This window comes from Diadema antillarum, unplaced genomic scaffold, assembly GCF_040938485.1.
Source record: "Diadema antillarum isolate AM-2024a unplaced genomic scaffold, OU_Dant_1.0 seq00000476_RagTag, whole genome shotgun sequence".
NCBI classification, from domain to species: domain Eukaryota; kingdom Metazoa; phylum Echinodermata; class Echinoidea; order Diadematoida; family Diadematidae; genus Diadema; species Diadema antillarum.
In genome coordinates, this window is record NW_027271443.1 from 120,735 (window position 1) to 192,823 (window position 72,089).

General features: G+C 38.5%; 2 protein-coding genes across 2 annotated transcripts; one reads left to right on the forward strand and one right to left on the reverse strand.

The window, feature by feature from the left end:
- The first annotated feature begins 4,258 nt into the window (after positions 1–4,258).
- On the forward strand, positions 4,259–51,011 carry LOC139733434 (coatomer subunit alpha-like). Its single transcript, XM_071644252.1, has 27 exons — positions 4,259–4,429; positions 24,043–24,156; positions 25,486–25,640; positions 26,235–26,311; positions 26,729–26,838; positions 27,206–27,321; positions 30,242–30,341; positions 31,715–31,850; positions 32,725–32,807; positions 33,445–33,662; positions 34,892–34,967; positions 36,142–36,224; positions 36,799–37,024; positions 37,637–37,775; positions 39,080–39,212; positions 40,043–40,219; positions 41,025–41,214; positions 42,010–42,105; positions 42,558–42,860; positions 43,728–43,834; positions 44,962–45,102; positions 46,236–46,372; positions 47,083–47,269; positions 47,879–47,989; positions 48,886–49,047; positions 49,976–50,088; positions 50,861–51,011. Exons 1-27 carry the CDS (start codon positions 4,390–4,392, stop codon positions 51,000–51,002), a joined length of 3,672 nt encoding a protein of 1,223 aa, XP_071500353.1. The 5' UTR covers positions 4,259–4,389; the 3' UTR covers positions 51,003–51,011.
- A 6,520-nt stretch (positions 51,012–57,531) lies between these two features.
- LOC139733446 (hemicentin-2-like) lies at positions 57,532–64,102 on the reverse strand. Its single transcript, XM_071644262.1, has 6 exons — positions 64,033–64,102; positions 62,341–62,502; positions 61,111–61,408; positions 59,211–59,311; positions 58,429–58,583; positions 57,532–57,768 (listed from the first exon to the last, which is right to left on the reverse strand). The coding sequence occupies exons 1-6, from the start codon at positions 64,100–64,102 to the stop codon at positions 57,532–57,534; spliced, it is 1,023 nt and encodes a 340-aa protein (XP_071500363.1).
- Positions 64,103–72,089: the final 7,987 nt, after the last annotated feature.

Genomic DNA, 72,089 nt, shown 5'->3' on the forward strand with positions numbered 1-72,089 from the left:
AGAAGGTGTTATAGATATGTACGCTGACGATACGATCCTCACTGTCAGTGCTAATGACGCAACAGTTTTAGAAGAAAAGATAACTGTTGCACTAAATAAAGTAATGGGGTGGATTAAGAAAAATCGGCTCGTCCTTAACACTGACAAAACTTCTGTCATGATTATCGGCTCCCGTGCTAATCTCGGGAAAATTGAAAATTTCAGTATTTCATTAGATGGTAGTCGGATTAAAAGAGTTCATTTCACTAAATGTTTAGGTGTTTTAATAGATGAAGAACTGAAATGGTCTAAACAAATCGAAAATGTATGTAAACGTACCCAAAAAAGTGTCTGCATGATAAAGAGAGCGAAGGCCTTTTTGCCCCAACAATCCCTAAAATTACTTTATAATAGTCTAGTGTTACCACAATTTGATTACTGTTCTGTTGTTTGGTCAAACAGATTTCCATACCAGTATACAACTAAGCTAGAAAAAAATTCAAAAGAGGGCAGCAAGAATAATTTTGGACAAAACATATGACACACCGTCGGCTGATTTATTCAAAAGTCTGAAATGGATGACACTAGACAAACGTTTTGATTTCAGCCGCGTTATGATGATATATAAATGCGTCCATAACTTAGCACCTTCGTACCTTCAGGTGCACTTAGTTAAGCCTAGTGATGTACATGAACATCATACAAGGCTAATAGACAGTGGAAATCTATGTGTGCCAAGATTTTGCTCTGATTGTCACAAGTGCAGCCCAATCGTATCCTCTGTACTTGAATGGAACAGGCTAGATCATTCAATTAGATCAGCTTCTTCCATATATTCATTTAAGAGATTGTTTAAGCAAAGTTGCTATCTGTAAGTAACACACGAAATTCATTCTGGGCTTTATCATTCCTGTATGATAGCGTTTTTAATTGTTATTTCGGCATTCTGGTGAACTCTTGCTGTGGCATGTACTTTTTATGTTACTTTGCAATGTACAGTATGCTGGTATGTATCTACACTGTATTATGTCATCTTCTGTATATACGTTTTGCTATTTAATGTACATATGTTCATCAATATTATTCAGGGCTCCATGGAAGACCACTATTTATTGGTGAATGGACTACCCTGACAAAAGATTAGAAATAAATAAATAAAATAAATAAATAAATAAATTATAACATTGGTTCTGTTATTGTTCAGGCGAATGAAAAGTATAGGTCAACAAAAATAAATCACCATGAATATCTCACATATTGGTAAGGATAAAATTCTTAGTTGCGGACAACTTTACACCCCGAAGTGTGATTTTGTTTCTCGGTTTTTTTCATAGAGTATATATTGAGTAATGAGTAGTGGCAGTGAAATTCGAAACAAACGGTCGATATCGTCCTATATTATTGTCTCGTAAGACACATTTTTGAAAACAATGTGAAGAACGTGTATCCCGCGTGATTCGGTGTTACTCGGGACATCGCATGAGGCATTCGTGCAACTAATTTTCAGAGGACAAAAAAGGGGGAAATAGGCCCTATCAAGTTCGTGATGACTATTCAAAGGGACTCGTCAGATAGATTACAATGATCATTTTAATCAAATAGGCCTATACATGACTGTATAGGCCTAGTATATATGGCCTATAATGTGCTTTTGAAATATCAATCGTAATATGAAACAGATTCTATAGAAAGGACCTACTATTGATTCAAATTCACATTCACATTCAAATTCAAATTATATTTTCACTTTTTTTTTTCAACAGAATGTTCAGGAAACAATGATAAACTTGACATGCAGGTCGTTGAAAATGTACATAGCAAGACAGGACTAACAACATGCCCATGTTTACATGATCAGTAAAAAAAGAAACTTTATACTACCTACTCCGGCGGCTGTACGCTCAATTCGAATGTAAAGTGTATCAATCGTAACGCTTCATGAAACATGAAAAAGACCCCTGACCCTACTCAGGGGCCGCGGAACGTTTTTCAGTTGGGGGGGGGGGGGGGGGGGGGGGGGGGGCTGCGCAGCCGGGGGAGGGGTGGTATCAAGGTCAACCCCCCCCCCCCCCCAACCCCCCGCTTAGACGCGCCGGCGTAGCCTGGATGATGATCTTGTGATCTTGGGAGGGCGGGTGGTTACTATGCGAGGGGGAGGGGGATGTTCCCCGTCCCAGGGGGAGAACTTTTTGCATTTTGATGTTGTAAATGGTGCAATTTGCTGCATCTTTTTGCATCTTTTATCGACTTGAAACCCCCGCTTAGATGCACCGGCGTAGCCTGGATAATGATCTTGTGATATTGGGAGGGGTGGTGGCTACTATGCGAGGGAGCGAAGCAACCGAGCCCGAGCGAGAGGAGGGAACGGGGGGGGGGGGGGGGGCGTTGGAGGGGGGTGTTCCCCCTCCCACGATGAAAACTTTTTGCATTTTTATGTGGTAAATGGTGCAATTTGCTGCATTTTTCCGTCTTTTATCGACTTGAAACGGCCCCACTTGTTATAAGGTAGCAGGATATTCTGATGGGGATTACTATTGAACAATTTGCCTAAAATGTGGTAGCATAAACCTCTTGTATTGATTTATTGTTACAATTAATTTCATGAACGTTGTCTGTTAAGCAATCAAACAGAAAAGGAATGCTCACGAGGGTGTATATAGGATACAAAAGGGATATTTCTCCTCCCACACGAAGGTGATTTTACATTTTCAGACCTGAAATTCAGCGATCTGGTGCAAACTTTTGGTGCATTACTTAGATATTTTTCTAGCTCCCCCACCCCCACCCCCCCCCTCCCTCAAAAAAAAAAAATTATGGAAATAATTTGGACTTTTTTTCAGGAAAGTGTTTATGACAAAATCACGACATTTACCTCTTATTCCGCGTGTTCATCATGTGTGTGCATGTACAAAGTCTAATGAGGTAGAAGGGGAGGGTGTGGGAGGGGGTTGCCCCCTACCACTCTACGGAGCTTTTGCGTTTTTGAAATCAAGATAAAGTGATCTGAAGCACACTTTTTGTGAGAAATTGGTAGTGTGATTTTCCCCCGAATTTTTTCCCTTTCTTTCTTTTTATTTGTTATTTTTTTTCGCGATCAAAAAGTGTGTGTGTGTGGGGGGGGGGGGGGGGGGCTGCAGCCCCCAGCCCCCCCCCCCCCCGCTTCCGCGGCCCCTGCTACTTACTCCATAATGTGTGAGATATATTACGTTTGTTTGTTTGTTTGTTTGTTTGTTTTTGCAATTCACTTTCAACGCCCTTGTAAATTATACATGCAGTAATAATTTGGAAGTTGCCGACATCATTTCAGAATTTGTTAATCCCGCCTCTCTTATTCTCTGGAAGGTTACTGATCAAGCTATTTACTTTACATAGCCGGAATGACCATCATTATTATCGTTGACTTTATAATTCATGTTTTGTTCGTTTCTTGTTTTGTTTTGTTCAATGTACAAGGCATAGTGTGCAATTTCTTTGTATTTTTAGTCCAATTTATATTAATCATTTTGTCAGCATGATCTAGACAATTTCTTTTCTTGTTATCCGTAGCATTTTTTCGGTAAATCCCTTTTGATCTCTCCTAACAGTTTATCAGTGCGGATAAGCCAAATTCTTTTAATTTCTCACAAGTGGTGTGGAGATCGAACATTGACCTTTGCCTGAGGAAAAAAAAAAAAAACCTAAGAAAGTACTTAGACTTTTAGCAAAGTGTTTCAGAGGTGTTGGAATCATGAAGAAATCAGATACTCGTAGTTTTTGGTTGAGACCTAGTATATAACTAAGGTTTCTTACATTAGGTGAGATAATGAGAAACCTACAATGACATGTGAAAGGGCATATTATTTCAAGAGGAATTCGACGCTTATTTGATTAAAAATAATAGCTTTCAGACTGAGAACAGAGCTATCTTAAGGTGGGGCGCCCACCATTTATAGTAGCCGATCGCTTTGTTTTCCTTTTTATTTGGATGTCTCAGCCATTCCAAAACCGATTTTGATCAACTAAACTTTGAATTCATGTAAGAGTGATATGCTCAACACTATTTCATAACTTGTTTCTGTGGGCCTATCTCTCAAAAAGTTAAAAGCCTAATCCTCATCTCCACCAAAACTATACCATCCTATAACTTCACTTGATGTCTTACTAAACAGCTGGCACAAAAGTCTAAGATTGCTCTCGTGTGCAATGTGACGTGGCTACGCAAAATGCACATAATGTATTTACGTAGACCCACGTACAGTGTGCATCGTGTGCATAGTCCACACTCGTACTCACGGTACGGACACCCGTTACGTTGCATGCCGTACATGCAGATGTGGGTAAATCAGCTACTTCAATTCAAGAACGTCGTGAATAACAAGTTTGTAACACATATCAAGGGATTCGATTTGCCTGCAATCCTGCCCCAGCAATATGCTGACAAAATTTGAGACGAAATCGGCTCGAGTGAAAGGTAAGTACGGCTGAAACTGGTCTTGCTACTCTTGGCTTCATTAAACAAGTTGAGATTGCGTGAGTGGCATGCATCGTCAATCAATTGTGCATATGTACATGTACCGTACTGCATTGCTGCAACATAAATTTTTAATACATGGAGGAACAAACTTGTAATTTAAACTAGTCTCTAGTTGTACCTCCATGGGTATTCACAGTATTGAAATGTTTATGCACAAGGACGCATGTATATGAAACAGTCACGTTAGATACCCATGCCATGTAACCTATTTTCATCATGTTTATTAGCTACACGCAGCCGCTGTAGGAACAGCGGCTGCACCTCTATTCCTTCGCAGACGTTGTCATTTTTCAGTGTGGTTGTGCGACTCCTTCATGAATATCTTTATTAATCGTGGAAAACTAAAATACAAGGAATTATCGTAATCTATGATAATCATTCAATAATTGATATACGATTTTTTGTTTAATTACGTCAAAAACTCACCGAAATCTGTGGCTGAAATCAGGTCTGTAAACGTCCTTATTGCTTCACTCCTCATCTGCGTGTTATTTGAATGGCATTCACTCTCGTATACTACAACGTACAACGTAGGTAGTCGGAGAGGCGAGCCGGCCGTAATAAGGCAAAACAACGTAACTCAGAATATCATGTTCTGAGAAAAACGACTTTGAAAATTCAATTGGTTCCCATTTTTCCGTCATAGGAGCAAAACACTTTTGAAGCAGTGAAGTTTCTTAGGCATTACTAAAGAATATCTCGGGAAAATTTCAGTAAAATAGGACTTCCCGTTTTAGAGTAATTGCCATGTTTAGAATAGATACAACATTTTACCGAATCACAGCACTGTGCTAATGAGTAATTCTAGTTTGCCAAAAGAGCGTATCCTTACTTACGTTGTGCGAGAATCCTCACGCGGCAACATATCAATTAGGCAAAAGAACGTATCCTGACTTACGGCGCGTAAGCTTTCTCCCGCGAAGCCACTTCAGTATGCCAAAAGAACGTATCTTGACCTACAAATATCTGCGCCTCAACCCTTTCATCAATGTAATTAGGCAGAATGACGTATCCCAACTCTATGGCAACAATCTCTATGATTTATTTACTTTGACAATTTTGTTAACTGGATGATAAAAGTCCTGTTATGTGTTTTTGAATATACATAAGGAATAATAAAACACGTTAGCTTGCAAAATTATCGATGCAATTGAACATTTTCATTTTTTTTTTCTGAAAACTTACCGAGTATGTACTAAAATGTAATTAGTTGTTATCTACCAATTACCGTATATTTTTGTTTTACTTCATTTGCATACACAGTTTATAGTTTATTGAGATGTCCATTCTTTTTTATTATCTTTAGGTGTATGTTTTTTATCTCTTGATGTAAGATTTTTTTCATTGGGAGCATTATTATATGTGGTTTATCATTCATGTTGTTTTAACAAAAGCATGGATTTGGATTAATATTGACAACTAAAGTACGAGTTTATGTAAAGTCTGAAAATGGATTTCATTACACTTCTTATGCCATGTGCTACAATTAAGATGAACTTGAAATATGTATAATTTTTAGTATGAAAATGCATGAGTGGCAACTATTATGACTGTATGGGAACTGGCAAAAAAAAAAACTAAAATAAAATGGGTATAAAAAAGAATTGTATAGACATCTGCACATACACTTCGTTTCAAAGACACATACACGCATGTGTTAATATTGAGACTCCTGTTTTAATTTCTATCTTTTCTTTGATTCATTTAAGGATTTCCATTGAGATGAAAGGATTTGAACAGACAGAATAATATTAAGTACTTTGTTTATCGTTATAAGTTGTTGATGTTTGGTTGATTGCATGAATTGTATCCGTAAGGTTAAAATGCCTCAATTCTTTGAACAACAATAATAACAATGATTTATCAGGTAAGTATGAATCCAGGTTTTAATGTTTTTAGGTGTAACTTGACCACACACACACACACACACACACACGCACACACACAACCAAGCAAGTACAAAAAAAAAACACACACACACACACATCTCAGACTTGTCAGAGGTGCAAACATTCTCTCAGTTGAATAACTTTGAGATAGACATGACAGAAACGTAGATGCAGAGACTGATTTACATTTTCTTAAAGGTTTATAGGGGAAAAATGTGTGTACATCTGTTTCTCAAAGACAACAGCATTACAGAAATCATTCAATTATTTGCAAGTCTTAGAAATATGAAATAGGTATCTACGCTTTCTTCTTACAATCTAAGATAGAGTTTGATATGCCATTATGCTTTTATCACATTGAAAGCAAATCAGCAGTAACTATAAACATTATCATGATGGTAAAAGAAATAGAAAAAAAAAATGTAATTTACTTCCCGAGTAAAGTAGCCTTTATTATTACGTACCACAGTTGAACAGAACCATGGGACCAAAATTTTCAATTTCAATAGAACAGAACATATCTTTTTTTTTCTGGAGATTAGTTATACTTAGTTATACTATTACCATATCAGACCTTCGCATCAATTTTTACCTTGGAAGATCAGAACATCTACAAATTACAAATTATAAATAGCACACAATGTATTTTTAATCCTTACTGTTGTTGAAGATCAAGTGTAGTAAGAAGTAAATACTTGGGTAAAGAACAATTATCAGGCAGCTGAAACGAAGGGAGAATTTGCAACAGTATTCACTTTAAACACATTTCAATATTAAAACGTCTTATCACAACAGCGATTTGCTGTGCTGCAATACATCTGCGTTGTCTGAGAGCTCCCGGAGAGATTAGGCTCAAAATAAATCAAAATTATGCAGGAAATAAAGATTACTATTTCCCTGGTTTTCTGAAATATGTTGACAAGTTTCAATCAACATGATATTGATTTTGAGGGCAAGCATTTACAACAATATTTGATATGAGGGTAATTCCATGGGGTTGGGACTGAAATTGTGACATACAAGTTGAAAATTCAAGTTGGGTAAATTGAAATTTCCTTTTTCCCCCTGATTTGTTACTCCCATTCTTCAACATATTCCACTAGAAATCTGTTTATTACTTCGCACACTTTCAGTCAGCATGGGTAAACAGGTATGGCAAAATACCTATGTTACACGGACTTCATTTGTTGACATCCTTCATCATTTTGTGTTCTGAAATGATAACAATGAACACATCCACATTTTTTTCGTCCATAGCACATCAACATCTTATTTAACAGGCGCATGAGATCATTATTAGTAAGATTGTATGTTCTGATGTCAACTGCAAGCCACTTTTATTAACATGTTTTTTTCTACAAGCCATTAACAATTTCAATCAAAGGTTTAACTTTTTCATCAAGAGTGACACAATGACAATATTCTTAAAAGCACCACAATTGAAGCAAGTGATTTGTATGGGTATTCAAGCGAAAACATGATTTTATTGTTATAATCAGGGGTTTTCAGACAACAACCTCGCCCACGGTGTACTACCTATGTTACATGGACAGTATGTCTTTGTAACATAGGTACACTACGACATATCAACTGATTTCCTTTATTTTGGTGTGAGATGTTAAAACCTACACATATAGACTTTATGTATGTTCCCACAAATAACACTATTGACAGTTCTTTGGAATTATATCTACTGCCCACCTGTGGAACAATACCTATGTTACACAGACTTCAATTCTTTGTAACTCTGATATGAAGGAAGGCAGACTTAATCAGAAGAAGAAGAAGAAAGTGAAGCTTTACATAATTTGACCTAATATACACTAAGAACATCATCAACTAGTTGTCAACTAAAGAAAACTAATAAAGAGAAATCAGACAAGTCTTCTTGTCTTCTCCATGTTCTTTCTTTGAAATTAATTTCTGCTCTTTTGTCCAATGTCCATTTAGCCCTCGATTTTTGTTTTTTCTTCTGTCCATTTTCCCTCTGTGCAGTTTTCTTCTTGTCTAGTTTGTTACATTCGCTCTTCTTTGGTGTTGCTTTGTCGGCTTCCTCTCTGTTTGTGGAGTGCTGTGGATGTGTCCTTTTCACTCTTTCATGTAGTTTAACACGTAGCTGTGGTAGAGGAGGAGCCATGGCAGATTCATCAACAAACTGAACAAAAGGTGTAAAGAGAAATAGAATAAAAAAATTAAAAGAAAATTTTTGTCGGGGTTGACTATATATTCCTGTTGATGTATCTGTGTGTTTATGAATGGAATTAAATAATTTAAACAATTTTGCTTACATTTCTACCTCTTGGCATACCCATTAGCTAGAGTTCCATGTGTACTTCCCTCCAAAATTGAAAAAAAAAATGGGTTATGCTTAAAATGATGTAAATATTAATAGTAATAATATAGCATGTAAAACATAGGAAAATATAATTTTCATACTCTATGCTAAAAACTTGTTTTCAGATGCAAGCTACACTGAAGGAAGGGCAGGTCGCTGCCCCCAGTGTCCTAGCTAAGGTTAGGGCTAGGGTCAGGGTTACGGTTACGGTTATGGTCCTTTCAATAGACTCCCAAAATAATACTAGGCCCTATTTTATATTCATCCCCCATCGAAATTGTCGCCCTCTTTTTGAATGATAGTGTAGAGCAATAATAGTCCAACTTTGATTGGGGTTCATAATTTTATTGAAGCCTTTCCTACCCACTACCCACCCAAACTGAATAGGACACTGGCATTTTAGCTTTGAGACTTCACACGTGGGTGAACATGGAATAGAAATGGTGAATCCGTGTGAAATGTTAACAACTTCATCAGAGCATCTAACAGGTCAGTGAAATCTTGGATGGAAAACATTGACATTTTCGAAGTAAATCTGTTAAAGAGAAAGAATTTCACAGCTCCTAGTTCCCTCAATATCACCAGCAAAATAAGGCAAACTCTATTTCTCTAGTTCTGATGCAGTCTGGACATTTACGTTTTCCAACTAGTATATAGTGATTAATACTAACTCTAGCACGTCTACCTTGGTAGATACCTAATGACAAAAGGGTCCAAAAATTCACAATAATCGGGAGGTAAAACAATTTTATATTGCAGTGAAGATACACTGATATACTTTTGTATGGTTTTCTAAGAGAGGAATATATATGCTCCTTTTGCAGAGACCGGCATGGACGGAAAATTTGGCAATCAAAATTATGAACATGAACCTGTAACAAATATCTCAGTATGTGGGACTACAGTATCATCGTCCACAGTATTTTTGGCCAGTTCAGAGGTTTAGATGAATTTTTTTTCCTCTAATAGAGTTACAGAATATGACAAATGTTATTATTTTCGTAAAATAGCATAAAAGCTTACCAATTGACATCAGAAACATTAAAACTCCTGTACCTACGTTACATGGACAACGGCAGAAAAACAGATCTTGCGCTGTCCAGGTAGGTGTATATTGGCTGTGAGTAGTTTTTCTGCCATTGGGGGAGGACTGCCAGTGACATGAATACGATTGCTGAAGTTAGTAGCTCTTCTTTTTGTCGCGAGACACGTCTTTCCTTACCTACGTTACACGAAGAGGCCGGACATCGCACTGAAGTACAGTGATATGTTCCGTATTTTCTCGTTTATTTGGAGGATTTTGATGCTAATTTTTGGATAAGAATACTCCTGAAATATAAATCTCATTATAGAAATAAAGTTTCTAATCATATTATGATTGGAAGTGTATGTAAAACCATGCTATACCTATGTTACAACAAAAATTGCCATGGACATCGTTTGTAACATAGGTATGAGGTTGCTTGAAGATGCTCTGGTGTTCTTATTTTGTTACAAATGTTTATGTGCCTTATAGTCTTTGTAGAAGTCACCTTGCCTCTCTTAATTATGATAGGCATAATGCTGAAAGGTTGTATATTCCTGTTTTACATTGCCATGAAAATGGCATATATTTATGTCACAACATAAACCACAAAAAACCATGGGACATCATTAGTGAAACAGTCATAGACAAAATACATTTGTACACAGGCTTGTTTTTTTTTCATCAAATAATTCTTCACACATTTCTCTCCAAGAATAACTGCAAACCACGGACAATTATTTGATAAATTTTTCAGAATATGACTTTTATTCCCTACATAACATGAAAATCTAGAGAAGACCCAACCCCATGGAATGACCCATGAACAAGTGACAGTTTTACCTAAAGTTGATAATCATCATTTCAAAGGGCAATAAGCCCTCGTCATATTTTTTTTGAAATAGAATCTTTAGTTTCATATCAATATAAAAAAAAGAAATCTTTCTTGTGCCTTAATAACGTAAGAATAGTCATTAACATTTCACAGTTGAGTTTTGCGAGTTCTTAATTTAACTGTGAAAGATTTACTTGATCCTATATGGGCAATTCCATGGGAATGTGGACAAGGCACTAAAATTTCAACTTTATCATATTGCAAAAGAATTACTCATTATGTATTACCCATATATTGAAGTTAAAGAAACTCAAAGAATTATATCAATCGGTCAAATATTTCCCGAGAAACAGCTACAAATGTTGAAGACAATTTTTCAGTAATCGAAATTGCTAAAATGCATGCTTAACTTGATATAATTTTTTTAAATAGAAAAATTCTGCTAGCACTTCAATTAATTTATTTTAAAGAAGCAAATTGGTTCTACTTCAGTCTCCCATGAGGAAATTTTTATGCCACCTTCAAAAAATTTTAATCACCACATGAAAGTTCAGCCCTTGAGCCATGTAACGCGAGTTACCGAAACAAGAAATATTTTTCATTCTGAAGGAAGCAGTGGAGGTAATTTGTTGGGAATCATAATTTTCTAAATTCATCACACCCTGATACTGTACACAGGATATTGACTTGAATAAACACTGTTATCACATTAAAAAATGTCAATGAAAAGTGTAACGCGAGTTACCATGTAACACGAGTTACCGGCATGTAACGCGAGTTACCAACTATAAACACAAGTTTCCCCCAACATAAGCAAATTTTAGCACTTAATTGAGCTAGATTGTGGTGAAAACAATCAAATGCAGTGCTATACACACTACAGTATGCTGGACTGAAACAAAGGAGTGCAGCCTAATAAACTGTGATTAGCATCAAGGCCACTGATCACATGCCACATTGTAAGAGTCTAGCTTGGCTTTCACTGCATACTGTACATGTATCCAGCAGTGAATGAGACCATTAGATTTATCTTTTGAATTTCCTGCGTCAGTATTACAGAATTTTTATTACAGAATGCTATAAAGCACAGCAAGTGTTGGTTCTAATCCTTGTTCGGTGGTCTACTGAAGATGACACCTGTCCGGAGATCAGGAGGTTGTGGGTTCGAATCCTGCTCAAGTACGTATGCCCATGATTTTTTATCATGGCTACTAGTAAAACACTGATCAATTCAGTGAGCTTATTAACGTTGATGTAGGGCAATTTGTCAATCAGTTGCAATGAAAACATCTCAACGGAAGAATTTCATGAATTTGAATAATTATGCAGTACCCACTGCATGTTATAAGGATTAGAACCAGCACTTGCTGTCGGGCGAAAGCACGGTGGTCTAGTGGAGATGACACCTGTCCGGTGATCAGGAGGTCGTAAGTTTGAATACTGCTTGAGTATGTACGCCCATGACTTTTTTATCATGGCTACTACTAAAACACTGATCAATTCAGTGCTTATTTTTGTACGTCGATGTAGGGTAATACATTATAAGCCAGTTCGTATACACTGTAGCTCATGTACACATTGGTACAAATGACCTTTCTTTTTCCTCAGTTGATTCGGCACTTCACTTGTTTTCAAAGCAGCATTATGCATAAGCTTGCATGACATAACAATTTATGGAACTTCTGTTCAAAAAAAGAATGAACTTGCATTTAGATCAGGGGATCAGAATACTCCCATCAGTTTATAATTTAGCAGGCATCCATTTCATTGTTTTGTATTGAATGCAGTAACAGCTTATTTCCGTTTATATTGCAAAATACCATTCTTGCTGTCAGGTGGATGTGCTGGCAAGCATCATTTAGATAAGGATCGCATGAATAATCATCGCATCACAGATGCTTTATGTCAGTGAATTTACAAACCAAAATGCCTGTTCGTACAAATGATCTTTTTTTGTTCATGCACAAAGTGGAATTACGAACTGGTCTTTTTGTCAATCAGTTGCAAAGAAATGTACTAGTTTTCACTCCTCACAAAGATAGGATTTGAATTTTTGAAAGATTGTAAGCTGTTTCGTAAACTTGTATATGTAGGGTTTGATACTTTTATGTTTTGTTTTAAAAAGACTTTCAACATTTTTCATCTTTACACTCTGAAACTTACAATGTAATAATACACCTATATCATCTAGTATATGATCAGTTTCGCGGTAAAGGGTGTAACTTTCAATTTGTAGCCTTTTGGCCCACCCTGAACACATAGATTTACAGATCTCAAAGATTTTTTCCCATGTGAGTCACCATATGAGTAGCCACCTTGGGTAGCATAATCAGGTCCAGGTATTGATGCGTTTTGTTTTGACAGTCACATATGTACCTTCAAAATGACTATTTTGTTGCATTGAAATTTATATAACATTTTTGAAATGTTAATAATTTTCTACAGCAACTGCAGAGATCTAATTTTTTATGTTAAAAGCATAGTTGTATGGTCAATTGAAATGACCAAATTAGTTTGGTTTGTATCTGGCCCTTTGTTTTAGAATACTATGACTTCAAATTTGAGGTTTCGGAGGCTTCATTTTCCGTTAATAATTGTTTACAAACTTTGATGGACAGTAATGATGAGTGGATGTGTTTTGGTTACTTTCTTTTATGCTGAAAATAGTAAGGTACAGCTAAACTTTAGACTTACATCAAAGTTTACTTGATTCTTGGGCTATTTGAAATTTTGTGATAATTTTATTCCATCAAGTGAAATTTCCGTTAGCAGTTTTGAAGCCTCCGAAACAAAGTGTTTAGTCAAATAATATGAATATAGATAAGAGAAGCGACCTAATCTATATGTCAAAATGTAGGATATGGGGCCCTAACCTAATAGACCAAAAATAGTTAAGATCCGCCAAACTCTCTGAAAATAGGAGACAATACAAATTTTCCGTTAACACGTGAAGCCTCCGAGACGCATTGAAGCCTCCGAAACAGCAAAAACATCTAATTTCACATTTCTGATAAATTCTTTGAGTGTCTGCCCCAAATTATGCCATGAAATCATCAACAGACATGGACAGACAACAAAAATAATAAAAACATTATGATACTGCAATAATTTTTTGAGCTAAAACACTTTCTAGAGGAAAAGTGGTTTCGGAGGCTTCAAAAGGATGTTAACACTGCATTTTTGTGATTTTCTCTGGACAAAATCAAATTAGATTTATTGTTCACCCACCCAGTGATCGCTTATGACATATCTAAAGATATTTAATCACATTCAGTTTTCTGGCGGCTTTGTTTACTCACCAATATGGATTTACTAATACGATTTACCTATTTTTCTTAAACAGTGCAGACGTGTCACACATAACTCACCTTTTCATTCAGCAATAAAATATTGGCAGATGAGGATGTTGCCCAACAAATATGTTTAAACAGTGTATATCAACCAAAAAAGACACAATTTACCCATCACTTTCTACATAACATACATGATTTTCATAAAAACATACAGCATACCAAATTAATTTTCCAGATGTTTCGGAGGCTTCATGTTATGTTAACAGCATGTAAATGGAATGTTTTGATTACAATTTTGTTATTCTAAGTCTATCAAATAACTGTTTGGACTGAATGAGACTTAATGATTCCCCAAGCAAGGTGTAGATAGTTGTTTAAATGTATGAAAAGCACTTATTTTGAAGGTTTCCTTTTGAAACAATGGAACAGGCTAGATATTGTGAGTAATGAAAGTGACTTCCAGCTTGCGTGCATGCCCACATCATGCAACAGTAGTGCAACAAAGCAAGTAGTTGTGGATACATCAATGTTCTTATTAAAGTTGGATAACTCATTTTTACTCTTGAGAGAAGTTGAAGTGTTGTGACCATATTTGTATCACTCATTTGACTGGTTAGACTTTGTTAATGAAGACCAAACAATTACTTGATTATTTAGTGTTAAATATACTTTTTTTTAAAGAACTGAACACTATTCCTGTCCTGAAGATTCCAGGACTTCAATAGATGGTTATTAAAGAGGGAAGCATACACTTAACTAAGAAATATATTACTTTTGAATTTAAGGTTGTATCTTTTATGCATGATCAAGAGCAAATGGTGGAATATACTTTTTGGATTTTTACACTTTCGACTCACTATCATCTGAGTGTAATACATTGTAGTTTCGAAACACAATCTTTTACATACATGTCCATTTATAACCCACTGACAAATCCATTCCATTGTTACTCACATGGCATTTGTTTTTGCCATACTAAAATCCTGACTTTTTCAGCTTTCCATTTCTTAACAAGTTCTTTGGCTTTCATTTCCAATACTTATTTGGAGGAAAGTAATTAATCAATAAATTTGTGATTGGATTTGAAAATAGCTAACATCTTGCAGATTATCATTTCTGTGGTGTGACTTGGATCACAGGGTACTGTTTTGGAATTTTGACATTTGATTACTTCATTCAGACAGGTTTTCATGTCAATCTGTATGTCAGATTTGATACATGCTAGGTGCAACACAATCTTGATACTATACCCTATTTTCCATACTTTATTATGCTGGCAGGGACCACTTGACTATTTTTGATTAAACAAAATGTAACTTGTGTTATGAAACATCTCTTCGCAAACATGTGTGAGACTCTATGACATGTTTGCGGATGTAGTTCTCAATGCAGTAAATGGACAGTAATGGTTGGGATAGGATTGTTTATAAATGACATATAGACCTCTACTTATGAATGGCCTGTTGCCATGGGGTACATGCAGTTTACATGGGTGGGTGACTGGAGAAGTTATGTTCATGAAGAACAATATTGAAATGATTGAAATCTTTATAATCTGTTTAGTCCTGGCTTTTCTGGAAAAAGTTACAAGCCCCTAACTATTTTGAAATTCAAAGGGTTATATCTGTAGTCTGTGGGTTTATGTACTATTTAAAACAAACTTGTGGGTTTCTAACAAACTTTTAAACACATTTGCTGCTTTTTAATTTTTTGCTAAAAAGGTTGTCATTTTTAGAAACAGTAAAAGTTCCGTTAGCAATTTCTCAATGCGTACCTTCAAAAACAGGCCTCCTAGCTGTCACAGGAGTCACACAAACTGGAATTTTATAAAATAACTATAAAAAAAGAAGCCTTTGAAGAATTAAAAAAAAAAATAAAATGATATGAAACAGGGGTGACTTGTATACCACAGAAAAAGAAAGTAAAATTCTAACTATCATATATTATAGGGAACTATACATTTGGTGAACATTTTTTTTAAATTCAAATTCATACACAGTCATGGGTAGGGTATGTACATTTATCTTTTCAACAGGCGATTCAAAAAGATGAATGGGATCTTGACCATTTCAATTTCTATTGAGCTCCATGATAATATCACCAATATATTGATTATTCCACCTCCATTTTGATGATGACAGTTTGATGATGACCCTTACATGGAATGGCTGATCAGTGTTTAAGATTGCTGTTCAATGACCATGATCACTGCATTTGATAGCTATAGTAGGGGATATCAGGCATGGTCCAGATGCAAAAGAATGTTTATAAGCCTTTTTTCCCCTTTGATGCTATGTTGTAATCTAACCGTCATGTCATCACATAGTCTATTTTCTATCCCTTTCTCATCAACAGTTGAAATTGATTTCACATGTATATAAAACAATTATGATGGGTGGTTTATGTCAATATACATCCCACAAACTGCACTTATAAAGCAAGCAAACATAATCTTTGCATTAAGTCTGTAGCTACAGTTCTAACTCATTGAAAGTAATTCTTACTGCATTATGATGAAAAGTTTGACAAATGCATACAGCTGTACATGTGTGTAGCCTAATCATGTTCTGCATTGCCAAAGTCATGCATATGCAAATACAGTGTATGTATACAACTGAGCATAAAGATTTAAATATTTTCTTTGTCTCTTAACATATATGTTGGAAAGTCTTTTTTCTGCATACAAATAAATACTATTTTACGTGTTACAACATTGTTATTTATTTGGAAACAATCAGCTGCATTAATGTACTTCATATCACCTTAAAATGGACCATTTTTGCATGTTAACAGTCATGATGAAGCCTCCGAAACATGTGTTGCTGCTAACTTTAAGCCACAAAAAAAAAGATGTTCCTCATCAGTGTACTTTTATTGCTACTGTTGCAGTTTCCTTTAGAATCATATTGCCTCATGTAATGTCATAAATTCGAACTGAGCATTGCTCAAAGTGTACACAGTTTGTTATTCACTTTTGTGGAGGCCAATTTCCTTATAATAATACAGTGTCACGTAAGTACAATTTGTATGAAGGGTAAACATTATGCACTGCTATAAAATGTACATCTGTATACTGTTATTCACATTTTATTGATGCCCTGTTGTTATTCTAGCATGTAGTGATAGTTGCTTACTGTAGTTTTATTATTTTAAGTGAATACAGGACTAGAACTTTGTGTTAGCAATTTTGAAGCCTCCGAAACACACTAGTTTGTTAACTGAAGCCTCCGAAACTCACAAGTCTGAAAATTTCAACTTTGTCAAAAATAATCCAATTTCTTTGGGATTTGAGTTGATAAATGTTTCTTACCAAGAGATAATTTAGGGCTATGTTTAGAGTGGCTCTTGCTTCTAGAACATTCTTTTAACTTAAAAATAGTTTGTCAGGTATCATTTTTACCTTGGAATTTGAAGTTCACATCCAAATAATTGCAAGAGTGAATATCTGTTGGGGGAAAAGTGTTTTGATATTTCAAATATATGTTCACAGCAAATGAAAAGTTGCATTACATCCACCATTTATCTTCATTTGGTTGCTGTGGGTGACCAAAACATTCTTGTTGTTTTTACATAAATTTATCTAAAATTCCATAATTGTCACTTCATTTTTCATATTTAGCCTAAGAATTAAGCTCTGGAATGACAAAATATTGAAAATATAGACATTCCTATATAAAATAAAGGCAAAGGTAGAAATGGAAACACAACTTTAATTTTTGACCCTTCCAACATCAAAGTTACACCCTTTACTGTGAAACTGACCATATATATTCAAACATATTCAAGGTCTCTATGAGGAGTGAAGCTCTTATTAGTCTTAAACACACTCTTCTATTGGGTTTATTAGTAAAATATTTGTTTAACATTTATTCGTTTTACTATCTACACAAATAAGCATCTCTCAGATTATTCAACACAAGATTCAGTGCCATCAGAACAATTGTATGTCATCAATTTGTGTCACCCTGTGTTAGTGGACATAATGTAACGCGAGTTACCGTAACGCGAGTTACCGACATAAAGGCTCCCTACATTTTTCCAGGTCATTGTTACTCAACTTTGATATTGTTAATTTATGAGTCCTAACCCACTATCAATTCAAGGTAGGAAAACTTTTATCAAGATTGTCTAGTATGAGGAGACTTTCCAAAAAGAGGTCTTCATAGAATTGACCATGTCCTTTTTGTGTAACGCGAGTTACCGAAATTAAATGATTCAAGAATCCCAACACGTTTGTCCTTTATTTTTCTTTTTGGATTCATTTAGTTGGTTTATGTCTACTTAACCCTTGATGAAAAAAGTAACTTGTAGATCCTACCAATTACAAAGATATTGGCACATTATCCCAAAAATGTACCCATTATTTGTAACGCGAGTTACCGTGGAATTGCCCATATAAACAATCCGAGTGTTATTATTTTTCTTTTAGAGTTGACAGATCTAGTGCACAATCCACTCCATCTTTCATGAGATTCTGACGGGCGTGCAGAGCTGTTCTGAAATTTGTATAGTTGCTCCTTTCTCTGCTTTCGAACTGCTCGGTACACCACTGCAGGAAAATGAAAAAGAAACGCAAGAGAATAATTAACACAAAATAAAATGAGGCACTCTGTATTTTCCATAAAAGAAAGCTAGTGAATTTCAATTCTGCTTTAGTTATGTGATTAAATTCTTCATTAGACATGGTTGTTTGTAACAAATCCTCTCTCACAGACCCCCCCCCCCCTCCTAAAAAAAGCAAAGAATATGAGAATGAGTATTTATGAAGAGTTTGTTCGCAAAACTGATAAGTCCGTTTTTGAAGATTCTAAAGTACAGTCTCTCTCATAAAGTACAATATGATATCTTTTAAATTATATACTGGTCAGTCCATAAAATGGAACATTTTTGAAGTTGTGGTAAAAAGAAGCAAACAATTTCTTATTATTCTCTTTATTTTTCTTGACCCTTAATCGCAAATATCTCCATTTGGCAAATATGGACTTATCGTATTTTGCAGACAAACTCTTCAAATAATGAAATACACTCACAATATCTATTATTCAGCATCATACAAATGCCCCTTGAGGATGCACAAGGCTGTGTGTTTGTTTTGAGACAGAATATGGTTACCATTTCATCAGTTTTCATTAAATATTATTATTTTTATCGCTAAGGAATGAACTGTGAAATGTGGTAGTCTCAAATTATCAGAGAGTCATCATCATGGATTCTGCCTTCTTTTTTTAATTTTTTTTTTATTTTTCCAAATGCCGGCTTGTGTCGCTAGTGATAATGACAAAGGTGGGATTCATTTCTGCCCCCTTCTCCTAATACTTTTTTGTATGAATTAATAGGGAATTATTCAACGTGTACCTTTCATTGTACTTGATAGACTGCATTCCTTTTCTGTGCTGGTCTAGGCTGGCGGTTGGTGTGGACACTGAAAAGAGAGACAAGCAATATGTATATCAACACAAATGTTAATATCACCTAAAGTAGACGATTGGGTCTGAATATTTGAACTTTACATAGTATTTAAAACCACCTAACTTAAGAAAAATATTTGAATTCCATAAGCTTTTGCCCTCAACATTTTAATGGGGGAGGGGTGGAACGTATTAGCATGTATAGGATCTACCATGGCAACAATGCATTATATCGTATCGAAATGAAAAAAAAAATAATGTTTTAAAGAATATGTACAGCTGACTAAAATTGCACAAGGAATTAAAAAGAAACTAAATCAGGCCTCCATAGTTAGCAGGTAAAGAGTAACATTAAATATTACCTTATTTTTTAGGCTAATTTTAAGTGAGTAAATTCCTGTATGTATGAAAACACCACAATCACATTCTTCGTCCTTTCAAGAAATAACAAACAAAATCTAAGACTACTTATGTTTAACCAAAGATGTAGACCAAACATTACATTTTATCCCTACTTTTCTTGCCAAAGTAATGATGTTAATGTCATTATTAGAACATATCGTCTACCATCAGTTCATGTAGCCACTAAAGACTAAATGGAATTCATCAGTATCAAGCTTTATTGTCATTTGCTTGAAGTCGAGTCTACTGTTTACTATAAAGCTGTTACTTTACAAAACTGAATTTGAGGTAGAAGACCTCAAGTCGAATGATGTCGATGATCATAATAGTATATTGGGGTCCACTTCCTTTGCGCATAGGTAAATTTCTTTTGAGAGTCACTACTTGATCTACTAGACCACTAGTAGTAGTACAAGTATCCTACATTTACATAGTCCTTTAATAGTAGAACCACAACCACACCAATGAGCCACGTTTTGCCAAGCCCACCGACAGGAAAGGCTGTCATACTCATAGATCTATGTTTGCTCTTTATTTTCGTAGCTTGCTGTGTTTTTTGTTTATTTATTTTTTACTCATCGTTTTCTTAAATCTTAGTGAAAACTATAATTGAAAGTACTGGACCCTACTACATAGCATAGCGTACTGTCGTCCACTCTGTACAGCCCAATCGCCGTACTTCGCACGGCGTCTGGTCGGGCTGGATCAAATTTAGACCTGACAAAAACAAAATAAAACTTACCGGTGTTACCGCTGATTTTCTTTGTGGCAGCATTAACTGGTCAGGAGAATATCCATTCCATGACTGCAAAACACAACAACTGGCATGACTTCATGGTTCACACTGCAGCAAAGCTTGCCTGCCAGTCAACCAGTACTCTGCTGCAGGTTGTCGCAAACGGCCCGGCATCAGCGGCGGCACTACACTCACTGCCGCGGCTGAAATGGATCTGCAGCACGTAGCCGTAGGTCTTGCACATAGAGTTATGCAGTGTAGCGTGTGTTGTGATAGCCACGATGTTACTAGTAATACGCTGTTTTGCCGTGCTGACTGTAGCGCGCATGGCCCTGATTTTTTACAGCAAAGCGCTGTATGATGACATACGTTTCTTTTGCCGTGCTGACTGTAGTGCGCATGGCCCTGATTTTATACAGCAAAGCGCTGTATGATGAAATACGTTCTTTTGGCGTCGGAACTTCCTTCTTTTTTCTTGAGAAACCACCATGAAAAAACAGTGTATGTAAAGATACGTTCATTTGCCGTAACAGCGAAAATGCTTTCTTTGTCATTTCTATACGTATCTCAGCTTACGTTGTTTTGCCTAGCTGGAAACGGCAACGTTGTGAAAAAGGTGTGTGAGATACGCTTTTTATCTCTAAAATGGTAAACATTTGAGAATTGAGACATTCACCATTAAAAAGAGCACATTTTATTTAGGAGCCATATGCTCATAACTCAAAATGCCCAAATTTTGAGTTACGTTCCTTTGCCTTATCACGGCCGCGCCCCTTAGCTCTCCGACTACCTACGTTGTACGTTGCGTTGTAGTATACGAGAGTGAATGCCATTCAAATAACATGCAGATGAGGAGTGAAGCAATAAGGACGTTTACAGACCTGATTTCAGCCACAGATTTCGGTGAGTTTTTGACGTAATTAAACAAAAAATCGTGTACCGATTATTGAATGATTATCATAGATTACGATAATTCCTTGTATTTTAGTTTTCCACGATTAATAAAGATATTCATGAAGGAGTCGCACAACCATACTAAAAAATGACAACGTCTGCGAGGGAATAGAGGTGCAGCCGCGTCGCTTCGCGACAGCGGCTGCGTGTAGTTACATGTTTATATGACCCATTCCCAGCTACATGTAGGATAGGGTTACTTTCCATGCATTTGATTCACATGTAGAACCCGTGTCTAGCTGTATTTAGTCCCATGCCATACCATGTACGTAGGGTTGGTCCTACTTATACTAACTAGATCTACTCATCGACCGCCTAATTGTTATTTGCCTGATAAGAATATTTTACACTGAAATTCACGTAAAAACAATGAAAAACCTGACCTATTGTTTACACGCTCACTACATGTACAACAATGTATGTTGTACTTGTACATGATTGAGAAAATCCAGCACTATCGTTATCAAATGCTGTTGTTCCCTTTTCATTTCGAAGTTTCAGTGCAGTGCAAAAATATCGCCGTCGAACTTGGTGCCCTCTTTTCAGCTCCCCGCGGTACCGCTCCTTTTCTAGATCGATCGCTATTTTTGTATTGACAATGCACACAAACCGAGTTACATTTAACACAGTGTACACGTATACATTACGATTCGGTTAAAATATTCATTCGAAATTTTGTCCTTGATTCAAACCATTAATGAACAGTAAACTTTCGTTTTCCCCACACATCCTCATCAACAGTCAAAACCAATACATTTTTATGTGCTCTGTGTGCGCGTACAGTGCGTACAATAACTTAAGCGTTCTGTGTGCCAAAAACTACACATGTACGCGGTCGGTTTCAAAAAGGGTGGTCGATGTGTTGTAGAGTTACAGTGTACCATATAGCCGATAATATTAGGGCCGTAAAGTGCACAATAATTGCCCTACATGTACGTACACCTGTGTGGGACATCCCATGATAGGACATGAGCTAATTTGGATAGTCATTTGCATAATCCCTAAGTTTTTACATCAAGATAAACTGTTTGATGAACTTCTTATGTCCACTTCATCGAATATTATTTGCTTTCCTTTGAATAAATGTGAATTTTTATAAATGTCCCATACATATTTCACATTAATGCAAACGAAGCCATTGAAATTTGCATAAATTTACATGATTTTTTTTTTCTTACTCCATGGAGATCAAAAGTTCAGCTCATATGCGTCAAAATGATACATCGCGTGTACCAAACATGTCAATATTGAGCAAAGATGAAATTTTACCTTCTGAGGGAACCTTATCTAAGACTTGCCCTTCTAGGGTTTAACCCATTAACCCTAAAAAGATTGGGGGTGGGGGGCTCATTGGGCCCCCCCCCCCCCCCAGATCTTGGCCGTTGACCGCGTGATCGCAAGGAAAATTGGCACGCGCGTAACCCACAATGTAATCTACAAAACTGAATTGGTAATTATTTCACAAATATTCAAATTTATTCTTGATAAATTAGTTATGCTAATTTATGCATGGTTTAAAAAAATGGCTGTAAATCTGTAAGTAAAGGTCCAAAACTGCTAATTTTTGGTTTAGGTACTCTGTGTAGGATTATTATTGAATGTACATAAAAAAAAAGGCGGTATTAATTTTTTTTTCTTATGTATTTTATTGTCTTTAAAATTTCTTATATACAGTATGTATTTCGTTGTTTTTGACTTGTTTTTTATTGTTTTTTTTCGATGGAAATCATCGGCAAAACTATTTCAATCATAAAGAACATGAAATTAATTGACTTTGATCAGTAAAAGTAAAAATAATGATACATTTATGAATTTTGGTCAGAAACAGAATTTGCATTGGATTTGTACATGAAATCACGTTTTTGAGCAATTTCAGATCTGAAATGCACTTATTAAATATTGCGTAACTTCAGAACTGCGTACCCGGGCGTCGCAAATTTGGTCTCAAAAGTTGCGCAAGACTTAAAAGAAAATAGTCATAAAACGTAGCGGCGCGAAATTTTTACGTTGTAGATTTATTGCGAAAAATGTCGAAGCGGGGCCTAAAAAGCCCCCCCCCCCCCCCCCCCCCCCCAGTCTTTTTAGGACAAGTCCCGATACCACGGAGTATTTAATACTCAGACAGGTGTCTGTGAAAAATGCGTGTTGTAGCAAAATCAGTCCGTCCTCAATAGGTTAAGGGTTAGAATTTAGGGTAAGGGTAACATTGACTTTAAGTCCGTATCTACACTTGTAGTTGTACATAGATCTGTATGGCTGTGCTGAAGGTACAATTGTAGAAGCCTAAAATAATTTAGCCCCCATAACCCATCATATTGACCTTTCCAGGCTCGGGATTACGGTGTATGCGGGATCTGCAACCTGCAAGTGTAAGTCCTTGACTTACTTGTATGGCATCATGGTAAAGTAATTCAGATAACTCAGGTTAAAAAAAAAAAGAAGAAGAAGAAGAAGAAAATGAAAATCAACCTGCCATGAATATATTTGCTTGTAGACTTGACATCAGTTACACTGTAGGTCGATGACTTTCTTTGGTAACTATTGAGGCAATCACGGCATTGGTAGAAATGTAACAATGCTGCCTGTTTCCGTTTCATATGAAGCTTACAACTGTAGAGCTACAGATTTGTACATCGGCTTTTAATGCTCCTTGTATCACCTTTTATGCTCTCAGGACTCTGTTTTCACCCGAACCGACCATGGATCCTGGCCAGTTTGCACAACGGCAACATACAGCTGTGGGACTACCGCATGTGTACGCTGCTGGAAAAATTTGATGAGCACGACGGTGAGTGCTAAGTGTTTTTTTTTTTTTTCTCTCTCTCTCTCTCTCTCTCTTGCAATCACAGAAAAAATATCTGGGTTTACAAATTAACTTCAAGATAACTGTGCATGAAATGCTGGTTTTTTACACTGAGTACCACAATTTGGGCCGGCCCTGGGCTGGCCTTAAAATCAGGCGGTGTAAACAGGGTCTAAGACCCAGTTTACACCGCCTGATTACTTTTAGGCCGGCCCAGGGCCAGCCCAGGGCCAGCCCAAATTGCGGTACTCGGTGTGTGTTTACACCGAGAATTTGGGCCGGCCTATATATAAATATTCTGACGGTAGCGGCGCTCTGCATGTGAACAATGATTTCATTGGAGCGCGCTGCGGGAAATGTGTATTGTGTACACGTGCAATTCTGTGAACTGAATACCTGGGGATGTAATGACTATTTTGTCCGACACAGAGCATGGATTTTTGGATAATTCAAATCACAAATAACGTCACATCACCGCCACTACCCAACAAAAATCAATTCACAGTTTCTCACCATCCTTGCCTATGCACAAATTTTCTGGAGTGAGGAAAATAAATTACAGAGATGAAACATTGTGAGACATTGCAGGACAGAATTCTCCACTCCTTCATGACAAGACAGGACAAGACAGCATGCACGATATAAGCACTCATAACATTATGCAATTACGTCACGATTGCTGCGGAAAGGAAGTGGGACTCGCATTTGGTACCGCATTTGGGCCAGCGTGCGTTTACACCGAGAATAGGTCGGCCCAGGGCCGGCCCAAGACAACCTCCGGAGCTTGTTCAAATGTGGGTCCAAATTTGGTACCGCATTTGGGCTAGCGTGCGTTTACACCGAGTTTTAGGCCGGCCCTGGGCCGGTCCAAAAGTCGGTTTAAACGGGCTCTAAGACACTGCCAAGTGTACAAAGAGTATGTCCTCTTCATCTTATGTACAGTGTATAGTGAATACTAACTGGTGTCTTGAACAATGTCAAAGTACATTTGTATACTTTTGCACATAGATGTCACATACATTGAAGTGACAGCACTGCTGTGGAAGTGTCAGACCATCTGTCTGCATCTATCTGTAACAAATTTGGCCGAAGAAAATTATATCTAGTGACGAAAATGCCTGTTTTGCAATCAGCAGATTGTTGAGTGTGAATCCAAACCCAGTATGTGCATTTTATGCCCATGAGCTAAATTGACCACAGGTACTACAATCAAACACTGAATAATTGGTGTTTATGTTGATGTAGGGCAATGTGTCAATCAGTTGAAACCTCATCCCAATTGATGTGGATTCCTTCAATTGTTATCGTCTGCAGGACCGGTGCGTGGTATTAGCTTCCACTCCCAGCAGCCACTGTTTGTATCGGGCGGAGATGACTACAAGATCAAGGTGTGGAATTACAAGCTGAAGCGATGTCTCTTCACGTTACTGGGCCATTTGGACTACATCAGGACCACTTTCTTTCACCACGTGAGTCGCTATTGATGGTTATGATTGTGATGATGCTGGTGATTTTGATAAAGATGATGTCTGATGAAAGTGGTAATATGTGTTAACTATACTAAGTGCTATAAAAATAATGATGATGAAGATTAGGAGGATAATGATGATGATGGTGCTGATATTTCTTATTAGGATTATTAGGTGTTTGCTGACCAATATGAAAAACAAAATTAGGTGTTTGATGAGAATGAGAATACATCACAAGAAAATAAGTAATATGACATGGTAATCATTAGTATGCATGCATTCAGCTTCAGCTGTATCATTCACAGTCTAGATAATTTGAAAGATTACAAAAAGGGGAGGGGAAGAAATTGAAATAATGTCAAGTTTCAGTGGTCTGTGGTATTGCTGTAAATGGGAACTGAAGCATTTATGATACAGTATCTTTATGTTCTGGACTTTTGTTTCCAGTTAATTTGCTCTGAAATAGTAAAATGATGATACACATTTATTGCAAAAGTGTTAGAGTTAAAAAGCATTAGACTAAAAGCATAATTTCCAAAGGGGTAATCAAGTTTATAAGTTCGTAATGTTTTTTTTTTATGCCATTTTTTGTAGGAGTACCCATGGATCCTGAGCGCTTCTGATGACCAAACCATCCGAGTGTGGAACTGGCAGTCCAGGAACTGTGTGTGGTAAGAATCTGGTATCAGTAGATGTGCTGGAATTTTAGTTTTGCTCTACTAGTTTTGCTTTCCTTTTTTTTTTTGTGTGTGTGTGTGTTTGTGTGTGTGTGTGTTTGTGTTTTTGTTTTGTTTTGTTTTTTGTTTTTTACACATAATAATATGCTATGTGTTTTCATAGCAGAATGCCCAAAGCAATGTGCGTTTAAATACCAGTGTTTGATTGCTCAACAATCGAACAGGGTGTTCGTTTACACTGTTACTGCAATGTAATGCAAAATCTTCTAAAGTAGCTTTATTTTCTGTCAGGGTAGAGCCCAGATTTTCAGCCAGATCTAAAGAAAAAGATTAATATTTTGTTGCTTGTCTCTAAATGTCCATATGTGCAAAGTTTTGTAGCTCTGTTATCTGCTGAATTTGTTTTCCCAGTGTGCTGACTGGTCACAACCACTATGTGATGTGTGCCAACTTCCACCCCACGGAGGACCTCGTGGTCTCCGCCTCGCTGGACCAGACTGTTCGGGTCTGGGATATCCAAGGTAATGGTCCTCTTTAACCTTTGGCATGCTGTGAGTGTGCATTGGTGCAGAAGCCCCATAGTATTGTACACACTGTCCAAGGTCCCTGGCGCGAAAGGATTATTAAAGCCACTCAGGTACGAGGGTAAACCAATTGTCAATTGCTACTTCCCCAACCTTCTCATTTTTTTTTTACAATGTATCTCCTTTTGTTGACACAAAGTTCAGTGTGAAATGGACATGTCGCAATTTCACCTCAAGTAATTTGTGTGCAGATGTTGCATTTCAAACTTACCTTTTGATACACTGTAAGAGATGAAAGCATTTTAAACAGAACCTTGGTGATGGATTGGATTAAAAAAATGATGATGTGCCATTTGGTCCACAGGCCTGCGGAAGAAGAACATCGCTCCTGGACCCAGCGGTCTCGAAGAGCATCTCAAGAACCCCATGACCCCTGACCTCTTTGGAACTGCCGATGCCGTAGTGAAGCACGTACTGGAGGTATGTCATCATGGAATAATTTTCCTGGTATCGCATCGCAATTTGCTATGCATTTTTACACCACTGCTACACACACTAACTTTTGTGTAGCAGTTTTCTTACCTAGAAGTGTACAGGATATCATTATTATACCCCCGCCAAACGAAGTTTGAAGGGGGTATATAGGAATCAGCGGGCGGTCGGTCGGGCGGTCGGGCGGTCGGTCCGTTGCAAATCTTGCGTCGCGAACTACTTCCTCAGTTTTCAGCCGATTCCCATAAAACTTGGCACAGATGTGTGCCTTGGGTTGTAGATGTGCAAGACATATTTTTTGACAGTACCCAAAAGTACGTTGCCATGGTAACGGCATATTATGGGCAAAAATGGGTACAAATCTTGCGTCGCGAACTCCTCCCACAGTTTTTGATCAATTTTTATTAACTTAGGTACAGATGTTCATCTAATATGTTAAAGGACAAGTTCACCTTCATAAACATAAGGATTGAGAGAATGCAGCAATATTAGTAGAACACGTCAGTGAAAGTTTGAGGAAAATTGGGCAATCGATGCAAAAGTTATGAATTTTTTTAATTTTTGTGTTGGAACTGCTGGACGAGGAGATTATTACAGCTTGTGATGTGATATGCGTACAACAGTATAAAGAAAATGTAAGAAAATTTAACATATTTTCAATTTTGTTCACATAACAAAAGAGCATTTGACTTGCCTCTTTCTAAAGGCAGGGGGAATAATATTACCCATAACATATGTCGGTAACGAGTCAAGGGAATGTGTCCTTTTTTTCAAAAGATGAAATTTTGTGAAATTCTCTTTATATTTTCTTTATATTGTTGTACGCATGTGACATCGTACACTTCAGTAGTCTTCTCATCCAGCGGTTACTGCACAAAAACTTCAAAAAATCATAACTTTTGAACGGATTGTCCGATTTTCCTCAAACTTGCAATGATGTGTTCTACTAATATTGCTACATTTTCTCAATCCTTATGTTTATGAAGGTGAACTTGTCCTTTAATGTGCAAGACACATATTTCCGCAGTGGCAAAAAGTGCGTTGCCATGGTAACGGCATGTTATTGGTAAAATATAGGGCAAAATGCTTCATGGCAAAACTGCTTCATCAGTGTTCTTCCAATTCTCATGGAATTCATATTGAATGTTTGTCTTAGGATATAGGTCAGCATGACACATTTCTTGACAGTGACAAAAAGTATGTTGCCATGGTAACAGCTCACATATTATGAGCCAAAATAATGGAAAATTTTGTGTTGCAAACTACTTCCTCAGTTTTTGCCCAATTTCCATGAAACTTGGTACAGATGTGTGCCTTTGGTTGTAGATGTGCAAGACGCATTTTTTGACAGTACCCGAAAGTACGTTGCCATGGTAACGGCATATTAATGGCAGAAGATCAAGGAAAGATCTTGCGGATTTAACTACTTCCTCAGTTTTTTTGACCAAAGCTTATGAAATGTGGCACACACCTTGATCTTGGTGGGAAGATGTGGAAGACATATTTTTCGGACGTGTCGGAAGCTGCGTTGCCATGGTAACGGCATATAAATGGCAGAAGATCAAGGAAAGATCTTGCGGATTGAACTACTTCCTCTGTATTCGACTGAAGCTCATGAAATGTGGCACACACATTGGTCTTGGTGGGAAGATGTGCAAGACATATTTTTTGGACATGTCGGAAGCTGCGTTGCCATGGTAACGGCATATTACGGGTGGAAGATCAAGGAAAGATCTTGTGGATTGAACTACTTCCTCAGTTTTTGACAAAAGCTTATGAAATGTGGCACACACAATAGTCTTGGTGGGAAGATGTGCAAGACATATTTTTCGGACGTGTCGGAAGCTGCGTTGCCATGGTAACGGCATTTAAATGGCAGAAGATCAAGGAAAGATCATTCCTTGGGTAAGACTGTTGTCACGGGGCGGGGGTATTAATCACCTTAAGTGATATTTCTAGTTGAAGATGTTTTTCATCAGCTGAAATTGCTAATCAAATTTGAGTTTGAAAATTATTCTCTGGTCATCATGGATGTAATTCAGTACAGTGGACCTTTAGGCCCGAATTCAAAGGTGGTACAATTCAAACCATGGACAAAAACCATTGAGCGCCAAGTGTCATACGGAATATTTCGTTACGAAATCAGTCATTTCGTCAATGAAATTATTATTTTGCAACAAAATGACAGCATTTTCTAAAGAAATGAAAATTTCGTCCATGGAATGATAATTTCGTTAATGAAATTGTCATTTTGTAGACGAAATGACTGATTTCATAACGAAATATTCCATGCGACACTTGGCGCTCCATGGTTTTTGTCCATGGTTTAAACCCTGGTTTCTAATGTACCACCTTCGTGAATTCGGGCCTTAGAGTGCTTATAGTGCCAATTGGTGTAGAGAACCCTGTGGTGTTGTATGCACTGTCCAAAGTCTCTGGCTTACAAAGGGTCGGATAACTGTCCTGAAAGTGAAGTCTTCCTGTTCCAATGAAGGCAGTGTTACTTTCCACGCAAACTGGAGTTCTGTTTGTACAGCTCTTCTTCCATCTTTTCTTTCTTCTGTATGAGGCCAGTTGCCGCAGAACAAGCGTTCCATTTTCTTGCGTTGTGATATCGTATTGCTGTCAAACTGTGTGCTAGAAGAAAACCAAACAAATCAGTGCATTTTATTTGTTTTTCATAGTGAATGTAAGTGATTGCTGTTCGGTTGTACCTGAAAATTCTATCTTTGATCATGTACAGCTGTTTACATGTACCTACCACATGGGTTAGTACCACCACATGACTTAGCTTGTTCTGGTTTCCTTCCAAAATGTTGTTTGAAAGTTACAGCACAGAACAAAACTTGTCATCCTCTGCTTATTAGCCTTGTGAAAACTTGAAATCTTCTTTTCAATATTTTGACAGGGTCACGACCGTGGGGTCAACTGGGTGGCGTTCCATCCCACCATGCCCCTCATACTGTCAGCGGCCGATGATCGCTACGTCAAGCTCTGGAGAATGAACGGTGAGCACTCACAGAGCACAAAGATAATTACATGGTTACAGTTTGTTATTCCGAAGGTTCGTTAATCCGAAAATGTGGTAAGGTTTGTTATTCCGAAGGTTTGTCTATCAAAAAATAAAATAAGGTAGGTGATTCCCAAGGTTCGTTAATCCGAAAATGAAACAAAGCTTGTTATTCCGAAGGTTCGTTACGGACCCTATTTCATTTTTGGATCAACAGACCTTCGGAATCACAAACCTTATTTCATTTTCAGATTAACGAACCCTCGGAATAACAAACCTTTGGAATAACGCCACAAATGTTTGGATTAACAAGCCTTTAGGTAAAGGAAATTTGTGTTTTTCGGATTAATGAACCTTCGGATTAACGAACCTTCGGAATAACGAACCTTCAGATTAACAAACCTTCGGAGTAACAAAGAGCACACAGTTTACACAGACGTACTTGGCTGTCCATCTTGTGGCCACAGTATTTGGATAGTGGAAATTGGACTGTTCATGAGGCATGGATTGCAATAGACTTTGCGATGTGGAGCCTTTGATGGAAGTAGCATGGCAGCAAGTAAATTGATGGAATTGTAAAGATTATGAGGGGGAAATTAGACTCCCACACTTTCTCATTCCAACCATCACATTAGTGAGTAGTAATGAATGCAAGCCAGTGTGAACTGTTCATCAGAATAGCATAGGACCACTTGTGAGAAGTGTTGAATAAATCGCACATCCAGAATGCAGACTGATTTTGTAGAGCCTGCCAACTTTCTCGACCATTGTTTCTAATTTTCCTTAGGAGAGTGAGGGGAAAAGAAATTATTTGAAAGCATTTGCTTGAAAAGTGTGCCTGTAAATAGGGCATGATAACAGTGAAGACAGACAAGTGATTGTCAAATACCTGTCACAATTATTTGATTTTCTTTGAACACTTGACCCGTTGAGGATGAGTCCTGAGTATGCTCAGGCAAGCATGTATGGGAAATGCGTGTTGTAGCCAAATCAAACCGCCCTCAGCGGATTAATGTTCATGTATCAGTCCATAGATAATAAATTATATTGATAGCATTTTGAACGCAATATCAATCCAAGAAGCCACTGCCAAGTTCCTGGGTTTGGTATGGTACAATGCAGAGAATAATTTTCCTGGTATCGCTTCGCAATTTGCTGTGCATCAGTACACCACTGCTACACAAACTACATGTAACTTTAGTGTAGCAGTTTCCTTCCGCAGAAGCGTACAGCATACCATTAAAAAATTTTTTTCACCAGCTGAAATTACTCATCAAATTTGAGTGGGAAAATTATTCCCTGCAATATTCCAATCTGCTTATGTGAAACTGAGCTTCATTTTGATGACTTGCTTCTTGTGTTTGCCACCAGATGCCAAGGCGTGGGAGGTGGACACCTGCCGTGGTCACTATAACAACGTCTCCTGCGCCATCTTTCATCCCCGCCAGGAGCTCATCCTCAGCAACTCGGAGGACAAGAGCATCCGGGTGTGGGACATGTCCAAGAGGTATGTCACTGGTTGTTCAATTCATCACCGGTATGCGAGCAGGGCCCTGTTTCATCAAGCTGTTTGTAAAGTTCTGCCTGACTTTGCAAACGACCAGAATAGGAAGTGCCAATATGTGCTCCAATTGTTTTCCCTTACGATTTACCAAATTATGACTGTGTGTCGGTATTTCATCTACTGTACATTCGGGCAAAAATACACGTTCAACTGAAAACTTGTGTTAACATGTAAGAATAATCATCTGCAGATTTCAACTGTAGAAATTAACAATGATTAGGAAACTCACTTGACTTACCGTATTTATGTCGTTTGTAAAGTCGTGAGTAAATTTTCGAACAGGTTTATGAAACAGGGCCCTGACTTGCCCAAAATGTTTCAGCTCGGTTTTTGATGAAATGTGAGGGAGGGGATTAAGTTGTTGCGCTTCATTTCACTGAGGTTAATTGCATCTTGGGCTTTTTCCTCAGGCACAGGCTATTCAAAAGTGTCCCTACTTTCAATTTGCTTGTTTTCGGTGTCCTAGAGGTATGGAGTCAATGGTCATTTTTTGGGTCACCATTGATTGTGAGAGCTGCTTTGCCAAAGCTTTGCCTCTCAGTTTGATGAAGTATAAAGAAGGGAATGACTCCAATATCTGATATTTCACTTTATTTCAATCGTTAGCATGGGCTTTCCCTCAGCCGCAGGCTATTCAGATCTATCTTAACCTTCCCTTTGCTAGTTTCCAATGTAGCCTACATTGTGGTCTGGATGTTGTCTTTTGTCTTGTGCTGATTTATTTGCATGTAAGCCTGAAATATTTCCATAAGTTCGATAATGAACTTGACAAAATTGTTGTATTTATGATGTGTGCATCTTTCTCTCTCTCTTGTAGAACATGCATCCAGACTTTCCGACGTGATCACGATCGCTTCTGGGTGCTGACCGCACACCCTTCTCTCAACCTCTTTGCTGCTGGTTAGTAGTGTGAAAGTTTGTTTGCTTTGCTATATTTTGTTTTCTTTTGTTTTGTTCAGTTCAGCTGGAATTTGCATCAAAAGGATGTGATGTAATCTGTTATGTGATAAGAGTGCCAATATCAAGACTGTTCTTCCTTCTGCTTACATATTTGTAATTTTCCTATTGGATGTATCTCCCCAAAAGCTCTATCTCCCATCGGACTTATTCCCAAAAATCTCTACTGCTGTCATGTTTGCCTTTTTGTGAAAAGATGTTAATAGTGAGGATTATAATTTGTGTAGAGCAATGTCATGAGTAATTTGTCTATCAGGAATTTACCTTCAAAGTTTGTTTCTGTTCCTGCATGAAAGATGACAAGATCTCATATAGAATCGAACACCATTGTAAGTTCCTGTGGAATAAGAGGAAATCTAATAGATTACTCACTGCAGTTCAGCATCACTTTTTTTAACTGCAATGAGGTTAGTATATGGATAACAAAGAAGGTTAAGATTGTTGGATATTAATGAGCAAAATTCACTGGTGTTTAACTGGCAAACAAGAAAAATGGAATCCCTTTGGTCACCACAGTACTGCATGATGTGTTTGCTGCAAAAATAGACTTGTTAACATCTGATTATGTGGTTGTTCGTAGGTCACGACAGTGGCATGATTGTGTTCAAGTTGGAGCGCGAGCGTCCCGCGTACGCCACGCACAACAACCTGCTGTACTACGTGAAGGATCGCTACCTGCGCAAACTGGACTTCACCACCTCCAAGGACGTGCCTGTTATGCAGCTACGCGGCGGGAACAAGAGCCCCCCTTTTGCGATGTCGTACAACCCCGCTGAGAACGCTGTCCTCATCGCCACGGTGAGTGCTGGATCTTAGCAAAAACCTTTTCTTTACACTTCAAGGTGCTTAATACATATGTACATAACTTTTTTCACCACTTGCCCGCTTGGGCAAGCACATTTTTGAATTGTTGCAGAACACTATACCTGAACATGAATTTTACTTTATACCTGAAAGAAAGTCCAAACAAAAAAAAAGTGATAAAGAATATGATCAAATCACTTGTAAGTCAAGGACTTAGTGAGTCACAATGTTGCTTTACCATGGGGTTTCTTCACATCAAGTGTTGGAAAGTTGCTAAAATGAATTGTGTGTGTTGCATCACTAAACAGTCATCATCTTTGAGCATTTGTCTGGTTGAATTCTTGGGTTTATAGGAGTAAAAGTGAAATCAAAATGTGCTTCCCAACTTTTTGCTTGCCTAATGTGGGCAACTATTTTCTGCCATTGTTCCAAAACACTTGCCCAACTTTAAATTTCACTTGCCCCGGGCAATCGGGCAAGTGCTTATGTAGCACCCTGCACTTCCTTTTCATAAGTCCCATTGTACATCAGATATCCATGTGTATGTTCTGTTTTAGGATTTTATCAAATTTCTTGTCTGAATGGGATATATTGACCTATTAAGGTAAGTAACTATATCACATTCTTAGATGACCAGACCTCTAGCAACAAAAGTGGTGCAGAGGTTGTCAACACAGGACGCACAGTGGCTTCAAAGTCTACCCTATACAAGAGCGAGGCTCGTACATATTGACCCGCTGAAGACTAGTCCGGAGTACACTCGGGCAGGTGTCGATGGGAAAATGCGTGTTATACAGTAGCAAAATCAGCCCGTCCTCAATGGGTTAATGAGCTTCAAATGCTGTGTTTTCATCACACACTGAGGTCCACACTCTCAGAAGAACGCCAATCTGTAGGACTGTGTATCAAATGCCCTCCAATAGAAACTTATTTTGTCAAATATCATACTGGTGCACAGTGGAACTTCATTATACCAAAGTTAGATATAGCAGGATACCTGATATAACAAGGTAATTTTGTAGGTCCTATTCTTTTGCTTTTCTCCCTAATAAAAGAAGATATTCGATAAAACGAGGAGATTTCTATAAACCCAAGCAGCTTGTTATACAATGTTGATAATCTGTGATTTATTTACAAAGTTTTGTGAAGGCTTAATCCGTGGGGTGCATTGTTGGCTGTGTGGAAATATGATGTAACTTTGCTCTGGTTTTCTTAACCCACAGAGGACCAGCAATGTGGACAACAGCACCTACGATCTCTACCAGGTCCCCAAGACCAGCGACTCCCAGAATCCCGACTGTGAGTTTCAACAGGATGAGATGATAATTGAATATTATAGAATGGGTAGATAGAATCCTGTAGTCTCATTGGTTGAGAGTCGTATATCAATTTTTACTGGTAGCACGCGTGATCAGTGGCGATAGACACGGTTAACATGTTGTCACATGTACTTGTAACAAAGAGTTTGCGCACCTAGCAAGCATTCACGCACTAAAGCAAGGGATGGCTTGCTGTACCCGCATGGACTGGGTTCACACATTCAGCAAGAGATGGCTAGCTATGTATGCATCAATCAGTCAGTACCATGCATCAGGAAAGACCAATGCATGGTTTCATCTATGGCAAGCCAAAGAGAGAGACTTACAAATTGTCAGAAATACAATTAAAACAATGGATTTCAGGTAAAATTTGTCACTGTACTTAAAAACTAATGATACATTTATGTTCTTGTGCATAATAAGGAATTACAGTATGTGCTTGCAGTACAGGGCGTAACTATGAAATTTTGCCTTTACCCACTCAGCTTCAGCTCGCAGGTTAAGCATTCCATAGTTATCTTATGCACACAGTTCATACCGACACACTCGGACCCTTGTTTCATTTGTGTACTAAATTGAATGATAAATATGCTAAATGTGGCTTACAAGTTCTCAAGGAGGGACAGGAAATCTTGCAAAACCTGATAAAATACTTAATCATTTTATTTTGTTTGGATAGTAAATATTTGAAATACATTTAGAGTATGTTTTGCATTTCTTCTGTAAAGAGAACGGTTGGTGGGCAGTTGTGCATTCTCAGATGTAGTGGTGTACAATCTGTGATTTTAAAATTATGAATTGACAAAACTTCAAGTGTATTTAATAGCATTTGAGTAGATTTGGAGAGATATATACAAAGGAATGGAATTGGCATTGTGGGCCCCCCCCCCCCAAAAAAAAAAACACCAAAAAAAAAACTGATGTATTCTAGGTTCGACTAATGGAGGCTGCAACCTTTATTTCCTGGAATTATAACAATGTTTTTACTCAAATTTATTAGTGTATGTTAATAATTCAACAGATCTTGTGTTTCATACGAACTTGCGAGTTGGATACCTTCATGCAACTGAAAGTACAGAATGCTGTTTTGATCAGCATGAAAGGAGGAAGTATTTGTTTTATCATATTGTCATTTCTTGTTTGAATGTCACCAGCCCCGGAGGGTAAACGCTCTTCCGGTCTAACGGCCGTCTGGGTGGCAAGAAACCGATTTGCAGTCCTGGATCGCAGCCACTCGGTGAGTACTAGAGCAGCAATCCTTTACTTGATGCGAGTAATGTTCAGTTGGCTTTTGAGACCATTTTGTGACCCTGCATCATAAAACAGAGAAAACAAAAATTGTCAGGCATGGATTTTTAGTCATGAGCAGATTCTGAGAGAGCAGACTTCAAGCTATTAAAATGATATATAACTTGATTCAAATAGACTTTGCTATGAAACCTATCCTAACATTGGAAGAACAGCTTACGCTCTGGAAAGTGTGAACTGAGAAAAGAGGCTCTGAAGTACAGGGTCTATTCAAGCTTTTTAATCTTTACTAAGTTGTGCTAACTGTGCAATGAATGGAACAAAAAAACAGGATAGGTACACTTGGTATGCTTTGGGAGCACATCGGGAAGTGGTCCCCTTTTGGCTCGGTACAGTACGGTACGGTACACTTTAGGAGCGTTCTCTGGCGCGGGTATGTTACGGTACAGTTTGCTTTAGGAGAGCTCTCGAACACACCATATTACTCAGTTGCAGAGTCAACCTTGGCAAGCAAATCGGTAACGATTTCATGATCTTCTGCCCCCACCCCCTTCCTTCCTCAGCTGGTTATCAAGAACCTGAAGAATGAGGTGACCAAAAAGGTCCAGACGCCAACCTGCGAGGAGATCTTCTACGCCGGCACGGGGATGCTGCTGCTGCGTGACGCCGAGAGTGTCACCCTATTCGACGTGCAGCAGAAGCGCTCGCTGGGCCAGTGCCGCATCTCCAAGGTGCGCTATGTCATCTGGTCGGCCGACATGATGCACGTCGCCCTGCTAAGCAAGCACAGTAAGAGCTCAAATAAGATATCCTGACTTGACCCTTTAAGTGGCCAGGCTCTCTGCCTACCCTGCCAAGCTTTTTTCAATCAGTGTATTGTAGAATCTCATCCATTTAATCTTGACCTAGTCATGTGTAATGCTGTGCCTCGGTCCAACTGAAAGACAGTAGGAATTACGAGGACTAGGTTATCTATATTAGGTAATCTCTAATTATGGACAGGCACACTGTAGTATCCAGATATTTGTGCTGATCGGTGAACAAAACACAGTGAGGGATAATTTCAAAAGCCAGCTGCATTTACAACTTGTTGAAATTAAGATTATGCTGTTCTCTGTGTTTTTGCTTTATTCTGTTGTTTGTTTGTAGTAATCATATCTTTCACATTTTTTTTTGAAGGGAAATTTACGTTCTATTTGTATGTTTTCTATTGTACCCTATTTAATTTCCAAAACCATATGAACACTTTAGTATAATATTCATTCCTTGAAAAAAAAGTGAAGTCATATATATTTATTAATTGTTTATTTTTATATTTAGTAATTAATGATTAAAAATCATTACACTGTGATGAATATGACAAATGAACACACGTATCACATCGTAAACTGTTGTTTACAGCCATCGCTGTGTGCAACCGCAAGCTGGAAACCCTCTGCACCATCCACGAAAACATCCGAGTCAAGAGTGGAGCATGGGACGAGAGTGGTGTCTTCATTTACACCACCAGCAACCACATCAAATACGCCATCACCAACGGGTGAGCTTTTACCCGTCTTCTGCATTTTGATCATGTGACATTGGCAAATGGCTGTTTGTTTATTTGTTTCAATTTCCATCGGATAAAACTGCTGGATGGCTTATCGTCGCTGGGGTGACAAGACCTTGTATCTCAAATTTTGGTGAAAATTGCATTTTTAGATTAATGGTTAGATAATCAGCTATTAAAGTGATGTCTTGTCCAAATCCTAACTGTCTTACACCCAAAATGAAGCCACTACATCAGGTCAAAGGAAAGGCTCTCCCGTTTGATGCAATGCTTTGGCTGCCATGTTTATTTGCTCTCCTGAACATTTGACATTTTGTAGATACGAGGTCGTGTCACCCCAGTGACGTTATATTTATATGTACAATCTGGCTTGCCAAGGTGTCTAGTTATGAGTGCTTGGGGTGGGCCACTTCACCTGGCTATGTAACCTGCTCTTTGCAGTAACTGAATGAAAACAGCAGGTTTTGACTCTCTGACACACGGAACCTCCAGATCATGTCCTATCCAATAGGCAGATGGTTTTGCCTCTCCTATAGGGGACGGCACTATAACACACAACATCGCTCAGTTAGTTTCTCGTGGATTTGAACCCACACCAGAACCTGAGCGATTTGATTGAAAGACAGACATGCTACAGCCTGGGCCACCTTGCTACTTTTCACTCGGCTGTCCGATTCCACAAAATATCTTTAGCATGACCTACAAGGTCGTCATGCTATGGTGTGGGCAGAGTGTGGACAAGAATACTTGAAGAATTATCAGACCAGCTCTTTCTGAGACATCTTGTTAGCAGATACATTGTAGCACCACCCAAAGTAGTATCATAGGCTTTTCTAGGAAGTTTCTGTTTTGCAAAATGTACCAAATTGACCGATTAACAAGAAAGGCTTTGCTTGTATACTTCCGTGTTGACTGCGTGAGATCTAGTTTTTAGCTTTTTTAGAGATTTTCTAAATATATTTTCAACGATAAATATGAAAAAATCAACAACAAACAAACAAACAGACTGATATTTCAGCACAACAGGCCTAATGTATATTGAATTAAGGCACAAAAGCAAAGGTATGACCAGGAAATTGGTAGTAAGTAAACAATGATTAAAAGTAAATTGGTCATGCCTGTATGATGTTTTAATGAATAATTTGTTATTGACCATTGATTGAAGGTTATCAACACAAGGCATGCTGCCTAAGCCTCCAAAATTGTTGATTGTAGATTGTCATTTAAAATTTAAAAAAAATTGTCACACCTCACATGTCAGTAAATTCTGCTTGTTTTCATATTCTTTTGTGCAGTGATCATGGCATTATCCGCACCCTGGACGTTCCCATCTACATCACTCGGGTCAAGGGTCAGAATGTGTACTGCCTAGACCGTGACTGCCGCCCTCGTGTGCTCAGCATCGACCCAACCGAGTTCCGATTCAAGGTGAGTTCTAGCATCTTTTGGGGAGGCTCAGCCTCAGAAACTTTTCCGAGAAATATTCAACTACAGTGTGTGGAAATATTAAGGAATTTCCGCACGGGAGATGAGAGATGATGAATGTGTGGTATTATTGTAGGAAATCTGCTCTGCTCCCAATAAATGGAGATGCCTCACACCAATTAAGTTTTTGAGTTTATTAAAAAGCATGCACAGAAGATAGTATGAAATTTAGGTGAGTTGCGTACTGAATGTGGCTACAACGATGCGTGTCAAGGTGTTTGAAGTGATATTTTTCTCAGAGTTAAAATTCCAGTCAGTGATCATACCACATGTCCATCATGATATTTTGATTGCAGCATTGGGTGGTGTAGTATTAGGACCACCAGCTCTGAATATTTTGGTTCCCCATTTGAGAAGATTGGTATGAGAGGTTATAGTTTTCTATAAAAGACAAAGCAGTAAAGTTTATCCTTGTCACCTAGCACTCATGTGCAGACTTATACAGCAGCTGTGTCAGTCTCATGGATTTGCTGGATCATGTTCAAATAATAGGTACATACTTTTGGGACCAGAGTCGAAATGAATATTGGAAAACAAAAAAAATTCCAAACCCAGATTCCAAATTCTCAGTGTAAATTTCGAGTGAAATTATACACAGCTGACTATGATTGAACAGTTTGAATTTTGTCAGATGTTGGTTGATTAAATTATTTTGTGTTTTTGTGTGCATGTTTTAGTGTTTCTCGTCCTGGTCCATTGCAAGTACTATGAGATTCTCTACATGTTTGATTGATTTATTGTGTATCTTTTTTGTGTGTGCTTGAATGGTGTAGCTCGCCCTGATCCACCGCAAGTATGATGAGGTTCTCCACATGGTGCGCACAGCCAAGCTGGTCGGCCAGTCCATCATCGCCTACCTGCAGAAGAAGGGCTACCCGGAGGTCGCCCTCCACTTCGTCAAGGACGAGAAGACCCGCTTTGCCCTCGCCCTGGAGTGCGGCAACATCGAGGTGATTAACAGAATTCAGTCATGTGAAATTCAGTCATGCTTCGGCCAAATGATTTGAGCAAATTTTGGTGCCTGTGCTTTGTAGAGGATGATGGTAGAATTTGGATTTCTATCATCAAAGATAGTCGGTTTTATATTCCATAAACCAAATTGAATTGAGGTGGTGCGGGATGATGTTGATGAAGATGATAGTACTTTGGAAGTGCCAAAACATCAAGACTAGATTTGATACTGATTGTTAGATATGGACAATGATAATGATGATTTCTGTCAGGACAGTGGTAATAAAGAGTGTGATGATGTCCGTAATGACTCTGATAAGACTTCTCGTGACGCTTGTTATAACAAAGATGTTCTAACCCATATGGCAATGTTGACAACGAAGATGACTAGAATGATGAAATGTCAAGAGGAGTGATGATGATAACTCTGAATCAAGAATGATGATGATGATGATTGTTTTCATGAGGATGATGGGGATGATTACAATTTGAATAGTCCTGATGATAGAGATATCTCTCACTGACAATGATTGCAGCTGAAATGTAGCAACCTATGATTGTGATTGTGATTGCGATTATGATTATGATTAATATGAAATGTGGAGTGTAGTGAAGATAGTAATTGTTAGAACAAAATGACGATAATGATTAAATAGTAACGATGATTTTTGTCAGGCTGATGATGATAGCGACAAAATTCTGATTGTTCTGGTAATGATGATTATTCTGATTTTGAAGCTCCTCTTGCTCCTGAAGACAACAACAAATGTTTCAATGCATCTCGATGATGCTGCCCCCTTGCAGGTTGCCTTAGAAGCAGCTAGGGCCCTGGATGACAAGTCCTGCTGGGAGAAGCTAGGGGAGGCTGCCCTCCTCCAGGGGAACCACCAGGTAGTGGAGATGGCCTACCAGCGCACCAAGAACTTTGACAAGCTCTCCTTCCTCTACCTCATCACCGGCAACCTGGAGAAGCTGCGCAAGATGATGAAGATTGGTGAGCCTCGTGTTGCCATGGCAACATGATTATTAATATCTACAACGTCACAGTACCATTTCTGATTGGCAAATTTGGCTCAAGGTCTAATGTAGGGGGAAAACATCAAAGGCAAATTTTCCTAAAAAGAGAATGTTGAATTAAATGAAAGCATCCAAAAAACAAAGCAAAAAGCAAGAGACTTTAAAACTTTGGGATGATGAAAATTTATTCTTGACCTTTTTAGCATTTGTTAGATGGTGGACATATCATTCAAATCTATAAAGCTCCTTCAATGAACCATGTAATCATGTAATTCTGATTTAACTAGCTGAAAATCCCAAGTATGATTGTATTTAGGATCCCCAAATGAAAATTAATTTAAGAAAGAAATGGGTACTGCTCAATACGTCTCTGCTACTTGCATTTACAGGTACTGCTTTCTTTCTACAAATCTAAATTCGAAAATACTGTTACTGTATGCTTGGAAGTTGATACAGTGATATCAAATTTTAGTGGTACTTTGGGTAAGAAATAGAATCTTGTGACCATTTAGCTCTAATCATATAGTGTTATTTATTCCATTTCTGTATTGTCGATACCATCTTTTACAGCATTTATGGCTGTCTTGTATTTGAACTGCAATTCTCAGATGATTTTGCAAGCATGATACCTGTTACTCCTGGATAACCTTTACAAAGTGTGACCAAAAAAAAAAAAAGTGATCAGCAATTTTGAAATGTCTGCACACTTAGGAACTGCCAAATGTTTAATTCATGGCATGTGAGATTATGATTTTGACCGTTTGCTCCGTAGCCGAGATCCGCAAGGACACGAGTGGACAGTACCAGTGCGCCCTCTACCTCGGAGACGTGGAGGAGAGGGTCAAGATCCTGAAGAACTGTGGACAAAGTGAGTCTGATCAAAACTGACCAGTCCTACTATTTGGTTTGATCCTGTTTTCTTTTCATTTCAGTTTGCTTTCAGCTCTATGTCAAGCTCTCTTTCTGTTTACTTTTATTTCTCTTTATCTCATCTCTCTTTGTATGATGTCATATTAATTTTTCACATTATTTTTATGTAGAGAAATTGTGTTTATCCTGTCTAGACTTTTGCTATTGGGTTGCTGTAAAATCTTTGGTGTATTATCCTGTTCAGGACGAGTCCCAAGTATACTCAGGCAGGTGTCTATGGGAAATCCATGTTGTAGCAAAGTCAAACCATCCTCAATGGGTTAATATGAAGGCATGTACAGTCATCTGTTTGATATATATTGCATACCACACACTCGTAGGCACATTCGTCCTAGTTCTGTCCATGAGAAAAAGAAGAAAATTAATCTCTTTGATGTGATTTCTCGGCAGAATCTCTGGCCTACCTGACGGCCAAGACCCACGGTCTGGAGGAGGAGGCGGAGACCATCACCGAGATGTTCGGCGAGAACGAGAAGCTGCCCGAGGTGTCGCCAGGGGCGCAGCTTCTCCAGCCGCCGCCGCCCATCGTCCAGTCGGAGGAGAACTGGCCGCTGCTGACCGTCACCAAGGGCTTCTTTGAGGGAGCCATGACGAGGGGCAAGGGCGCCACCACGGCGATGGTGGCAGATGCCGCCATGGATGAGGGGGATGCTGGTGGAGACTGGGGAGATGATGCGGAACTGGTTCTCGATGGTGAGTACAGGCAACCTCTTTACAACAAAGACGGAATCAACCAACCAATCAAATCAATAAGTCTGTTTAGAAGGAGAAGGGCATTTAGTGGTTGTGAACACTATGGGTTTTCTAGCAACTTAATGCCCTTATCATTTTCGAATCAGTCTGTCAGTCTGTTGATTGGTCAATCAATTGATCAATCAATTAATTGGTTGACCAATCAACTAACCAACAAATCAATCAGTCGATCACTCAATCAATCACTCAGTCTGTTGACCTGTTTATCAATTTAGCAATCAATCAATCTGTCAACCAACCACCAAACCAATTATTGAATGAACTGATACTATTGATATGATGTGACAATATTGAAAACGAAATGCAGATGGAGGAAAATGTGCTGTACTATGATGATGTTCACACAGTTTACAATGCCATTATTGCTGTCATTGATATAAGCAATTGATCAGTGGTTTTCATCAAGAGCATAATGTGTAAAAAGTTATTGGTATCGGCCTCAAAGACCACTGTGAAATGATATTATATTTGGCGAAGTTGTTTAAAGATTTGTTGGAAAGATATGCACCGAACCCCCCTCCCCCCTTCCCCAAGGGAAAAAAAAAATGGAATGGTGGATTTCTCAATGACAGACATTGCACTATCTTCTTCAGGGGCGCTGTCCCTGGGATAATAGTGCTGTTCCCACACCTCATGACCAATAATTTTGAAATACCGCCTCCAAGTGGATGGAATATTTGTTTGTGATATCAACGGGAACTACCAGTGTGCATGAAACAAAAAAAGAAATCAAAAGAGAGAATCGCCATCTGCTGCAGATGCATTGGAATAAAAGTCTGTGTGACGTTATTGTGTGTCGTTGTCCAGGTGGAGATGAGTTTGGCGATGCGATGGACGGCTTCGGAGATGAGGAGGGAGATGGAGAAGGAGGAGCGTGGGATGTGGACGAGGAGCTGGAGCTACCACCAGACCTGGTCAGTGAGCAGAGGGGGAGATAACACATACATGTAGATGTTGTCGTAGAGAAGGGGGCCTTGGCACATACACAAAATCAAATGTGTGGGACTGCAAAGGGTATCTGATGGAGGGGCCTTGGGGCTTACACAAAATCAAATATGTGGGACTGTTAAGGGCGTGCGATGCAGAAGTAGGATGGTAGGGCAATCTGCGCGACAATAAGTTGTTAGACAAGAACGCTAATTCTTGTCGAGTTCCAAGGATTTCTCAGTGCTCCACTCAGAATGTAATAATTTGAGATTAAGTGAAGAAGCACAAAGCAGAATTGAGTCGTAGTGTGTGGAGGGCATTGGTGCTAACACAAAATCAAATATGTGGGACTGCCATGGGTATTTGTCTTGCAGCAAAAAGCATCAAGGGATGAACTCTGCTACAGAATGTTGGTTTTAAAAAGAACACCATTTCCTCTCTGATCAGAAGGAATGTTCAATGTTGAATTTACAATGTAATAATTTGAGATAATAGTGAAAAAAATAAAAGGCAGGCAGTCAGAAAAAAAGATGAAAAGGGAGACTGTACATATGTCACTTCTGTTTCATTTGTTACTGGCCCAATGAAAGAAAAGTAAAAGCACTTGACCGAAGTCATATCCCAAGGCACTGGTTACTTGTTTCTAGAACCCGGCAGCATTTTAAAGCACCATTCTATTATTTGCATGTGTACATTTAATGCCTAAATGCTGAATTTTCCAATGCTCTAACCGTACCCCCCCCCCCCCCCCCCCCCGACATTTTCTGGAACCATTCTGCCTTGCGATGATAACACTTCAGCAAATATCTCCTTGTTTGCAGTCACTTTTGAACTTGAATAAAACGTTTGCCATGTTGATTTTCTCAAAGTATGTGTTCCGTCCCCCTCCTAGAAAATAAAAGAAATCAACCTCACTCCATTCATATAAATGACAAAGCTTGTGTGATAAATTAGCTTCATGTTGTTATTGTTGCTGACTTCCCCTTTTTGTCCCTTCAATTGAAGCTGATTGTTTTTGTTGTTGTTGATGTTATTTTATTTTCCTTCTTTTTTAATGGCTACCATGTAGTTGTTGTTTTTGATGCCTTCTTTGTTGTATGAATGGTTCCCACAGGAGGTCACACCAGGGGGCGGGGCAGACGATGACTACTTTGTGGCCCCGACCCGAGGCATGAGTCAGAGCCAGGTGTGGGTTAAGAACTCTCAGCTGCCTGTAGACCACATATTGGCTGGCTCCTTCAGCACGGCAACACAGGTAAAGACTCCTTACTGCCACCTGCCCTCCCCCGCATTGCTAATTGGCTCATTGACATGGGTCATTATATAGGACAGGAGTATTTAGAGAAACTTTTATTTTCCAGTGGAATCTTGAAGCTGGTCAAACTAAGTTAAATTGGTGAGCTTAGAATTGGAAAAAGTAGATGCGTGTGTGTGACAGCAGTGCTACTTCTCTGCGTACTGTGTAGTGTTACTGAAAAGACCCATTTGTTAGAGACAAATTTTAGCAAATGTTCCTGAAAAGCATCTTTTGGGGTTGGCATCTCTGCATGTACTTGTATATGAACACTCTCACTTTCCTCATATCCTAACACTACTACTATGACTTGAATGATGCATCCAAGATCGAGTACGCAGCGCTACGCCAATGCCATATATATGTCCATCAATCAGTGCTTGCTCGCTAACCCACTGAGGATGGGCTGATTTTGCTACAACACGCATTTCCAATAGACACCTGCCAGAATATAGTCGGGTCTTGTCCTCAATGCTATTTCATGCCCAATATCTTGTGCAATGCTGCTGCACTTAGTATGGCTCAGAGGTCGTCTGTGTGGGTAGAGTAGTCTTAAGGGAAATGTCCTAACATGTAGTGTCATGCAGTAAAGGTGCTATTAAACTTGTTCTAGAATATTGTCAACATGCAGTCCTTGTATTTGCAGAGCTCAGTGATGAGAAAAAAAAAAAAAAACACAAAAAAAAACAAAAAAAAACAAAAACAGAAGGGAAATCAGTATAGCTGCTGTGTTGAAAAGCATGGTCTTGACCAGTTGAAGACTACTCCAGAGTACACTAACCGTGACTTGAGATGTACAATTTATAATGGGAAAAGTGTACTACGATGGTGCATAGCGAAATCAGCTCTTACTCAACAGATTAAAAGTTCTGTGAGCTGATTAAATCAACGGTGTTATATATTTTACAGTAGATAGTGTAATTAAAGCATTTTTTTTTCGTCATACCAAGCAACATAATACTATGCCACAGGTACTTTTCTAATATCATAGATAATATTATCATACATATTATTATAGATCACAATGGAATTTCCTTATACAAACTGTCATACATCAGCTAATTCTCATTTGTTCCTTTGATATTTTCTTGCAGCTACTACACGACCAAGTTGGCATGGTTGACTTCACACCTTACAAGCAAATCTTCATGCAGACCTACGCCAGAGCAAGAACGTCGTATGTTGGTCTGCCGTCTCTCCCTCCACTCTCAGGCTATGCTCATAGAAACTGGTATGCTACTCCCTTCATCTTGTCATGTTTGTGCCCCTATAGCACTCAAAGCCCACCTTTGTACAATACTCCTCACTTGATTACTGTTGGTCAGTGAGGGCAGGCTTTGTTTTCCGTCAAACTAGAGTGTCTGTGTATAGGAAGAAAGTGAGTACTTTGATGAAGAGAGGTACTATGTTAAACTGGTAATTTATTGCCTAGAGACTAGTGCATAGAATAAGTAACTATTTTTATTTGAATATAAAATGTGTTTGTCAGTTCTGTGGTAAGTTGTCCCTTTCATTCTGTCCAGCTGACTATTCTCTGTGTACCAGTATATTTAAAGTAAGTGAATAATGACAAAACAAGAGATAAAACAAACAAAACAAAGAAATATATGGAGAAAAGAACGATTGAAACATGGGAAAATTTTGTTATCATTATAAGCAGTTGTTAATGCATCAACTGACCCATATACAGGTGATGTTAAAGCAAGAAATTAAACCAAAATGTAGCCTTCAGTATACAGGGATTTCCTGTCCAAAACATAAATGATATGAGAACCATACAAAACAAGTCTATTCTTCAAAATTATAAAACATTAGTAACTCAACCTTGAATAAGACATCACATCATATTTGATTGTTCTCGATGGTACTTAACTTTTGTTAAATTCATCGGTGGAAAGGGATATTATAATCATTCTTTTCTTGTCTGCCCGTCTCTACCAGGCGAGAAGCTGGAGCCCGTGGGGGCCAGCCGGCTGTGGGCCTGAAGCTAGCCCACCTGGTCCAGAGACTACAGGCTGCCTACCAGCTGACCACCCAGGGCAAGTTTCCTGAGGCCATCAATAGATTCAGGAACATCCTCCTCAGTGTGCCACTCCTGGTGGTGGACACCAAACAGGAAATCACAGAGGTAATATTATTTCACCAAAAATTTGCAGCTCGCCTCCCCCCCCCCCCCCCCCCCCTCCTCCTCCTCCCAACATGCTCAGATGTCATGCTCTCAATGTACATGTAGTTAGGAACATTAGAGAAATGTTTAAAACAGTTGGGCTGGTAAAGTTATGAGTATTTGGATTGCTTTATTTTCTTATTTTTAACCCGTTGAGCACGAACTGATTTTGCTACAACATGCGCTTCCCATAGACCCCTGCCCGAGTATACTGGGGACTCCTCCCCTATGGGTTAAAGAGGCGATAATACCACTGTATCTTATTTCATTGCAATTATGTTTAGTTTTGAATGTTTCTTCCTCTCTTGCCTTTCCCTGTAAGAATATTTTGATCTTTCTTTTAAGAGAATTTTGTTCATACGAATGCACCAAAGTCGTGATATCTGAGTATGAGACATAATTGCATAATTTGCCTGTGAGCTTTGTTGTTATTAATACGGTAAGCTAAAGTCTCATATTTAGAAATTTACTCTCTTCCAGCGCGTCAAGGTTGATGTTGCAAGATGAAAGACCATTAAGTGCCAAAGGGTTAAAATGATTTGTAATGATTTCCATTCCCCCTCCCACCAGGCCCAGCAGCTGATCACCATCTGCCGAGAATACATTGTGGGGCTTTCCATGGAGAATCATCGGAAGGAGCAACCCAAGAGTAACCTGGAGGAACAGAAGAGAGTCTGTGAGGTGGGTTGGTGGTCTGTGAAAACTACCCCACATCCCCCCTCCCCCCATAGACCCACATATACCAATCAATCGAATACCTGCCTATAAGATCGACCCAATTCCAGATTTGGCTATCTTCTTTGGAGACCATGTATGAAATAGTGCAAATATTAGATAATCAGTCAAGTGACTGTTTTACATTCACATGTGTATAAATAACACTCAAATGATTAAACAAAAAACATTAGAAAGTTATTCAATAATTTCGATTTTTTTTTTTTACCCCAGAATATTCTCTAATGGACTTGAGTCATTCTTATATTCAGGTATTAATTTCCTCTCAAGTCAACTGGCCACCAGTCTTAGGTCTCATACCATTCTTTGGTGCAATTTTTTCCTGAAATTTTACACCAGAAGAAGGGCTGCTCCATCCATCTCAAGACGATACGCCAAGTTCATGTGTCTCATTTTGAAAAGAAAAAAGAAAAAAAAAGTCAATACGTAGGAACAAAGAAAAAAGTGCTTGAGGTCATGTTTTGTTTCCTTTCAGATAGTGAGTGCTTGGGGAGACGAGTAAATTTTGCTTGGAATTCTCTTCTAGGGTTGTTTTCATGGAGTCAGTTGTACATAACATTTCTTTTGTTTTACGGTGGTAGTTTTAAAGTTGACGGAGTTATTGTCTTATGAATTTTTGAAAGCTATGTCACACACAGTTTTCTAATTTGTAATATCAAAATGTTGTTATAGCGGGACAGAAAAGCTATTTGCAGATAATAGATGATTATTTGTGGACCTGAATATCACTCCATTTCTGTGAATTGTTTCTATAACCACGTTCATTATAAAAGGAGTGCACTGTAAGAAGTAGCAATACTGATTTTCTCTTCTGTTCTCTCTCTCCTTCCTCTCCCCCTCAGCTGGCTGCTTACTTCACCCACTGTGACCTCCAGCCCATCCACCAGATCCTCACCCTCCGGACGGCCATCAACCTCTGGTTCAAGCTCAAGAACTTCAAGACGGCGGCGAGCTTTGCCCGCAGGCTGCTGGAGCTGGGCCCCAAGCCTGACGTAGCGCAGCAGGTGTGTAAGAATTTGTATAGAGTCCTGGATCCAGGATGGAACAGACTTTGGCTGACTTGATATAATGTAACAAATTATTCTTATCGTCGCTTGGGAGTCAAGATATCGTATCTACAAAATGTCAAATGTTCAGTAGAGCAATAAAACATGGCAGCCAAAGTACTGCATCAAATGGGAGCGCATTTTCGTTGACATGCCGTGGTGGCTTTATTTTTTAGGTAAGACAGCTAGGATATGGACAGGACATCACTTAACTGATTATCTGGCTATTAATAAAAAAAAGCCATTTTCACCAAAAGCAACGTTATAACAACCCCTCCCAACCATATTAAATTTTGCATTAATTTGTTGCAATTTGCTTCAGTTCAAAACAGATAATGTGACAATGTAATTATGTAGTTTAAAGTTGTATGCTGCATTCTTTCTTTTTAGATTGTGCAATTTTTTAAGGTATGCGATTAATTCTTTTATGACTGTTTTTTTTAATCTCTTGTAGAAAAGGTGGATAGTGCTTTCAGTTCTAATTAGTAATTACAATGTAAAAATCGATGTGGAATTTCTGTTTTCTGTGAGATTTTTGTTTTTCTTTTAGTGAAAATGTGTTCCTTAGTGTGGAGAGTAAATCTGGACAGGTTAGCTATTGCATTTTACTCTCACTTTGTCGTTGGTGGAGAATAATAAGGGTGTCGAGGTGCCTTGAATACTATGGCTTCAGTGGCAACTTAACACCCTTATAATTCTCACTCGACATAATCTTTACACTTTCATACATGCCTCTTTTGCTATTCTTGCTTCTTATGTGCATTAACTTATAATTGTCAGATTATGCCTTCCTGTCAGACAAACGCCTTCTTGTTTGAAATTCTATTTGTCCTGTTACTGGTATGTAAACACTTTGGTATGTTTTATTTTGCTACATGCTGCACAGACTCGTAAGATCCTACAGGCTTGTGAAAAGAACCCAACAGATGCACACAAGCTCAACTATGACGAACACAATCCATTCGACATCTGTGCAGCCTCCTACAAGCCTATCTACAGGTGAGTGACGTCAATGCTTTCATTTTCATCATCTTTATCATCATCATTGTCACATAATAGCATCACTACCACCACCATCATTATATTACCATCATCATCGTCATCGTCGAGTGTAGTCAATTTTATTACTGTTATCATCATCGTCATCATCATTGTCACATCATAACATCACCATCACTATGTCACCATCACCATCGTCATCATCCGTAACATCTTCATCACATCACCATCATCATCAAGATTCTTATCATTATCATCGTCATCGTCATCAAGATAATTTTCTTCATCATTGCCATTATCATCATCAACATCATCATCACGATCAGCATTGTTGTCATTATTCCTTGGAGTAGGATTATCATCATTTTCAATACAGTTGACTTCATCACTATTACATGTGCAGTATACTTTGACCACAACTCTAAGTATTTTGAAGAGGTCTGAATGTGCTACAATTTGGTCAATTGCTTTACTCTAATCTCTTGTAAAGTAGAATAATGTCTTCACTGTTACAAAAATAGTGTTCTTTGCAAGGCCGTCTTACATTAGAGATTAATAGTTGATAGACCAAATTTAGAACAGAAACTGGAATAAAACATTGAGCAGTTTTCGAATGTACACTTTGTATGTTTAATTGGTCTGTCTTTAACAGTCACACTTCTTAGGTGAAAAAAAACAAAACAAAACTGAATTTATTGCCTGTGACATCATTGACCTTTGACGCACTGTTATTCATTGCATTGTGTTTTAATTTGTGTGTATTCCCATACAGAGGAAAGCCGGTGGAAAAGTGTCCACTCAGCGGTGCGTGTTACTTGCCCCAGCACAAAGGTGAGGTCTGCCGCGTGACCCAGGTCACGGAGATCGGGCGCGACAGCATCGGACTCCGGATCAGCCCCCTCCAGTTCCGGTAGAGCCATCAGGCCGCATCTGGGTCCATTCGCAGGACTCCCGAGCCACTTCTATCCAGCTGAACGCATGCTTTTACCTCTCCTGTCTTTTGCGACTAGTGATGAGATCTCTTTCTCCATTTCTTCTGTTAAGTTGTCTGCAAAGTTTGTGCACACTGGTGCATTTTGATACTAATCTTAACGACTCGCCTCTGTTGAAATCCCTCAACACAGTTTTGAGATGACCACACATATTCTTTCCACACAACCAAAGGAACAACTAGAGATGAATCTTTTTCTCACAATCAGATATAACTCAGCTCAGGAGGTTATACAATGTACTTCAGGCTGTCTTTTTTCTGACTATTCAAAACTGACAACGGAAATATCAAGCAGTCAACATACATAACGAAATGTCAAACAGGCATTTCTCTTTATTTCAAATACATGCTAATGTAGAACAGGCATAGTGGGTACTTTTAGTTGCCAAGAGATTATTGACTAATTTTCTGTTTATTGATTTGTCCCTTTCTTTTTCTGACTTTGCAAAATGATTGTTCCAAACTCCATCTTGCAGATTGCAGTATCTTGTGTTGCAAAATGGTGTAAGATTGATGGAAATGTAGAGCAGATCACTAGCACAGAGGATAGTGAAGTGGAAGTATATCTGGCAGAAAGGCTGTTAAAAACTTGTTATTTAAGTTCATTTTCCCCCTTTTTTCTGCATGCTGGTATGTAAACATTCCTAGATCATTATTAATCTATGTTATCTCACAATGATTAGAAAATGATCTATTTTTAATGTTTGCAAACAGCTGTGTAACATGATACAACCACTGATGCAGCAGTTGTTGATTCTTCTTTCTTCTTTTTCCAACTTTTTGGGGTCTATTTTGTTTGTTTTGTTTGCTTTTGGAATCAAAACTATTTCCACTCTTCCTGTGACTTACCTGATAATGATATGCAGAAGAATGTTCTAAATTCATGATCTACAAGGACCAGACAAATATGCTTAGATGACATATGAAAGAATGCTTAAATACCACAAGAAATTTACAGAGCAAAAAATTGATGACTATATACATTTTCAATTATTTAGAATCAAGTTAGTATGCTCGGCTTACATGCTAGAAGTGAATCTAAATTTTTAAAAGTCCAACTTGATAGAACCATTTTACTTTACAGCTGTCTTGAGACCTAGCTGAGTAATGACTTTGCTACTTGAATATTTATCATATGAAATAATATCTGTGTGTAAATAAACAATATTTAGTTCCCTTCTTTTTTTTTTCTGGATTTTGGAAATCCTTGCCTCCAAATTTCCAATGGTCATATTCTCAATATGGTGAAGGCAGATTAATATTGAAAGTCATTCCACACCTTTGGGTAGATGTAAAGAGTGTTAGCTGCTCTTTGAGTAGAAGTATTGTTACTCATTGTGTGAATGAAATGTTTGCAACTTTATCATGTTGTTAAATGCATAGATGAGATATTACTTTGTACTTGTATTAAGATTGATATGTAGTCAAAATTACACAATGAATGATGAAGAAGCTTGTGATTTTATTACTTAAGTTCCTTGAATGAGGCTAAGTCTCAGACTGAAACAATATATTCTATGATATGTGCAAAGAAAACATGGCTTGTTGGGTCTCATTCATTTACCAGTGTATAGAGTACTGTAAAAGTGGATATTTTTGTGCGAGTAATTTTTTGTGCTCGGCTGGGTAAGATGGATCTCCCATGTTTTTAATTCCATGGAATCAGGACATTAACTACTGGAATATGTGGCATGCAAAAATATTCCCATGCTTATACACTTTGTATTTTTGCGCTTGCTTCTGGTTGTGCGAAACGCGCAAGTATAACCACACTGCAAAGATTTCTACTTTAACCGTAAATACATGTCTTTGTCAACTCATTGTCATTGAGGTGACAAGACCTCATAATTCAAAATCCGAAGTTTCCATGGGTGTTGGGAATTCATTATATTCATTGTTATTTTTTTCCAAAATATCATCAGTGTTGATGTGAAATAATGTAGAAATATTGTTTTGGATCGCATTCATGAAAAATGATGCGTCCTAAAACTCCAATCAGTATTTTCAATCTTCAAAATTAAGTTAGGGAGGTTGCTTATAATATATTCATTTCAATTGGCATGTTTTTATATTTTATTTAAAAGTATACCAATTGAGATAAAAGTTCTTATCAAATCATGTATGATATAGGGCCTACAATATTACAAGATCAAAACAACCCAATTTTGTTGCAGAGTGTGTAGCAGCAACAAATACTCTGGTGAAAGGAATACATTATATTCATGTAGTCAAGTCTGCAGATTTTGTTAGAACCTTTCTCCAAAAGGAGTCCATGCTCTTCCTAAAATTGCTTACTCTCATTCACAATACAGTAACTATCCCTGCACACACTTTATAAAGTTGCGTTCAAAATTTGCATGACGCAAATCTCTCGTTTGAAGAGGCTACCCCCGTAAATAATGCCAGTGTATATCTTGGCAATCAATGACTTAAAGTCATCTTGACCCTGGCCTAATCTAAGCATCAGTCATCGCCACAGCGCCACGGGGGGGGGGGGGGGGGGGGGGGCACCACGAGAGGAGGAGATTGTTTTGGTTTTGGCATGGGCTATGTAGCTCCATGGTGTGTGTGTGTGTGAGTGTAGACATTCAGCGTATGCAGACAGAGCATGCCTGTACTGCAGTGACCGGAACTATTGTCATTCCATTTTGTCTCTCCCCCATCTCTCTCCCCCCCCCCCCCCCCCCCCCCTCTCTCTCTCTCTCTCTCTCTCCCTCTCTCCCTCCCTCTCTCTCTCTCTCTCTCTCTCTCTCTCTCCCTCTCTCTCTCTTTCTCAATGATCCAGTCAGCAGGCTGATTGTAACCAGGGAGGTAGTCTCACCTCCCCGTTGTAACTCACTGCCAAATAGCACATTGTCAGCACCGGCAAACTGGCAATGCTCTCCTTCTTATTCCTGTATTTTCGTTATTTACGGGTCAATTTTTTTCGTTCGAAATGTAAAATGGATGACCATAGAATTTCTCAATAGAATATAAAATGGAAAACTTTAGAAAGGATAGAGAAAATTGAGTTCACTTTGAATGGTCTGCCACAGGCAGATATCCTTATCATGCTCTTACGTAATACGACAGCTGCTGGAGTTATCAAACCCTGGCTTGGCCTCCAGGTTTGTCACGCCGAGCAGAAAGTTTATTTGCAATGGACAAATACTTCGACTCCCAACTCCCAAACGAAAAATCTTGAACCCCACTTTGGGGACCCCCAGTTGGGGACTCGCCTCAAACGAGGGATTGACGGCATGGGGAAATTTTAACATCTCATTTCAGGGGCTGATTAAGGAATTCCGTAAATGGGAGGTGCCTTTGCAAATTTAAAGTGGGGTGCATGCACCCCTCTTTTTTTTTTTTTTTTTAAATTCTTTTGTTTTAACCAAAAATAAAGAGGGGCGCACGCCTGTTGTGCCTCCCTCTGGATCCGCCACTGCATTTGAATTCAGTTACTAAAAAAGAGTGAAATGTAAGAACGATCATGTAGATTTCCATCACAGCCAAAGTGCCGGCACTCCACACAATGAGAAAGGGGCAGGATACAGACGGGACTGTGGAACTCTTGCTAGTCAGCATGGGAGATTCGAGGCTGTTTTCTGAGATGGGGAAAAATTAGATGGAAAGGAGATTTTCATGTGACTCCAGTTTGAAAAAGGACACAACAAATACCAGAAATATCATTTTTATTACCAAAGTTGTCAAAAGTCATCAAACTGATTTTGATGATCATGAACACTGTAAAAAAATATAATAAATCAAAAAGATATTGATAATGGCAATTTAGTGATGATGATGATGATGATAACAATGATGATAATAATAACAGTAATAGCAATAATACTTGAAAATACAAAATTCATGATAAAAGTTGTAATGATTACCATCATTGTAATTATTTGTTTCATTTTTTTCCACAATATTCACAACAACTTAACTAAGTGTTACCATTATATTTATGGTTGTTTCACCAATTCATATCCATTAGATTAATATTGATATACTTGATACAGTGAATTCCCCGTAGGTTTCGTACGAATGTCACTTTATAGTGTCATAATTCTGTCCTCATTATAATGTTGTAACATGATATTACTTTGGCATTATAATACTTAGTAAGAATATGAGAAGTACATTCGACAGTAGTATTATACCTGACTTCATAGACCCTGTGGTGACCTGGTTTCCAGGGGGCGTGGTCAGATCAGCTTCCGCACAATTTGCATGAAAAATGAAAAAGAAAAAAATAGGACAGTATTACTGTGTGAAGGCAATGTCAATCTTCTGCTAAGAATCCAACATTTTCATTGCAAGATCAATATTCTAGTATGCAGTGGCGTATCTAGGGAAAACGGCGCCTGGGGCAAGCGCGGAAATCTACGCCCCTAATTTCTGAAAAGAGTGTTCAACCCCAACCCCATCCCGGTAGGGACTTCATGCTTTTTCATAATATGCTTCTTCAAGCACTTAAAAAGGGGTCTTTTGAGAGTGATTTAAATGTAATAAAGTGTGATAAATTTTGGCGAGCGAGAGCAGCGAGCTAGCCGAAAATTTTTGTATTTCAGCTTACAAAACATGGAATTCTTGTCATTTTTTGCTTACTAAATCTTACAATTCTCATCAAGATATAGTGACGGGCTTTAATAGATAACGATTTATACCAACAAACTAAAAAACTCCAACTTAGTACGCTGAGTGAGCCGAAATTTGTATATTTCCGGGTCATCATCAAGTTTTCTTCTTATCTTTTCTTTTGTGACAAATTTTGGCGAGCGAGCGCAGCGAGCGAGCCGAAAATTTTTTGCATTTCAGCTTACAAAACATGGAATTCTTGTCATTTTTTGCTTATTAAATCTTACAATTCTAATCAAGATATAGTGACGGCCTAATAGATAACCTAACGATTTATACCAAAAAAAAACCGAGGACTTGAAAAAAATACTCTGAATTACTACGCGCGAGTGAGCCGAAATTTGTATATTTCCGCGTCATCATCACGTTTTGTTATCTTCTTTTTTGGGGATAAATTTGGGCGAGCGAGCGCAGCGAGCGAGCAGAAAAATTTTTGTATTTCAGCTTACAAAACATGCAATTCTTGTCATTTTTTGTTTATCAAATCTTACAATTCTAATCAAGATATAGTGACGGCCTTATAGATACGATTTATACGAACAAACTGAGGACTTGAAAAGATACTCCATCTTAGTACGCGCGAGTGAGCCGAAATTTGTTTATTTCCGCGTCATCATCAAATTTTGTTCTTATCTTTCTTTCTTTTTTTTTTTGATAAATTTTGGCGAGCGAGAGCAGCGAGCGAGCCGAAAATTTTGTATTTAGCTTACAAAACATGGAATTCTTGTCATTTTTTCGCTTATTAAATCTTACAATGATAAAGTGACGGCCTTGTAGATAACGATTTATACCAACAAACAGAGGACTTGAAAAAATACTCTAAATTAGTACGCGCGAGTGAGCCGAAATTTGAATATTTGCGCGTCATCATTACGTTTTGTTCTTATCTTGTTTGATATTTTTTCGCGCCCCCCCCCCCCCCCCCACGTTCGAAACCGTTGGCGCCCTCCTTTGATCCAATCGACGATCGCTTCAGAACGAAAGAAATTGCAGCCGCTGCTCCGTGTAACATTTTGCCTGCTAAATATAAAATGACATGTGTTAACACAATATACATTGTCATTTTGTGCGCATCATAATCATGTTTTGTTTTTATCTTGTTTGATTTGGTTTTCTGCCCCCCCCCCCTCCCCCCGTCCGGGCGAGGGTTTTCTCTTCTTCTTCTTCTTCTTCTTCTTCCTTTTCTTCTCCTTTTTTCTTTTTTCTTCTTCTTCGGTTTTTTTTTTCGTTTTTTTTTTCGTTTTTGGCGCCCCCAAGGAGTGGCGCCCGGGGCACGCGCCCCCCTTGCCCCCCCCCCCCCCCCCCCCCTAGATACGCCACTGCTAGTATGTCATTTGACTTTGTCCCGGAAGCCAATGGACAAAGAGTGCAAATTCTTCGTTACAAGATGAGCTTTTATCAAAAAGTTAAAAAGGAAATTACTGACTGACACTGAAGACATTGTATGATTGTATGTGTGTGTGTGTGTGTGTGTGTGTGTGTGTGTGTGCGCGTGTGTGTGTGTCTGTTAAGTTTGATTCTTTTCCCGCTCAAATCTATGTAATGCTAGTCAAGTAATATCGAAAAATTAGAAAATTTAAGTGTGAGTCGATAAGGTTTTGTTTTTGCGCTGAAGACATTTTTTTTTTTCCTTGTCAGCTGTAAAAACATGAGAGTGGCACCAGAAGTTTTGGGTTTTTGTTTTTGTTTTGTTTTTTCGAGGGGGGGGGGTACTTGTTAGCTCACAAAACTCGGAAGTGCCCCCCCCCCCACACACAATTTTTGAAAACGTGGCGCAAGCGGTGATAATGTCGTGTCAAACACACAATCTACATGTAGAGACTGAGGTAATGACGTTAAATGCGTGATCCGCGTTCGACGCGGCAGGCATCTGCAGCTGCAGACTTACCGTATGAAGTTTTGATAAGAAGTGTAGCGCCCTCTCCGGCTCCAAACACGTTTCTTCCACGCACCATCACTTCGTACGACGTGTCGGCACGAAGGTCTCTAATTACGTATTCGACGCGCGATGTACCGCCGTCTTCGAGCTCGATCACCTGCTCGTACCAGGAAGGAACCATAGCAGAGTTTTCCTGATGAAGACAAGAGATTTATAATACATGTAGTACCCGAACGATAATCAACGATCAAGCAAAGTGTCCGCATGATGTTGAGCAATGTTAAACCACTGATCGCTACTACTTATACAGATCGGTGTGTTGAATGCGCTTTTTTTTTCTGTTTTTATTGTGTCATTTGCAGTGTGTTTGTTTTGTGTGTGTGTGTGTGTATTTCGGGTTATTTTGAGTTTCCCATGAGAGACTTTTTTTTTTTGCCTTCTCCTTTGCTCGCTTTTGTTAGGATTCTGAATTGTATCGATGTTACCATTTTGCTATATTGTTATATCTCTGAAAAAAAAAAATCAAATTTCTGTTTATTTCTTCTGTCATAGGCTGTTGTCAAGAATTATTGTCTTTGCAATGCTGAAATTTGCCATGTGAAAAAGAAAATGCATTTCTTCTGATCAATCAAATCCAGAAATGCACACACACACACACACACAAATACACAAGAACACGTACAATTAAAAAGTACCAAACGCATTTTGAAAATCATTTAGCATTCAAATGGCTGCATTACGAACAGTAATTTGGAAACATTTTGACTATGCGTATATTTACCGTTTAGTTTAGACGATTGACTGCGATTAGACATGCATTGTACTGTGTATCCGTTTCACTAGGATTACTTACGCGTGACATAGTATATTCCCGTATTGCTATGACGAAAGAGTCCACTCGAAGAGGCATGCGGTAGGGCGTGCCAACATTTGGATCAAGGACCAGTTTGTAGGCGTGTCTGCGAGATCCCGTCCGTGGACTCAAGAACTTAGGCGCCTTTGGTCGACCTGGAGAGGACATCACAGAGAAACGAGTTACATGTATTCATATAAGTTAGGATCCAGCTATCGAAACAAGAGACGAAAATGCAATTGTGCTAAAACCCAGTGCGATCATTGTGTATTTTTTTCCATGATGACTTACTCTTTACTGGGTCCCTGCAAGGGGGGTGGGACCATGTGAAGAGTTTTATCCGAAAACGAGCTAACTCTATTTTTGTCAAGTTGAAATATTTGTGATTAAAGCTGCTAAAAAACAAAGAAAACAAGAAGAAAATACGGGATACTTTTAATCATAACTTCTAGAATATTCCTTGTTATGTCACAAGATTAGTGAGGTATAACTGTGAAGGTTTAATTTTACTTTGTCTGATGATGGACTTACTTTGGAATGTTTAAAAATGGCGCTTAGCTCATTTTGCAATAACAATCTTTATGTCGTTAATAGAACGGCAGAGGTGCGTTTCAAGTTCCGTATAAATTTTTGATAGCCACCAGTCCTGTCATCGTACTTTTGCTCCAACTGCACTCGTGTATAATAATCATGATAGCGATTCGTGAGAATGGTAATCATGCTAGTAGACCTATCATGCCTATCACAGAAATAATTATTTGGTATACTGCCCCTGTAGTCACCTGTTATTTCGGTGCTGGTTGTAACAGTGCCAACTGCGTTCCGAGCTAAACAGACGTAGTTTGAATACTCTGAGGGCTTCAAGTGAACAATGACCAGGTACCTGTGTAACGAAAAACAAATAAAAGGTAATAAACATAAACGCAAGACAACATCATGAATATAAAAACCTACTGCACCCCCACCTCCACCACATAGGGAGGTGGATGGGTGTCAGTACTGTCGAGAATTCTGATGCAATGAGAACATTTGACAAAAACGTCTATTCGGGGAGGGTGTTTCATCAACGTTTGTCAGTGCTGACAACTGACAATTTCAGCAAAATCTTTGGTTTCGATTGGCTGAGATGCTGTGGTCACTGACTGTTACTATGGTGATTCAAGTTGTCAGCGCTGACAAACGTTGATGAAACACCCCCCAGAATACTTGTAGACGTGAAATTTCATGCTTATGTGTCTGCAAAAATTCAGGACATCGGGCCATGGGATATAGTTAATACCCCACCCCCAGCCCACTCCTTCTCTCGCCCCCATCGCAGCTGGAACCTCCTTGCTACATTGTATTATCGCCTGGGGGGGGGGGGGTGTTTCATAAAGCTGCTCATAAAGTTACGAACAACTTACGAGCGACTGGTGATCAATTCTGATGTGCTATACTTATCAGAATTTTCACAATTTAGCACAAGAACTGATCACCAGTTGCTCGTAAGTCGTTCGTAACTTTACGAACAGCTTTATGAAATACCCCCCAGGTTTATTGAATGATCAATACGTGTTCCTTGGCTTTCGGTAAACTATTATAAGGTGATAGATAATGAGTGAATGATAACTATGAGAATCAGATAATAATAGTGACAACGTGTATAATCGCCCCTAAACCTTGTCATTATGTTTTTCTTTCATGGAAGCCATTTCGATGTGATGTGATCTCTATTTTGTTCGTTATCACCACTTCTTAATGCCTCTTCCAGGTAAAAGAACAAACTTCAAATATTTCAAATACAATATGAAGGAAATGGAAAGAGAACGTTCACCGCTAACTGTTATGAAAGTCAAAACAAGCTTTGATCTCATGATATCTTTACTGAGAAGACATTGGAATGACTTTGCGGATCATCGCGTAAACAAAATTTACCTTCCGATGCAGACGAATGTACCTTCATTACGTGACCAACTGACTTTTGGAGCCGGAACGCCATCGGCTTCACAAGATATCTTGATATAGCTGCCTAGTCCCACGTGTATCGCTTTAGGGAGAGGTTTTATTCTAGGCATGTCTGGATTGAAGAGATGATAGCAAAAGTCGACTAGGAAAATGAAAGATGAATACAGGCAAAACTTGTCTTGTGTTTTGTTTTGTTTTGTTTTGTTTTATTGTTGTTGTTTTTTGGCTGATTTTTGTTGTTTTCTTTTATGATAGGCTTATGTATTTGAAGTGATTGATTGCCTCAAATTTTCTCGGCTTTTATACCAGGATAAATAATATCCGAATAGTACGCGTTTGATGACCATGCAATTATCATTTAGAAGCCTTCGAAAAAGCATCTGTCGCTGAGTTCTGTTGCATAACCCGTTTGTGTGTGTGTGTGTGTGTGTGTGTGCGAACTTTATGAGGGATATCCCGTCTACATTCACTTGACATTCACAAGTTCACCATATACGCAACATGGTTGTGCACGTAATAAACGAAATGTATTGACTTCCTGTTTTTCTATCAAACTTTCTGTTTTGATGTAAAATAGGTTCTATGGCGTGTGACAGGTAAACTTGACAACATTGTAGGCCTGCTAGTTATCATAATCTATTTTTCAATAGGTTCAGAGTGGAATTGAGTGACGGCAAGAATCAATGATGAAGCTTACATCTCACTGTAAGACGGACTGTCACGTCGACACTCCCATACCCGTTGGATGCACGGCAGGTGTACAGCCCTTCGTCCTCGATTGTCACATTTCCAATAACCAATCGCATTCCCCGTATCGTATCTCCCCTTGAAATCCGTGCGCGCGAGGCGGAGTCACTTCCAGCCAATGAGATCCACGCAACCTCGGGAGGCGGAAACGCTGTTGCTAGGCAATCTAGTAACGCTGGCGCTGATTCGTCGACGGAGATTTCAGTCGGTAGGCGGGTCTTCCCTGCATTAAGCGTCTCGACAAGGGTTGTCTTGTTGTTAATAAGGACTGACTTGATTATTGGTATACCTTGAATTTTGAATAAAATGATAAGGGATTTCTTAAAGGCTGGAATTTACAATAATTTATAGACTAACGTCTCCATATGCAGCGTATTTGCACATCTCTTGCATACTACACAAGAGCTATCCGTCACAAATCAAAACAAACAGATAGATCGCAATACCATGTAATAGTTTGAATAACGAAGATTACCTTCATAATTAGTTCAACTTCCTTATTGATTCCTGACCACCTTATATTTTTGATATTACATACAGCAGGGCTCGACACTAACGGTGGCCCGGTGGCCCGGGGCCACCAAAAAAGAAAGTTGGGCCACCAAATTTCAAAAATGGGCAAATTTGGTGGCCCGCCTTGGGCCACCAAAATTATTTGGAAAGTATGTCAATAAATTCGTAACTTTTTGCGCCGGAAATTAGCAGTTAAATTTGTTTAAAGGATGGATGAAAAGGACTGAATGAGTGCCTGAGAGTGAGTGTTGCGAGTTTGTTGAGGTTTATTTATGAGTAGATAATATGTCCAGCTTCCAATTCTTACTATGATAAAACTTAAATATTTGACTCATTAAAAAAATCAGGACTTTTAATGTTTTTATTGTTTTTTTCGGGCCACCAAATTTTTCTCTCGGGCCACCAAACAAAAAAGTTAGTGTGAAGCCCTGCATACAGACATAGATATAGATAGCTGGCAGATATGTAATATTATGACTATGCGTAGATATACCACGGATAATGAGGTTACTAGTACAGAAAATAGATGAAGATAGACAGACAGATAGATAGATAGATATAGAAATATTTATTTCCAGGTATAATCTATATATAGAAAAAGAGAGAAAGAAAAATATAATGGATGAGGTGTTATAGTTATATATTACAAACAAGAGAGAAAAGGGGTCGGAGACATTATGACGACACAGCGAGACTCGTTACACTCACGTCCTATTTGCAACACGACGGTCTTGGTGGCTTCCGGTGATGTATTGACTTGACAAAGGTAGGTCCCTGCGTCACGTGACCTCACGGATGAAATGTGGAGGTCAAAGGTCGTGAGGTCGTCTCCCACAATTCTGATGCGGGGGTCTTGTGTATATGAGATAACTGCATCATATAAGAGAGAGAGAGAGAGAGAGAGAGAGAGAGAGAGAGAGGAGAGAGAAAGAGATTAAACAAAAGCAAAGATATGAGACAATAATAATTAAATTGAAATTTTCATAGCGCATATAACAAATGAATGTTCCCTATGCGCTTTACAATCTCATCACAAAACATACTGTAAATAACAATTTACTTTCAACACACACATACATGCACAAAAAATTCATTATTCACAAATAAATGAGTTTTTAAAGAAGATTTGAATTAGAAAAGTTGAAAGTTAGAAGATTAGGATTGAGACTCATTTGTGTAGGTACAAGGATTTGTCGAGGATCTTAAACTTGAATTGAATACAAATCATTGTCATGTATGTGACGTTATTCTGATCAGGTTGCCATAATATTATACATTGTATTCAGTGGCGGATCCGGGGGTGGGGGAGGGGGGGGGGACCGGGCGCGTGCATCCCCCTTTAATTTTGTAAAGGCGCCTCCCCTGAACGGAATTCCAGGATCCGTCCCAGGTATTCGAGTTCATGGCGAGGAGAAATCCCTGGATAAAACATCCATGCACAAAGTCTTTAGGGGACTATGCAGGGGCGGATCTAGCTTTTTATAAGGGGGGGGGGGGGTTGGGGCGGAATGCGAGGGAGCGTAGCGACCGAGCCCGAGCGAGCGGAGCGAGTGAGGGGGGAGGGTGTGGGAGGGGGTGTCCCCCCTCCCACAGTAGGGAGAATTTTTGAAAGTCTGTGAGTGAAAATGGCGTGTTCTTGCATCTAAAACACCACTATTTTTGGTAGAGAGGTCATTGCCAAATTAAAAATTACAAGTTAAAAAAAAAAAGATAAGATTTAAAAAAGAACGGTCCCCGGATTTTTTTTTTTTTTTTTTTTTTTTTTTTTGGGGGGGGGGGGGGTTGCAACCCGCCCCCACCCCCCCCCCCCTAGATCCGCTTCTGCTATGATTTTTATTGTTTTTTTCGCAGAATGTATACATGTGTTTGTATGAAAAATGCCTCATGTTGTAATGACTACTCCCACTTTTTTTTTTGCTATCTATGTATCGTTCCTTCAAACGTATGTCGAATTTATAATTTTTGTACATTCTGTTGAAAGAAGTGAATATAAAACCTTTGAATTTGAGTATGAAAATTTGTTGTTATTGTCGTGCTCATTGTCGTCGTTGTTGTTGTGTTACTGCTGATGCTGTGTTGTTGGTGTTGCTGTTTTTAATTCATACAGTAGTTTACTGCACATTGTTTGCTTTTTGCTGACAGGGCGTGGGCTCCAAAGATTTCTTCCATTCTATGTTACATGCTAGTTTACATAGTTAAGAGCTTGCTTCTAAAAGGCACTAAATTCATTGAAAAATGAACTTAGTAACTTTTTGAAGCATTAGGCTCTTCGTGACCACGCTTTAACGACACCTCTACATCCCCGGGAGGTCTTGATATACATGTAATTTTTATATACTAGATCAGGTCAATGAGTTATCATGTCCGAACGCAGTTTCTTCTTATCATTATAGACCCTACCTGTTGGTCCTTCCTGTTTGATCCACGTCACTTTGAGACCCGCAGACCCGTTTGCCAGGCTGCATGACATTGTGACGTCATCACCGACGTATACAGTTTTCACCTCTCTCTCCGGGCCTAGAAAAACAGATCCCTCTACGACCGAGAAGAGTGAGGAAAAAGGAAGAAATTGAAATTGTAGAATTCGAAAGCAGAAACAGAAAAAAAGAAAATGAGTCGATTGCTAACATATCCACTCTCCCGTGCATGGCTAGACAAGAAAAAGACACACGTATAAAGAGTATGAAATTAACTGCTTATCTCCATACAGATTTAATGAATTTCACACTTTGTTCATCGATATGCATTGATTTGCCAAAAGGGCACAAACTAATAAGGCCTATTGGGGTCCACAGAATGCTCAGTATACACAAACCATAACCGGCTCTAACAAGCTTCCCAAATTAATTGTATATAGTAAATGGTATATCTAACGTAGATGGTAACGTTTTATTGCACTCTTCAAGGTTGGATTGTTTCCTGTGTTACACAGCAGAGGAAGCCGTATGCGTGTGTCGTGCTACCTCGAATAATAAAGCACTTGATTTGTTGTTCACTTCACATGTTACGGACGTTGACTTCCGGAGAAAAGATAAGTTGCAGAATTTTTATGAAGTTCAGGTGTTTATGACAGCTTTTCACGACCAACGACGAGAAGTTATAAAGAAGAAAGTGTCCTGACTTTCCGCAAGTTGACTTCCCAAGTTAAAAAAAAGGAAAAAAAAGGGAAACAGACACACAGACACACACGGCATACAGTTTTCTTGTCCGGCTCTATAACTTACCAAGTGATTCCGATAATGGAAATGATTGTGGTAGTATTTGATTCACTGACTTGATACCGAAACACCTAACAAATTTGGCTGATTGTTGAGAACGTTACTTTGGTGGTTAATTGGTTGGTTGGAAAAGCAAGAGATCGCTGGCTGTATTATATACGTCCCCTGAGAAGGACAAAGGAAGTGAAAATGCGATGGGGCAAATAGTCAAAGAGTAATCGGCCTATAAGTGATATTGTAAACCAAAGGACTAATAAGTGAACTGTCTCTCAGGAATGAAAGCGTGCACCAGGTCTCGTTCACTTTTCCATCATGACGGCATGTAAAACTGCCAAGTTCATTATTTCTGCATTTAAATGTGTATATGCTTCATATTATATACCCACCTTCTGTTCCAAGTTGGGAGCCTTTTGCCATGCACGCCCGCAGTGATGCCTCGAAGGCGCAGATACCCGAAGTGTTACCATGGTTACCAGCTATGTCCGCTGCGGATTCCAATTCGCTGAGGCAAGGGCCCAGGAGTTCGCTCGCTTCAAAGGTAGAACATATCGTTACGAGTCCGAAGCCTGCTAATATGTGGACGAAGGACCATAAACAAAGAAAAAAAAAACACGAAACAAAAACAATCAAACAAACAAAACACCCTATCGTTATAGAAGGATCCCGATACGACGATCTAGTTGTATCATTCTCATTACTGTCATTAATTTCACTGTCTTTTCTATTCTTTTTTTGGGTGCCTTGAAAGGCATAAACAGGAAACTGACAAAAAGAGAAGTTCAGTCTTACCTACGTGTACATTTGAAGCCAAGAAGATCCAATATGGAGAGAAAATGAAGATAATCCACATTTTTCAACTTTAGAATATGTTGTTGTCAGGCAAAAAAAAAAAGTCTAACCCCAAAACTGAGTATCAACAGGGCAAGACCGCCACGGTTGGCAGACTACTACAACATGATAAAACGATCCATAATAACCAATGGTAAAGAAGAGGCACAGAAGCAAGCACGCATGCGTCCATCAGGGAAGGAGGGGTCTACAAAAGAAAAAGACAAAAACCAAACAAACAAACAAACACACACACACACACACACACACAAAAATACAAAATACAAAACGGTAGACTCTCGTGGATCTTCAATATCATGATAATGATAATTAGAGCACGTGGTAAGTAGTTTTTCGGCGTTGACTTGATTGATGAAGGCGAGCGCTTTGATTCAACAGCATAGCAGTGGCAAAGATTTAAAGGGATCATACAGTTTTGGTTGAGACCTTATTTCAGGTTTCTAACATTTTTTGGTGAAATAATGAGAAACCTCTTATGAAATATGAAAGAGCATATAATTCTATGAGGAATTCAACGTTTATTTGATGAAAATTTGTTTTGAAATGGCTGACATATCCAAAAAAGAGCAATTCTAAAAAGTGTGGGACCCACACTTTATTACGATCGCTTTGTTTTACTTTGTTTTTGGATGTTTCAGTCATTCCAAACCCGATTTTCATCAAATAAACTTTGAATTCCTGTTAAAATGGTATGCTCTGTACTATATCATAAGTGTTTTCTTGGTATCTCGCAAAAAGTTAAAAGCCCAATTCTCATCTCCACCAATACTGTACAATCCCTTTAACTCAAGCCTAACGATAATATGGCACCATGGAGGTGAGTCTCACCTCCCTGATGGCACCAACTGAGTTGTCATCCCAAGGCAATCTGCCCACGAGCCGTGAATTACGAGCAGCGTAAGGCCTTGTGAACGTAATACTACACGAGAAGAGTAACGCTCCCGACAGGTGCGGAAAGATGTGTGCATGTTTAAAGGGATGATTACAGCAATGGTCTAGGTGAGGATTCAGCTTTTAACTTTTTTTTTTTTTTGCGAGATGCTTATCGAAACCATGAGAGATATGTTAAAGAGCAAACAGCAAAAACAGGAATCCAAAAAGAAAAGCAAACAAAGCAGTTATACATGATTGTAATAAAAGTGGGTCCCACCTTTTATTAGAAATGCTTTGTTTAGGATATCTCTGCCATTTCACAACCAATCAATCAATCAATTGCTCTTCTATTTTTCATAAGAGGTTTCTCATTATGAAAAAAGAAAAGATGTCATCAAAAGAATGTGTAAACCTGAATCCCCCGCCTCAACCGACACTGTGGTTGTTATGAATCAATAACATGCGTATATGAGGGGGGGGGGGAGGGGGGTGTTTGTTTCGTTTTGCTTATATGTAAGTTTTTAGTGGGAAATATACCAAAACATGTAAGAACACGAATAATGATTGGTCCTGATTATAACGTCAGTAACGTGTTGAGAATGATAAGGGCGTTAAGTGACCACAAAACCCATAGTGTTCGAGAAGACTTAAAGTCCTTCTCATTCTCAACAGACGATAATATCTGGTTATTCAAAAACACCTGTACTATATTATTAGAAACCACGAAACTTATTAGGTGATCCGAGAATCCTCTCGGATCACCTTCTGTATCTGTACTGATTCTTTGTTCTTCTTCTTCTTCTTCTTCTTTATTTCTCCGCAAAAGTTGTGTAGAGATGAGCTCAGAAAGTGCATTGCCTATGAATGTCAAACTTATACCATATGTGTATCATGTCCCAAAGACGACATGTCAAGTAAAATCGTAGTGATCAGTCGACCGTGACGTCACTATGACGTCATTATATGAAAACACATTTTCAATCATATCTCATTAATGGAGTGGAATTTCTCAATGAAATTTACGTCACATAAATTTCAATTCAAGGGAATTCTACCCATATTTTCAAAATTCCTCGCATCGTAAAGACGTGCGCGTACGCGCGCGTTGAAATATTTGTATGCTCCAATCAAGCTCAAATTTTTTTTGCATACGTTTCAGACCATTTGGAGCATTTTTTGAAAAATTGAAAAAATCGGACGGACGCGTACGCGCGCGCACATATACGCACGCACAGCTCATATGCAATGAAAATTTCCCGTTTTTTCACTTTGATCGGATGTGTGAAATGTCAAGGAATATTTCTACCAAGTTTCAAGTCAATCCGACTCAAGATGACGTCATACGGGTCCGTCAAAGTTGAAATTCCGCGCGCGCGTCAATGGCGATATACAGTGCAACAATGCCAAAAAACTGCCAATTTTAAATCCAATTTTACTCGTCAGGATGGACGGTGACCCCCCATTTTTTTTACATATTCTGAAAGCTGATGAGTTGTACATGTCATTTCATGGGTTGGCAATGCTGGAAAAATGATTAAAATATATCAAATTTCTTAATAAAGTTAAAAAAGTAAATTTTCAAAATGACGTCATCAAATTTCAAGTTCATTCAAGCATATCTCACTTATTCTTTAGTTGATTTTCGTCCAAATTTCAATATGTTGTAGCTTATTAAATGGTCTTTCAGATATATAATAACAACAATTTGATTGGATGACGGCATCACCTCGTAAAAAGGGATTAAAAGTAACATTGTTAAATTTGACCAGTTTACGTGTTATCTCTATGGGAGTGCAGTTTTTCTGGAAATGAAAACTGACATGACTATCTTTATCGAGCACTAGCTCACTTATGCTTCGGTGAATTTCTCCCATATTTTAGTATGTTGTAGCTGAGACTTTGGGCTATCGTAAATGTGCCCTTTGTTTTTTCATACGGAGTCGGCATCATGCCCAAAAACTTGGTTGAAATTAAAGCTTATCTTCCATGTATTTTCATATTCCTTTCTTTCTGCAACTTTCTTTGCAATAACTCAAGAAAAACAAGCTCTATCAGCCCAATATTTTGCACATGTTTAGTTTATGTCACGTACATTATTTCATAAAATAACAACTACTTGATCGGGTACCTTCTTGGGTATGTAAATTAGGGTCAAAGGTCAAAAATGTTTCATCCTGTATCTTGGTGAATACATGTCTTATCTTTCCCATATTTTGCATACTTAAAGACCATGTTACAAGAATCATTTCACAAAGTAACTACTTTTTGCTCAGACGCCATCTTGTCTGTGCAAAGTAGGGTCAAAGGTCATATGTACTTCTTTCTTTATCTTCATTATGACGTGTTATCTCTATGGGAGGGAATTTGTCTAGATGTGAAAATTGACATGATTGTCTTTATCGACGACTAGCTCAATTACCCTTCGGTGAATTTCTTCCAGATTTCAGTATGTTGTAGCCAATGTAATACTCTTTAAGTTTTGTTCAATCAAAGTTTTAATCGGATGATGTCTTCACCTCGTGAAAATAGATATAATGTAACCTTGTCAAATTTAACCAGTTTACGTGTTATCTCTACGGGAGGGAATTTTTCTGGAAATGAAAATTGACATGACGGTCTTTATCGAACACTAGCTCACTTACTCTTTCGTGAATTTCTCCCAGATTTTAATATGTTGTAGCTCAGACTTTGGGCTATCGCGACTATACCCTCCATTTTTTCATACGGCGCCGATATCACGTCAAAAAACTTGGTTGAAATTATACTTATCTTCGATGTATTGAGATATTTCTTTCTTTATGCCACTTTCTTTGCAATAAGTTAAAAAAACCAGCCCCTATCACGCCCATATTTTGCACATGTTTAGGTCATGTCACGTACTTTATTTCATAAAATAACAACTACTTGATCAGACACCATCTTGGGTATGTAAATTAGGGTCAAAGGTCATAAATGTTTCAACCTGTATCTTGGTGAATACATGTCCTATCTTTCCCGTATTTTCCACACGCAAAGACCATGTTACAAGAATCATTTCACAAAATAACCACTTTTTGCTCAGATGCCATCTTGGCTGCGCAAAGTTGGGTCAATGGTCAAATATACTTCATTCTGTATCTTCGTTATAGTGTATACCGAATTTGGTACCAAAGATGGCAGACCTGACTCTCTTTTCTAAATGGGAATCCAAACATCACACGGCCAATGTCTCTAAACACAGATGAAACCTATATGGTCATGCCTATTGCGATCAGGACTCGAATCATCGATTAAAACAAATCGGATCACCTAATTTGTCAGTCTTGACAAATTCCAAGTCTAGTTTTTTTTGAGTCTGTGTGTATGGAAATTGTTATGTATATGTGAGGCCCTACTTTGATATCACAATACATGATGGTGATGTGATTTGTGTGTGTGTGTGTGTGTGTGTGTGTGTGTGCGTGTGTGTGTGTATGTGTGTGTGTGAATTCTGTTTGCGTATCATTGAAATATCGTTGTCCTGCAGATGCATTTTCTTATCCAGCGATGACTTGACTGAAACTTCAAAAATCCATAGATTTTGAACGAATTGTCTGATTTTCCTGACACATCGTTGGTGTGTTTTGTAATGTTGCTTCATTCACGTTTAGTATGTCGTTTTGGTGAAAATAACGTTATTATAACAACGAGATCAAAGGTTGGGTTGTCTATTGTTAATTGTTGCATGTTTTGCTTGCTTGCTTCTGCGTGTGCTTTCAACGGAATGTATAAATTATAACGAGTATGTACACCATCTCTATCTTTATCAGGATCAATGGTCAAACTGATGAATTCAAGAGAAGGGTCTGGTTCTCCTTTTTTCTTTGGGTTTTGCCTATCGACAGCCTTAATTTACATGACCATCACGGATTCAGCGGAAACTTCAAAATAATTCTGATCTTCACAAAGATATATAAAGTGGAAATTGATAATTGCTTTAATTTACAGAGGGATAATAAATTGTAGGCTTAAAGCTGTAGCCCTTATTGCACAAGATCAACATGCACTGCAAAGGTGCTATGAGAAAAATATTATTTTGTAAAGCCAGGCATTGGGACAGCCCACTCCTTAAACAGTCGGGGTCATTCCACTAGACCGACACCCACGAGTCATACAGCCCACGAGTTCGACATTGAAAACAGGTCCAGGAGTCATACAGCTCACGAGTCATACAGCCAATGAGTTCGACACTATTATTATAGTAAAAAGAGCCCACGAGTTCGACAGATATATACAACATCACGCGCGGGGCTTCCGTGGACATTATTCATAGCTTAGTGTTATCATGGGTTGTATGACTCGTGAGCTGTATAACTCATGGGCTGTATGACACGTGAGTTGTATAACTCAAGGGCTGAGCTGTAACTCATGGGCTGTATATAACTCAGTGCCGGTGCAGCGTTTTCAAAAGTGTGGGGGCCCACTTCCGGGTTTCATGAGCTAACAAGCAAAAAACAAAAAAAAACAAAAAACAAAAAAACAAAAACAAGAAGGTCCTCAGCTCATGATTTCTCTCCCCTCCCATTTCCGGGTGTTGTAAAAAAAAAAAACGTCTTCAGAGAAAAAACATAACCTTACCGCCATACTTCAAAATCTCTATCTACAGTAAACCTCGGATAAGTCGACGTCGAGTGAGTCGAAAATCACTTAACTCGAAGCAAAATGAAAAGTCCCGATTTTTCCCTATGTATTTTCTCTAAGAAATATTTGGATAAGCCGAAGTACGAGAGTCGAATTTCGGCTGTGTCGAAGTAAAACATTCAGTCCCTTTTGTACAAAATACACGTAGTTTACATCACTTGAGCCGAAGAAGATTTGACTGGCATTCTCATTACATTTAAGAGGAGAACAAAAAAAAAAATCGGCATGTCGCAAACTCCGTCCCTGACCTGCTGCAGGTAAGCATGCACACTCACCGTACCGCTCCGCACGCATGTCGAATACATACACATGTATACATGTATACACACAGCACATCGATCCATACTTTATCCATACACACAGCACATCCATACTTTATCCATGTCAAGCCAGAACTCCTTGGTCAACCAATCGCTGCTTTAATATTCTAGTGACAGGCCAAGTGGGCGGAGCTTGTTTGTGCGTGCCCGGCCCCGGCTGTTCAATGGAGGTGGGATGGGCCCGGGAGAGTGTTTGTCTCAGGGTAGATTGACAGAGACGGCTACCTATGTTGCACCATTGCATAGACATAGCACATGCACATTACCACATCAGCGCAGACATTCTCAGAACTACGTTTAACTACTAGTATTGACACAAATTCCATGTTCAATTTAGAACAAAATAAGAACATTATCTTCAAGAACAGACAAATTTGAATGCAAACACATACCCGCACGCACACACACACACACACACACACACACACATGCATGCACGCAAATATACTATAATACATGTACTAAACTGTGAGTCGAAAAAAAATCGACTCTCGCGAGAGTCGAAGTTCACTTAAGTCGACGCATTTTTCTCAGTCCC

Excerpts from the sequence above, each read along its gene's own strand:
- LOC139733446 (XM_071644262.1), bottom strand. The coding sequence starts at position 64,102 with ATGTCATGCAGCCTGGCAAACGGGTCTGCGGGTCTCAAAGTGACGTGG. Across the intron at positions 62,503-64,032 it reads CAAACAGGAAGGACCAACAG|TTATCTCATATACACAAGAC; the intron begins GTAGGGTCTATA and ends TATATGATGCAG. Across the intron at positions 57,769-58,428 it reads GGGAATATACTATGTCACGC|GAAAACTCTGCTATGGTTCC; the intron begins GTAAGTAATCCT and ends TGTCTTCATCAG.
- LOC139733434 (XM_071644252.1), top strand. The coding sequence starts at position 4,390 with ATGCTGACAAAATTTGAGACGAAATCGGCTCGAGTGAAAG. Across the intron at positions 34,968-36,141 it reads CGACTCCCAGAATCCCGACT|CCCCGGAGGGTAAACGCTCT; the intron begins GTGAGTTTCAAC and ends GAATGTCACCAG. Across the intron at positions 36,225-36,798 it reads TCCTGGATCGCAGCCACTCG|CTGGTTATCAAGAACCTGAA; the intron begins GTGAGTACTAGA and ends TTCCTTCCTCAG.